Genomic DNA, 58,815 nt, shown 5'->3' with positions numbered 1-58,815 from the left:
TATCGGACCCCCAACACTCCCCAGACCTCCCTCATTGCCCCCCCCCCCCCCACAAGGACCTCCCATACCCACCCCCCCCCGACCCCCGCCCCCTTTCTTTGCCCCCCCCCGGCTGCCCTCAAATACCCCCGCCCCCTTTCTGTGCCCCCCCCCCCACGACCACCCCAGACCCCCCCCCACGACCCCCATATCCCCCCTCGGACCCCCCCAACCCCCCCCCCTCCTTCTCCAGACCCCCCCCCCCCTCCTTTGTAACCCCTCGGACCCCCCCCCCCCCCCCCCCAACCCCGGATCTCCCACCCCCCCCCTCTGTGCTCCTCACGACCCCCGAACCCCCCCCACATTCCCCTCTATGCCCCCCCCGGGCCCCCCCCAAAACTCTCTTTGAGACCCCAGACCCCATCTCTGAACCCCCCAGACCCCCCCCCAAAGATCCCTCAATGCCACCTTGGACCCCCAAGACCCCCCCAGACCCCTCAGACCCCCCTCCAAGACCCCTCTGTGCCAACCCGGGACCCCCCCCAGACCCCTCCCGACCCCCAGACCCCCCCCAGACCCCTCTGAGCCGCCCCCAGACCCCCCCCAAGACCCTTCAATGCCACCCTGGACCCCCAGACCACCCCCAGACCCCCTCGACCCCCCCCCCAAGACCCCTCAATGCCACCTTGGACCCCCCCAGACCCCTCCCGACCCCCCCAGACCCTCCCAGACCCCTCTGAGCCCCCCCAGACCCCCCCCAAGACCCCTCAATGCCAACCTGGACCCCCCCAGACCCCTCTGTGCCAACCGGACCCCCCCAGACCCCTCTGAGCCCCCAGACCCCCCAGACCCCCCCCCAAGACCTCTCAATGCCACCTTGGACCCCCACCGGACCCCTCCCGACCCCCAGACCCCCCCCAGACCCCCCAGACCCCCCCCCAAGACCCCTCAATGCCAACCTGGACCCCCCCAGACCCCTCCCAAGCCCCCCGACCCCCTCCAGACCCCCCAGACCCTCCCCAAGACCCCTCTGTGCCTACCCGGACCCCCCCCGACCCCCCCCAGACCCCTCTGAGCCCCCCCCAAGACTTCCCCCAAGACCCCTCAATGCCACCCTGGACCCCCCAGACCCCTCTCAGTGCCACCCCGACCCCCCCCCAGATCCCCCCTAGACCCTTCAGTGGCACCCTGGACTCCCTCTCGACCCCAAGACCCCCCCCCCCGACCCCTCTGAGCCCCCCAGAAGCCCCCCCAGACTCCCCCCAGACCCCCCAGACCCCTTTTAGTGCCACCCCGACCCCCTCAGACGCCCCCCGACCCCCGCAGACCCCCCTAGACCCCTTTTAGTGCCACCCCGACCCCCCCAGACCCCCCCCAGACCCCTTCCGACCCCCCCAGCCCCCTTTTAGTGCCACCCCGACCCCCCCCAGACCCCCCAGACCCCTCCCACACCTCCTTTGAGACCCCCCAGATCCCCCCCAGACCCCCCCAGACCCCTTTTAGTGCCATCCCGACCCCCCAGACCCCTTTTAGTGCCACCCCGACCCCCCCAGACCCCTTCCGAGCCCCCCAGACCCCCCCAGACCCCTTTTAGTGCCACCCTGACCCCCCCCAGAACCCCCCCAGACCCCTTTTAGTGCCACCCTGACCCCCCCCAGAACCCCCACACCCCTTTGAGACCCCCAGATCCCCCCAGACCCCTTTTAGTGCCACCCCGGACCCCCCCCAGACCCTTTTAGTGCCACCCCGACCCCCCAGACCCCCCCAGACCCCCTTTGAGACCCCTCCCACACCCCCTTTGAGCCCCCCAGATCCCCCCCAGACCCCCCCAGACCCCTTTTAGTGCCACCCCGGACCCCCCCAGACCCCCTTCCGACCCCCCCAGACCCCTTTTAGTGCCACCCCGACCCCCCCAGACCCCCCTAGACCCCTCCCGACCTCCCCAGACCTCCCCCCAGAACCCCCACACCCCCTTTGAGCCCCCCCAGATCCCCCCCAGACCCCCCCCAGACCCCCCCAGACCCCTTTTAGTGCCACCCCGACCCCCCCCAGACCCCCCCAGACCCCCCCAGACCCCCCCAGATCCCCCCAGACCCCCCCAGACCCCTTTAGTGCCATCCCGACCCCCCCAGACCCCTTTTAGTGCCACCCCGACCCCCCCCAGACCCCCCCAGACCCCCCCAGACCCCCCCAGATCCCCCCCAGACCCCCCCAGACCCCTTTTAGTGCCATCCCGACCCCCCCAGACCCCTTTTAGTGCCACCCCGACCCCCCCAGACCCCCCAGACCCCTTTTAGTGCCATCCCGACCCCCTCCAGACCCCTTTTAGTGCCATCCCGACCCCCCCCAGACCCCCCCAGACCCCTTCCGACCCCCCCAGACCCCTTTTAGTGCCACCCTGACCCCCCCAGAACCCCCCCAGCCCCTTTGAGCCCCCCCAGATCCCCCCCAGACCCCTTTTAGTGCCACCCCCACCCCCCCAGACCCCCCCAGACCCCCCCAGACCCTCCCCAGACCCCCCCAGACCCCTTTTAGTGCCACCCCGACCCCCCCCAGACCCCCCCAGACCCCCCAGACCCCTTTTAGTGCCACCCCGACCCCCCCCAGACCCCCCCAGACCCCACAGACCCCTCCCACACCCCCTTTGAGCCCCCAGATCCCCCCCAGACCCCTTTTAGTGCCATCCCGACCCCCCCAGACCCACCCCGACCCCCCAGACCCCTTCCGACCCCCCCAGACCCCCCCAGACCCCTTTTAGTGCCACCCCGACCCCCCCCAGACCACCCCAGACCCCCCCCAGACCCCCCCAGACCCCTTTTAGTGCCACCCCGACCCCCCCAGACCCTCCCAGACCCCCCCAGACCCCTTTTAGTGCCACCCCGACCCCCCCAGACCCTCCCAGACCCCCCTAGACCCCTTTTAGTGCCACCCCGACCCCCCCAGACCCCCCCAGACCCCCCAGACCCCTCCCACACCCCCTTTGAGCCCCCAAGATCCCCCCCAGACCCCCCCAGACCCCTTCCGAGCCTCCCAGACCCCCCAGACCCCTTTTAGTGCCACCCTGACCCCCCCCCAGAACCCCCCCAGAACCCCCCCAGACCCCACAGACCCCTCCCACACCCCCTTTGAGCCCCCCAGATCCCCCCCAGACCCCTTTTAGTGCCACCCCGACCCCCCCAGACCCCCCTAGACCCCTTTTAGTGCCACCCCGACCCCCCCCAGAACCCCCCCACCCCCCTCGGTGCCCCCCCAGACCGCCCCCCGACCCCCCCTCTGTGCCCCCCTTTATCCCCCCCCCCCACCACAGACGCCCATCGGAACCCCCCCCTGTGCCCCCACTCTAAGCCCCCCAGACCCCCCTACCCCCCCCCAGACCCCTCCCGACCCCCCCAGGTGCCCCCCAGACCCCCCAGACCCCTTTTAGTGCCACCCCGACCCCCCAGACCCCTCCCAACCCCCATCTGAGCCCCACGACCCCCCCCAGAGCCCCCCAGACCCCTCAGTGCCACCCCCAAGACCCCCCCAGGTGCCCCCCCAGATCCCCCTAAGACCCCTCAGTGCCACCCCAGACCCCCCCAGACCCCTTCCGACCCCCCCAGACCCCTTTTAGTGCCATCCCGACCCCCCCAGACCCCCCCAGACCCCTTCCGACCCCCCAGACCCCTTTTAGTGCCACCCCGACGCCCCCAGACCCCCCCAGACCCCTTCCGACCCCCCCAGACCCCTTTTAGTGCCACCCTGACCCCCCCCAGAACCCCCTCAGCCCCTTTGAGCCCCCCCAGACCCCCCCAGACCCCTTTTAGTGCCACCCCGACCCCCCCAGACCCCCCCAGACCCCCCAGACCCCTCTCACACCCCCTTTGAGCCCCCCCAGATCCCCCCCAGACCCCTCAGTGCCACCCCAGACCCCCCCAGACCCCTTCCGACCCCCCCAGACCCCTTCTAGTGCCACCCCGACCCCCCCCCAGACCCCTTTTAGTGCCACCCCGACCCCCCCCAGACCCCCCCATACCCCCCAGACCCCTCTCACACCCCCTTTGAGCCCCCCCAGATCCCCCCCAGACCCCTCAGTGCCACCCCAGACCCCCCCAGACCCCTTCCGACCCCCCCAGCCCCCTTTTAGTGCCACCCCGACCCCCCCCAGACCCCCCCAGACCCCCCAGACCCCTCCCACACCCCCTTTGAGACCCCCCAGATCCCCCCCAGACCCCCCCAGACCCCTTCCGACCCCCCCAGACCCCTTTTAGTGCCACCCCGACCCCCCCCAGACCCACCTAAACCCCTTTTAGTGCCACCCCGACCCCCCCAGACCCCCCTAGACCCTTTTTAGTGCCACCCCGACCCCCCCCAGACCCCCCCAGAACCCCCAGACCCCTCCCACACCCCCTTTGAGACCCCCCAGATCCCCCCCAGACCCCCCCAGACCCCTTCCGACCCCCCCAGACCCCTTTTAGTGCCACCCCGACCCCCCCCAGACCCCCCCAGACCCCCCAGACCCCCCCACACCCCCTTTGAGCCCCCCAGATCCCCCCCAGACCCCTTTTAGTGCCACCCCGACCCCCCCAGACCCCCCCAGACCCCCTTTGAGACCCCTCCCACACCCCCTTTGAGCCCCCCAGATCCCCCCCAGACCCCCCCAGACCCCTTTTAGTGCCATCCCGACCCCCCCAGACCCCCCAGACCCCCCCAGACCCCTTTAGTGCCACCCCGACCCCCCCCAGACTCCCCCAGACCCCTTTTAGTGCCACCGCGACCCCCCCCAGACCCCCCCAGACCCCCCCAGCCCCCTTTTAGTGCCATCCCGACCCCCCCCAGACCCCCCCAGACTCCCCCAGACCCCTTCCGACCCCCCCAGACCCCTTTTAGTGCCACCCTGACCCCCCCAGACCCCCCCAGACCCCTTCCGACCCCCCCAGCCCCCTTTTAGTGCCATCCCGACCTCCCCAGACCCCCCCAGACCCCCCCAGACCCCTCCCACACCCCCTTTGAGCCCCCCAGATCCCCCCCAGACCCCTTTTAGTGCCACCCCGACCCCCCCAGACCCCCCCAGACCCCTTTTAGTGCCACCCCGACCCCCCCCAGACCCCCCCAGACCCCCCAGACCCCTCCCACACCCCCTTTGAGACCCCCCAGATCCCCCCCAGACCCCCCCAGACCCCTTCCGACCCCCCCAGCCCCCTTTTAGTGCCACCCCGACCCCCCCCAGACCCCCCCAGACCCCCTTTGAGACCCCTCCCACACCCCCTTTGAGCCCCCCAGATCCCCCCCAGACCCCTTTTAGTGCCACCCCGACCCCCCCAGACCCCCCCAGACCCCTTTTAGTGCCACCCCGACCCTCCCCAGAACCCCCCCACCCCCCTCGGTGCCACCCCAGACCGTCCCCCGACCCCCCCAGACCCCCCCCAGACCCCCCCAGACCCCTTTTAGTGCCACCCCGACCCCCCCCAGACCCCCCCAGACCCCCCAGACCCCTCCCACACCCCCTTTGAGACCCCCCAGATCCCCCCCAGACCCCTTCCGACCCCCCCAGACCCCTTTTAGTGCCATCCCGACCCCCCCAGACCCCCCCAGACCCCCCAGACCCCTCCCACACCCCCTTTGAGACCCCCCAGATCCCCCCCAGACCCCCCCAGACCCCTTCCGACCCCCCCAGACCCCTTTTAGTGCCACCCCGACCCCCCCAGACCCCCCCAGACCCCTTTTAGTGCCACCCCGACCCCCCCCAGAACCCCCCCATCCCCCTCGGTGCCACCCCAGACCGCCCCCCGACCCCCCCACCCCCCTCGGTGCCACCCCAGACCGCCCCCCGCCCCCCCCTCTGTGCCCCCCTTTATTCCCCCCCCCCACCACAGACGCCCATCGGAACCCCCCCCTGTGCCCCCCCCCTGTGCCCCCCCCCCTCCCGGTTGCCCCCCCCCATTTGGGGCGGGGTCTCCCCGTGGTTATAAATGTCGCTGTGGGATCGGAGCCCCCCTCAGCCCCTCCCGGTGCCGACCCGATCCGATCCGATCCGATCCGATCCGACCATCTCCAACCATCTCCAACCGCAGGTGGGAACCGGAACCGAACCGGAGCGGGACACAACGGACCGGGATCGGGATTGGGATCGGGATTGGGATTGGGGTTGGGATTGGGATTGGGGTTGGGATTGGGATTGGGGTTGGGATCGGGATTGGGATCGGGATTGGGGTTGGGATCGGGATTGGGATCGGGATTGGGGTTGGGATCGGGATTGGGGTTGGGGTTGGGGTCGGGATTGGGGTCCAAAGGACCTGGATTGGGATTGGGATCGGGATTGGGATTGGGATTGGGGTTGGGGTTGGGTTCGGGATTGGGATTGGGGTCCAAAGGATCTGGATTGGGATTGGGATTGGGATCTGGATTGGGATTGGGATTGGGATTGGGGTCCAATGGACCGGGATCGGGATTGGGATCGGGATTGGGGTTGGGATTGGGATTGGGGTTGGGGTCCAAAGGACCTGGATTGGGATTGGGATCAGGATTGGGATTGGGATTGGGGTCGGGATTGGGGTCCAAAGGATCTGGATTGGGATTGGGATCGGGATTGGGATTGGGATTAGGGTTGGGATCGGGATTGGGGTCCAAAGGACCTGGATTGGGATTGGGATTGGGGTCCAACGGACCGGGATCGGGATTGGGATTGGGGTTGGGGTCCAATGAACCTGGATTGGGATTGGGATTGGGGTCCAACGGATCTGGATTGGGGCTGGGATCGGGATTGGGGTCCAATGGACCGGGATTGGGATTGGGATCGGGATTGGGATCCAACGGACCGGGATCGGGATTGGGATCGGGATTGGGGTCCAATGGACCTGAATTGGGATTAGGATTGGGGTCCAACGGACCGGGATCGGGATTGGGATTGGGGTTGGGGTCCAATGAACCTGGATTGGGATTGGGATTGGGGTCCAACGGATCTGGATTGGGGCTGGGATTGGGATTGGGGTCCAATGGACCGGGATTGGGATTGGGATCGGGATTGGGATTGGGATTGGGATCCAACGGACCGGGATCGGGATTGGGATCGGGATTGGGGTCCAAAGGACCTGGATTGGGATTGGGATTGGGGTCTAACGGACCGGGATTGGAATTGGGGTTGGGATTGGGGTCTAACAGACTGGGATTGGGATTGGGATTGGGATTGGGGTTGGGGTCCAAAGGACCTGGATTGGGGCTGGGATTGGGATTGGGGTCTAATGGACTGGGATCGGGATTGGGATTGGGATTGGGGTCCAAAGGACCTGGATTGGGATTGGGATCGGGATTGGGATTGGGATTGGGGTTGGGGTTGGGGTCCAAAGGATCTGGATTGGGATTGGGGTTGGGTTGGGATTGGGATTGGGATCGGGATTGGGGTCCAAAGGACCTGGATTGGGATTGGGATTGGGGTTGGGGTCCAATGGACCTGGATTGGGATTGGGATTGGGATTGGGTTCCAAAGGATCGGGATTGGGGTCCAAAGGACCTGGATTGGGGCTTGGATCGGGATTGGGATTGGGATTGGGGTCCAAAGGACCTGGATTAGGTCTGGGATCGGGATTGGGATTGGGATTGGGGTCCAAAGGACCTGGATTGGGGCTGGGATTGGGATTGAGGTCCAAAGGATCTGGATTGGGATTGGGATCGGGATTGGGGTCCAAAGGACCTGGATTGGGGCTGGGATCGGGATTGGGGTCTAATGGACTTGGATTGGGATTGGGATCGGGGTCCAATGGACCGGGATCGGGATTGGGGTCCAATGGACCTGGATTGGGGCTGGGATTGGGATTGGGGTCCAAAGGACCTGGATTGGGATTGGGATTGGGGTCTAATGGACCTGGATTGAGGCTGGGATCGGGATTGGGATTGGGATTGGGATCGGGATTGGGGTCTAATGGACCTGGATTGGGATTGGGATCGGGGTCCAATGGACCGGGATCGGGATTGGGGTCCAATGGACCTGGATTGGGGCTGGGATTGGGATTGGGGTCCAAAGGACCTGGATTGGGATTGGGGTTGGGGTTGGGATTGGGATCGGGATTGGGGTTGGGATCGGGATTGGGATTGGGATTGGGATCGGGATTGGGGTCTAATGGACCTGGATTGGGATTGGGATTGGGATTGGGGTCCAATGGACCTGGATTGGGATTGGGATTGGGATCGGGGTTGGGATCGGGATTGGGGTCCAAAGGACCTGGATTGGGGCTGGGATCGAGATTGTTGTCCAATGGACCGGGATTGGGGCTGGGATCGGGATTGGGATTGGGATTGGGGTCCAAAGGACCTGGATCGGGGCTGGGATTGGGATTAGGAATGGGACCGACCGGACCGGGATCAGGATTGGATTTGGGATCGGGATTGGGATTGGGATCCAACGGACCGGGTTCAGGATTGGAATCGGGATTGGGGTCCAAAGGACCTGGATTGAGGCTGGGATCTGGATTGGGATCAAGATTGGGGTCCAAAGGATCTGGATTGGGATTGGGATTGGGGTCCAATGGACCGGGATCGGGATTGGGATTGGGATTGGGGTCCAAAGAATCTGGATTGGGGCTGGGATCGGGATTGGGATTGGGATTGGGGTTGGGATCGGGATTGGGGTCCAAAGGACCTGGATTGGGGCTGGGATCGGGATTGGGATTGGGGCTGGGGTCCAACGGACCGGGATCGGGATTGGGATCGGGATTGAGGTCCAAAGGACCTGGATTGGGGCTGGGATCGGGATTGTGGTCTAACAGACCAGGATCGGGATTGGGATCAGGATTGGGGTCCAAAGGATCTGGATTGGGGCTGGGAATGGGATTGGGGTCCAAAGGACCTGGATTGGGGCTGGGATCGGGATTGGGATTGGGATTGGGGTCCAAAGGACCTGGATTGGGGCTGGGATCAGGACTGGGGTCTAATGGACTGGGATTGGGATTGGGATTAGGAATGGGACCCACCAGACCGGGATTGGGATTGGGTTTGGGATCAGGATTGGGATTGGGATCCGACGGATCGGGATCGGGATTGGAATTGGGATTGGGGTCCAATGGACCTGGATTGGGGCTGGGATTAGGATTAGGAATGGGACCCACCAGACCGGGATCAGGATTGGGTTTGGGATCGGGATTGGGATTGGGATCCGATGGACCGGGATCGGGATTGGGATCGGGATTGGGGTCCAAAGGACCTGGATTGGGGCTGGGATTGGGATTGGGGTCTAACAGAATGGGATTGGGATTGGGATTAGGAATGGGACCCACCAGACCAGGACCGGGATTGGGTTTGGGATCGGGATTGGGATTGGAATCCGATGGACCGGGATCGGGATTGGGATCAGGATCAGGATAGGGACCCACCAGGCATGGATTGGAATTGGGACCCAATGGACAAGGATCAGGATTGGGGTCCAATGGGCCGGGATTGGGATTGTGGTCCAATGGACCAGGATTGGGACTGGGATTGGGATTGATTGGGATTGGGACTGGGATTGGGATTGATTGGGATTGGGACTGGGATTGGGATTGTGGACCAACGGACCGGGACCAGGATTGGGATTGGGATCTAACAGACCAGGACTGGGATTGGGATTGGGGTCTAATGGACTGGGATTGGGATTGGGATTGGGATTAGGAATGGGACGCACCAGACCGGTATCGGGATTGGGTTTGGGATCAGGATTGGGATTGGGATCGAGATAGGGACCCACCAGGCCGGGATCAGGATTTGGGTCCAATGGGCCAGGATTGGGGCTGGGATTGGGATTGATTGGGATTGGGACTGGGATTGGGATCAGGATTGGGACTGGGGTCCAACAGACCGGGATTAGGGCTGGGATTAGGATTGCAGACCAACAGACCGGGACCGGGATTGGGATTGGGACTGGTGTCTAACAGAATGGGATTGGGATTGGGATTAGGAATGGGACCCACCAGACCAGGATCGGGATTGGGATTGGGATCGGGATCAGGATTGGGATTGGGATTGGGACCCAACGGATCGGGATTGGGATTGGGGTCCAACAGACCAGGATTGGGGCTGGGATCTGGATCGGGATTGGGATTGAGATTGGGATTGGGATTGGGATTGGGATTGGGACTGGGACCCATCAGGTTGTGATTGGGATTGGGACCAATCAGACTGGGATTGGGATTGGGATTGGGATTGGGATTGGGATTGGGATTGGGACTGGGATTGGGATTGGGACCCATCAGGTTGGTATTGAGATTGGGATTGGGATTGGGATTGGGATTGGGATTGGGATTGAGATTGGGATTGGGATTGGGACTGGGATTCGGATTGAGATTGGGATTGGGACCCATTAGATTGGGATTGGGATTGGGATTGGGATTGGGACCCATCAGGTTGGTATTGAGATTGGGATTGGGATTGGGATTGGGACTGGGATTGAGATTGGGATTGGGAATGAGATTGGGATTAGGATTGGGATTAGGATTGGGATTAGGATTGGGACTGGGATTGAGATTGGGATTGGGATTGGGATTGGGATTGGGACCCATCAGGTTGTGATTGGGATTGGGACCAATCAGACTGGGATTGGGATTGGGATTGGGATTGAGATTGGGATTGAGATTGGGATTGAGATTGGGATTGGGATTGGGATTGAGATTGGGATTGGGATTGGGATTGAGATTGAGATTGGGATTGGGATTGGGATTGGGATTGAGATTGGGATTGGGATTGGGACTGGGATAGAGATTGAGATTGAGATTCAGATTGAGATTGAGATTGGGATTGGGATTGGGATTGGGATTGAGTTTGGGATTGGGACTGGGATAAGGATTGAGTTTGGGATTGGGATTGAGATTGGGATTGGGATTGAGTTTGGGATTTGGACCCATCAAATTGGGATTGGGATTGGGACCCATCAAGTTGGGATTGGGATTGGGATTGAGATTGGGATTGAGATTGGGATTGGGATTGGGATTGGGATTGAGATTGGGATTGGGATTGAGTTTGGGATTGGGATTGGAATTGGGATTGGGACTGGGATTGAGATTGAGATTGCGATTAGGATTGGGATTGAGATTGGGATTGGGACTGGGATTGAGATTGGGATTGGGATTGGGATTGGGATTGGGACTAGGATTGGGATTGGGATTGGGACTGGGATTGAGATTGGGATTGGGATTGGGATTGGGATTGGGATTGAGATTGGGATTGGGACTAGGATTGGGATTGGGATTGGGACTGGGATTGAGATTGGGATTGAGATTGGGATTGAGATTGGGATTGGGATTGAGATTGAGATTGAGATTGGGATTGGGATTGGGATTGGGATTGAGTTTGGGATTGGGATTGGGATTGGGATTGAGATTGGGATTGGGATTGGGATTAGGATTGGGATTGGGATTGGGGCCCATCAATTTGGGATTGGGATTATTCCAGCCATGCTGTTCAGCAGCACTCACACCCCATATACCCCATAACTAACCCTATATTGACCCTATAATTGCAGCCATGCCCTTTAGCAGCACCCCTACAAGCACAAGCTGAAGTTCCCATGCCCCATATACCCCATATACCCCATATAACCCATATACCCCATATACCCCACATACCCCACATACCCCATATACCCCATAGACCCCATATACCCCATATACCCCATATACCCCATATACCCCATATACCCCATATACCCCCTAGACCCCATAGACCCCATAGACCCCATATACCCCATATACCCCATATACCCCATATACCCCATACTGACCCTATATTGATCCCATACCCCATATACCCCATATACCCCATATACCCCATACTGACCCTATATTGATCCCATACCCCATATACCCCATATACCCCATATCCCCCATATACCCCATATACCCCATATACCCCATACTGACCCTATATTGATCCCATACCCCATATACCCCATATACCCCATATACCCCACATACCCCATATACCCCATATACCCCATACTGACCCTATATTGATCCCATACCCCATATACCCCATATACCCCATACTGACCCTATATTGATCCCATACCCCATATACCCCATATCCCCCATATCCCCCATAGACCCCATATACCCCATATACCCCATATACCCCATATACCCCATATACCCCATATCCCCCATATCCCCCATATACCCCATATACCCCACATACCCCATATACCCCATATACCCCATATACCCTATAATAACCCTATATCCCCTATAGCCATGCCATTCAGCAGCACCCACAACAAGCACAAGCTCAAGTTCAGCCCCGATGAGGAGTTCCCATACCCCATATACCCCATATACCCCATATACCCCATATACCCCATATACCCCATATACCCCATATACCCCATATACCCCATATCCCCCATAGACCCCATAGACCCCATAGACCCCACATACCCCATATACCCCATATATCCCATATACCCCATATACCCCATATACCCCATACACCCCATAGACCCCATATACCCCATAGAACCCATAGAACCCATAGAACCCATATACCCTATAATAACCCATATACCCCATATACCCCATATACCCCATATACCCCACATACCCCATATACCCCATATACCCCATATACCCCATATAACCCATAGACCCCATATACCCCATAGACCCCATAGACCCCATAGACCCCATATACCCCATAGACCCCATACACCCTATATACCCTATATACCCCATAGACCCCACATACCCCATAGACCCCATATACCCCATATACCCCATATAACCCCATATACCCCATATACCCCACATACCCCATATACCCTATAATAACCCTATATACCCCATATACCCTATATACCCTATATCCCCCATATACCCCATAGACCCCATAGACCCCATATACCCCATATCCCCCATAGACCCCACATACCCCATATACCCCATATACCCCATACACCCCATAGACCCCATATACCCCATAGACCCCATATACCCCATATACCCCATACTGACCCTATATTGATCCCATACCCCATATACACATATACCCCATATACCCCATATACCCCATACTGACCCTATATTGATCCCATACCCCATATACCCCATATACCCCATACTGACCCTATATTGATCCCATACCCCATATACCCCATATACCCCATACTGACCCTATATTGATCCCATACCCCATATACCCCATATACCCCATATACCCCATATACCCCATATACCCCACATACCCCATATACCCCATATACCCTATATACCCCATATACCCCATATACCCCATATACCCCATATACCCCATATACCCCACATACCCCATATACCCCATATACCCCATATACCCCATAGACCCCATAGACCCCATAGACCCCATATACCCCATATACCCCATATACCCCAAATACCCTATATAACCTATATACCCCATATACCCCATATACCCCATATACCCCATATACCCCATACTGACCCTATATTGATCCCATACCCCATATACCCCATATACCCCATATACCCCACATACCCCATATACCCCATATACCCCATATACCCCATATACCCCCATACACCCCATATACCCCATATACCCCATATACCCCACATACCCCATATACCCCATATACCCCATATACCCCACATACCCCATATACCCCATATACCCCCATACACCCCATATACCCCATATACCCCATATACCCCACATACCCCATATACCCCATATACCCCATATACCCCACATACCCTACATACCCCATATACCCCATATACCCCATACACCCCATATACCCCATATACCCCATACTGACCCTATATTGATCCCATACCCCATATACCCCATATACCCCATACTGACCCTATATAACCCCATATACCCCATATACCCCATATACCCCATATACCCCATATATCCCATATACCCCATACTGACCCTATATTGATCCCATACCCCATATACCCCATATACCCCATATACCCCATATACCCCATATACCCCATATACCCTATATACCCCATATCCCCCATATACCCCATATACCCCATATACCCCATATACCCCATATCCCCCATATACCCCATATAACCCCATATACCCCATATACCCCATATAACCCCATATACCCCATATACCCTATATACCTCATATACCCCATATACCCCATATACCCCATATACCCTATAATAACCCTATATATCCCATATACCCTATAATAACCCTATATCCCCTATATCCCATAGCCATGCCATTCAGCAGCACCCACAACAAGCACAAGCTCAAGTTCAGCCCCGATGAGGAGTTTCCATACACCATATACCCCATACTGACCCTATATACCCCATATACCCCATATACCCCATATACCCCATATACCCCATATACCCCATATACCCCATAGACCCCATATACCCCATATACCCCATAGACCCCATATACCCCATAGACCCCATATACCCCAGAGACCCCATAGACCCCATATACCCCATATACCCCATATACCCCATATACCCCATAGACCCCATATACCCCATATACCCCATATACCCCACATACCCCATGTACCCCATATACCCCATATACCCTATATAATGACCCTATATCCTATATCCCCTATAGCCATGCCATTCAGCAGCACCCACAACAAGCACAAGCTCAAGTTCAGCCCTGAGGAGGAGTTCCCATACCCCATATACCCCATATACCCCATATACCCTATAATAACCCTATATACCCCATATACCCCATATACCCTATAATAACCCTATATACCCCATAAACCCTATATACCCCATATCCCCCATACACCCCATATACCCCATATACCCCATATACCCCATATACCCCATACACCCCATATACCCCATACACCCCATATACCCCATATACCCCATATACCCCAAATACCCCATATACCCCATAGACTCCATAGACCCCACATACCCCACATACCCCATATACCCCATATACCCCATATACCCCATACTGACCCTATATTGATCCCATACCCCATATACCCTATAATAACCCTATAATAACCCTATAATAACCCTATAATAACCCTATAATAACCCTATAATAACCCTATATATCCCCTATATCCCCTATAGCCATGCCATTCAGCAGCACCCACAACAAGCACAAGCTCAAGTTCAGCCCTGAGGAGGAGTTCCCATACCCCATATACCCCATATACCCCATATACCCCATATACCCTATAATAACCCTATAATAACCCTATATACCCCATATACCCCATATACCCTATAATAACCCTATATACCCCATATACCCCATAGACCCCATATACCCCATATACCCCATATACCCCACATACCCCATATACCCCATATACCCCATATCCCCCACATACCCCATATACCCCATATACCCCATATCCCCCATATCCCCCATATACCCCATATACCCCATATACCCCATATACCCTATAATAACCCTATAATAACCCTATAATAACCCTATATATCCCCTATATCCTATAGCCATGCCATTCAGCAGCACCCACAACAAGCACAAGCTCAAGTTCAGCCCTGAGGAGGAGTTTCCCATACCCCATATACCCCATAGACCCCATATACTGACCCTATATCCTATATCCCTATAATAACCCTATAATAACCCTATATACCCTATAATAACCCTATATCCCCTATATCCCATAGCCATGCCATTCAGCAGCACCCACAACAAGCACAAGCTCAAGTTCAGCCCTGAGGAGGAGTTTCCATATCCCATATACCCCATATACCCCATATAACCCATATACCCCATATAACCCCATATACCCCATATAACCCATATATCCCATATACCCCATATACCCCTCATACCCCATATACCCCATATACCCCATATACCCCATAGACCCCATATACCCCATATACCCCATATACCCCATATACCCTATAATAACCCTATAATAACCCTATATATCCTATATATCCTATATCCTATAGCCATGCCATTCAGCAGCACCCACAACAAGCACAAGCTCAAGTTCAGCCCCGAGGAGGAGTTTCCATACCCCATATACCCCATATACCCCATATACCCCATATACCCCATAGACCCCATATACCCCATAGACCCCATAGACCCCATATACCCCATATCCCCCATATACCCCATACTGACCCTATATTGATCCCATACCCCATATACCCCATATACCCCATATACCCCATATACCCCATATACCCCATATACCCCATACTGACCCTATATTGATCCCATACCCCATATACCCCATATACCCCATATACCCCCTATACCCCATATACCCCATATACCCCATATACCCCATATACCCCATATACCCCATATACCCCACATACCCCATATACCCCGTATACCCCATATACCCCATATACCCCACATACCCCATATACCCCATACTGACCCTATATCCTATATCCCTATAATAACCCTATAATAACCCTATAATAACCCTATATATCCTATATCCTATAGCCATGCCATTCAGCAGCACCCACAACAAGCACAAGCTCAAGTTCAGCCCTGAGGAGGAGTTTCCATACCCCATATACCCCATATACCCCATAGACCCCACAGACCCCATAGACCCCATAGACCCCATATCCCCCATATACCCCATATACCCCACATACCCCATATACCCCATATACCCCATATACCCCACATACCCCATATACCCCATATCCCCCATATCCCCCATATACCCCATAGACCCCATAGACCCCATATACCCCATATACCCCATAGACCCCATATACCCCATATACCCCACATACCCCATACACCCCATATACCCCATACTGACCCTATAATAACCCTATATACCCCATATACCCCATATACCCTATATAATAACCCTATATACCCTATACCCTATAGCCATGCCATTCAGCAGCACCCACAACAAGCACAAGCTCAAGTTCAGCCCTGACGAGGAGTTCCCATACCCCATATACCCCATATACCCCATATACCCCATATACCCCATATACCCTATAATAACCCTATATACCCTATAATAACCCTATAATAACCCTATATATACCCTATATCCTATAGCCATGCCATTCAGCAGCACCCACAACAAGCACAAGCTCAAGTTCAGCCCTGAGGAGGAGTTTCCATACCCCATATACCCCATACTGACCCTATATTGATCCCATACCCCATATACCCCATATAATGACCCTATATCCTATATCCCATAGCCATGCCATTCAGCAGCACCCACAACAAGCACAAGCTCAAGTTCAGCCCTGAGGAGGAGTTTCCCATACCCCATATACCCCATATACCCCATATACCCTATAATAACCCCCCTATAATAACCCCATATACCCCATATACCCTATAATAACCCTATATACCCCATATACCCTATATACCCTATATCCCCCATATACCCCATATACCCCATATACCCCATATACCCCATATACCCCATACACCCCATATACCCCATATACCCCATATACCCCATAGACCCCATAGACCCCATATACCCCATATCCCCCATACTGACCCTATATTGATCCCATACCCCATATACCCCATATCCCCCATATACCCCATATACCCCATATACCCCATATACCCCATATACCCCATATACCCCATACTGACCCTATATTGATCCCATATACCCCATATACCCCACATACCCCATATACCCCATATACTGACCCTATATCCTATATCTCTATAATAACCCTATATGATAACCCTATATCCCCTATATCCTATAGCCATGCCATTCAGCAGCACCCACAACAAGCACAAGCTCAAGTTCGGCCCTGAGGAGGAGTTTCCATACCCCATATACCCCATATACCCCATATACCCCATAGATCCCATAGACCCCATATACCCCATATACCCCATATCCCCCATATACCCCATAGACCCCATATACTCCATATACTCCATATACCCCATATACCCCATACACCCCATATACCCCATACACCCCATATACCCCATATACCCCATAGACCCCATATACCCCATATACCCCATATCCCCCATATACCCCATATACCCCACACCCCAGATACCCCATATACCCCACATACCCCATATACCCCATATACCCCATATACCCCATATACCCCATATACCCCATATACCCCATACTGACCCTATATACCCCATACACCCCATATACCCCATATACCCCATACTGACCCTATATTGATCCCATACCCCATATACCCCATATACCCCATATACCCCACATACCCCATATACCCCATATACCCCATATACCCCATACTGACCCTATATTGATCCCATACCCCATATACCCCATATACCCCATATACCCCATACTGACCCTATATTGATCCCATACCCCATATACCCCATATACCCCATATACCCCACATACCCCATATACCCCATATACCCCATATACCCCATACTGACCCTATATTGATCCCATACCCCATATACCCTATAATAACCCTATAATAACCCTATATATCCCATATATCCCCTATAGCCATGCCATTCAGCAGCACCCACAACAAGCACAAGCTCAAGTTCAGCCCTGAGGAGGAGTTTCCATACCCCATATACCCCATATACCCCATAGACCCCATATACCCCATATACCCCATATCCCCCATATACCCCATATACCCCATATACCCCATATACCCCATAGACCCCATATACCCCATATACCCCATATACCCCATATACCCTATATAACCTATATACCCCATATACCCCATATCCCCCATATACCCCATAGACCCCATATACCCCATAGACCCCATATACCCCATAGACCCCATATACCCCATAGACCCCATATACCCCATATACCCCATATACCCCATATACCCCATATACCCCATACTGACCCTATATTGATCCCATATACCCCATATCCCCCACATACCCCATATACCCCATATACCCCATATACCCCATACTGACCCTATATCCTATATCCCTATAATAACCCTATATAATAACCCTATATATCCCCTATATCCCATAGCCATGCCATTCAGCAGCACCCACAACAAGCACAAGCTCAAGTTCAGCCCCGACGAGGAGTTTCCCGACCTGTCGAAGCACAACAACCACATGGCCAAAGTTCTGACCCCGGAACTTTATAAGAAACTTCGGGATAAGGAAACGCCCAGTGGGTTCACACTGGATGACGTCATACAAACAGGAGTCGACAACCCCGGTAATGAATATATGGCCGTGATCCTATAGAGACCCCATAGGGACAGGGAGACCCATAGAGACCCCATAGAGACCCCATAGGGACATGGGGACCCATAGAGATCCCATAGAGATCCCATAAAGCAATAGGGACAGGGAGAACCCATAGAGACCCCATAGAGACCCCATAGAGACCCCATAGAGACCCTATAGAGCAATAGGGACGGGGAGACCCCATACAGACCCCATAGAGACCCCATAGAGACCCCATAGAGCAATAGGGATGGGGAGAACCCATAGAGACCCCATAGAGCAATAGGGACAGGGAGAACCCATAGAGACCCCATAGAGACCCCATAGGAACAGGGAGACCCCATAGAGCAATAGGGACAGGGAGAACCCATAGAGACCCCATAGAGACCCCATAGAGACCCCATAACCCCATAGAGACCCTATAGAGCAATAGGGATGGGGAGAACCCATAGAGACCCCATAGAGACCCCATAGGGACAGGGAGACCCCATAGAGCAATAGGGACGGGGAGAACCCATAGAGACCCCATAGAGACCCCATAGAGACTCTATAGAGCAATAGGGATGGGGAGAACCCATAGAGACCCCATAGAGACCCTATAGAGCAATAAGGATGGGGAGACCCCATAGAGACCCCATAGAGCAATAGGGATGGGGAGACCCCATAGAGACCCCATAGAGACCCTATAGAGCAATAAGGATGGGGAGAACCAATAGAGACCCCATAGAGACCCTATAGAGACCCCATAGAGACCCCATAACCCCATAGAGACCCTATAGAGCAATAGGGATGGGGAGACCCCATAGAGACCCCATAGAGACATATAGGGACATTGAGATCCCATAGGGACCCCATAGACGTCATCCAGACCGGAGTCGACAACCCCGGTAACGAATATATGGCCGTGACCCTATAGAAAACCCCATAGGGACATGGGGACACATAGAGACCCCATAGGGACAGGGAGACCCCATACTGCACCCCATAGGGACATAGAGCCACCCCATAGAGACATATGGCCCTGACCCCATTACTGCAACACATATGGACAGGGAGACCCCATAGAGACCCCATAGAGACCCCATAGGGACAGGGAGACCCCATACAGCACCCCATAGGGACAGGGAGACCCATAGAGACCCCATAAAGCAATAGGGACGGGGAGAACCCATAGAGACCCCATAGAGACCCCATAGAGACCCCATAGAGACCCTATAGAGGGATAGGGATGGGGAGAACCCATAGAGACCCCATAGAGATATATAGGGACAGGGAGAACCCATAGAGACCCCATAGAGACCCCATAGAGACCCTATAGAGCTATAGGGACAGGGAGAACCCAAAGAGACCCCATAGAGACCCCATAGAGACCCCATAACCCCATAGAGACCCTATAGAACAATAGGGACAGGGAGAACCCATAGAGACCCCATAGAGACCCTATAGAGACCCCATAGGGACAGGGAGACCCCATAGAGCAATAGGGACAGGGAGAACCCATAGAGACCCCATAGAGATATATAGGGACAGGGAGACCCATAGGGACCCCATAGAGACCCCATAGAGACAGGGAGACCCATAGAGACCCCATAGGGACATAGAGATCCCATAGAGACCCCATAGAGCAATAGGGACGGGGAGAACCCATAGAGACCCCATAGAGACCCCATAGAGACCCTATAGAGGGATAGGGATGGGGAGAACCCATAGAGACCCCATAGAGACCCCATAACCCCATAGAGACCCCATAGGGACAGGGAGACCCAGAGAGAACCCATAGGGACAGGGAGACCCATAGAGACCCCATAGAGACCCCATAACCCCCATAGAGACCCCATAGGGACAGGGAGACCCAGAGAGAACCCATAGGGACAGGGAGACCCATAGAGACCCCATAGAGACCCCATAACCCCCATAGAGACCCCATAGGGACAGGGAGACCCAGAGAGAACCCATAGGGACAGGGAGACCCATAGAGACCCCATAGGGACAGAGAGACCCCATAGAGACCCCATAGATGTCATCCAGACCAGAGTCGACAACCCCGGTAACCAATATATGGCCGTGACCCTATAGAAAACCCCATAGGGACATGGGGACCCATAGAGACCCCATAGAGCAATAGGGACGGGGAGAACCCATAGAGACCCCATAGAGACCCCATAGAGACCCCATAGAGACCCTATAGAGCAATAGGGACGGGGAGACCCCATAGAGACCCCATAGAGACCCCATAGAGACCCCATAGAGCAATAGGGACGGGGAGAACCCATAGAGACCCCATAGAGATCCCATAAAGCAATAGGGACAGGGAGAACCCATAGAGACCCCATAGAGACCCCATAGAGCAATAGGGACGGGGAGAACCCATAGAGATATATAGGAACAGGGAGACCCATAGGGACCCCATAGAGACCCCATAGGGACAGGGAGACCCCATAGAGACCCCATAGGGACAGAGAGACCCCATAGAGACCCCATAGGGACAGGGAGACCCCATACAGCACCCCATAGGGACAGAGAGACCCCATAGGGACAGAGAGACCCCATAGGGACATAGAGCCACCCCATAGAGACATATGGCCCTGACCCCATACAGCACCCCATAGGGACAGGGAGACACCATACAGCACCCCATAGGGACAGGGAGACACCATACAGCACCCCATAGGGACAGGGAGACCCATAGAGACCCCATAGAGACCCCATAGAGTCCCATATAGAGACACCCCATAGACGTCATCCAGACCGGAGTCGACAACCCCGGTAACCAACATACTGCAAACCATAGGGACAGGGAGACCCACAGAGACCCCATAGAGACCCCATAACCCCATAGAGATCCATACAGACCCCATATAGAGCCACCCCATAGAAACATACAGCCATGACCCCATACAGAACCCCATAGGAACAGGGAGACCCCATAGAGCAATAGGGACAGGGAGACCCCATAGAGACCCCATAGAGACAGGGAGACCCCATAGAGCCCCATATAGACCCCATAACCCCATAGAGACCCCATAGAGACCCTATAGAGGGATAGGGACGGGGAGAACCCATAGAGACCCCATAGAGCAATAGGGACAGGGAGAACCCATAGAGACCCCATAGAGACCCCATAGAGACCCCATAGAGCAATAAGGATGGGGAGACCCCATAGAGACCCTATAGAGACCCTATAGAGATCCCATAAAGCAATAGGGACGGGGAGAACCCATAGAGACCCCATAGAGACATACAGGGACATTGAGATCCCATAGAGACCCCATAACCCCATAGAGATCCATACAGAACCCATATAGAGCCACCCCATAGAAACATACAGCCCTGACCCCATTACTGCAACACATAGGGACAGGGAGACCCATAGAGACCCCATAGAGACATATAGGGACATTGAGATCCCATAGGGACCCCATAGACGTCATACAGACCGGAGTCGACAACCCCGGTAATGAATATATGGCCGTGACCCTATAGAAAACCCCATAGGGACATGGGGACACATAGAGACCCCATAGAGACCCCATAACCCCATAGAGACCCCATAGGGACAGGGAGACACCATTGAGACCCCATAGAGACCCCATAGAGACCCCATAGAGACCCTATAGAGCAATAAGGATGGGGAGAACCCATAGAGACCCCATAGAGACCCCATAGAGACCCTATAGAGGGATAGGGATGGGGAGAACCCATAGAGACCCCATAGAGACCCCATAGAGACCCCATAGAGACCCCATAACCCCATAGAGACCCTATAGAGCAATAGGGACGGGGAGACCCCATAGAGACCCCATAGAGCACCCCATAGGGACAGGGAGACCCCATAGAGACCCCATAGAGCAATAGGGACAGGGAGACCCCATAGAGACCCCATAGAGACCCCATAGAGATCCCATAAAGCAATAGGGATGGGGAGACCCCATAGAGACCCCATAGAGACCCTATAGAGACCCTATAGAGGGATAGGGATGGGGAGACCCCATAGAGACCCCATAGAGACCCCATAACCCCATAGAGACCCCATAGAGCAATAGGGACGGGGGGAACCCATAGAGACCCCATAGAGACCCCATAGAGACCCTATAGAGGGATAGGGATGGGGAGAACCCATAGAGACCCCATAGAGACCCCATAACCCCATAGAGACCCCATAGAGCAATAGGGACGGGGAGAACCCATAGAGACCCCATAGAGACCCCATAGAGACCCTATAGAGGGATAGGGATGGGGAGAACCCATAGAGACCCCATAGAGACCCCATAACCCCATAGAGACCCCATAGAGCAATAGGGACAGGGGGAACCCATAGAGACCCCATAGAGACCCCATAGAGACCCTATAGAGGGATAGGGATGGGGAGAACCCATAGAGACCCCATAGAGACCCCATAACCCCATAGAGACCCCATAGAGCAATAGGGATGGGGAGACCCCATAGAGACCCCATAGAGACCCTATAGAGCAATAGGGATGGGGAGACCCCATAGAGACCCCATAGAGACCCTATAGAGCAATAGGGACAGGGGGAACCCATAGAGACCCCATAGGGACAGGGAGACCCATAGAGACCCCATAGAGACCCCATAGAGATCCCATAAAGCAATAGGGACAGGGAGACCCCATAAAGTACCCCATAGGGACAGGGAGACCCCATAGAGCAATAGGAACAGGGAGAACCCATAGAGACCCCATAGAGACCCCATAGAGACCCCATAGAGACCCCATAGAGACCCCATAGAGCAATAAGGACAGGGAGACCCCATAGAGACCCCATAGGGACAGGGAGACCCAGAGAGACCCCATAGGGACAGGGAGACCCATAGAGACCCCATAGGGACAGGGAGACCCCATAGAGCAATAGGGACAGGGAGACCCCATAGAGACCCCATAGAGACATACAGGGACATTGAGATCCCATAGGGACCCCATAGACGTCATACAAACAGGAGTCGACAACCCCGGTAATGAATATATGGCCGTGACCCTATAGAAAACCCCATAGGGACATGGGGACCCATAGAGACCCCATAGAGCAATAGGGATGGGGAGACCCCATAGAGACCCCATAGGGACATGGAAACCCCATAGAGATCCCATAGAGACCCCATAGAGCAATAGGGACAGGGATAATCCATAGAGACCCCATAGAGACATATAGGGACAGGGAGACCCATAGGGACCCCATAGAGACCCCATAGGGACAGGGAGACCCCATAGAGACCCCATAGGGAGAGGGAGACCCCATAGGGACCCCATAGAGCAATAGGGAAAGGGAGAACCCATAGAGACCCCATAGAGACCCCATAGAGACCCCATAGAGACCCCATAGAGACCCCATAGAGACCCTATAGAGGGATAGGGATGGGGAGAACCCATAGAGACCCCATAGAGATATATAGGGACAGGGAGACCCATAGAGACCCTATAGAGACCCCATAGGGACAGGGAGACCCCATAGAGACCCCATAGAGACCCTATAGAGACCCCATAGGGACAGGGAGACCCATAGAGACCCCATAGAGACCCCATAGAGCAATAGGGACGGGGAGAACCCATAGAGACCCCATAGAGACCCCATAGAGCACCCCATAGGGAGAGGGAGACCCCATAGAGACCCCATAGAGCAATAGGGACAGGGAGACCCCATAGAGACCCCATAGAGACCCCATAGAGATCCCATAAAGCAATAGGGATGGGGAGAACCCATAGAGACCCCATAGAGACCCTATAGAGCAATAAGGATGGGGAGAACCCATAGAGACCCCATAGAGACCCCATAGAGACCCCATAGAGCAATAGGGACAGGGAGAACCCATAGAGACCCCATAGAGACCCTATAGAGCAATAGGGATGGGGAGACCCCATAGAGACCCCATAGAGACCCCATAGAGGCATATAGGGACATTGAGATCCCATAGGGACCCCATAGACGTCATACAGACCGGAGTCGATAACCCCGGTAATGAATATATGGCCGTGACCCTATAGAAAACCCCATAGGGACAGGGAGACCCAGAGAGATCCCATAGAGACCCCATAACCCCATAGAGACCCCATAGGGACAGGGAGAACCCATAGAGACCCCATAGAGACCCCATAGAGCAATAGGGACGGGGAGAACCCATAGAGACCCCATAGAGACCCCATAGAGACCCTATAGAGACCCTATAGAGCAATAGGGACGGGGAGAACCCATAGAGACCCCATAGAGACCCCATAAAGACCCTATAGAGGGATAGGGATGGGGAGAACCCATAGAGACCCCATACAGACCCCATAGAGACCCTATAGAGCAATAGGGATGGGGAGACCCCATAGAGACCCCATAGAGACCCTATAGAGCAATAGGGATGGGGAGAACCCATAGAGACCCCATAGAGCAATAGGGACAGGGGGAACCCATAGAGACCCCATAGAGACTCCATAGAGATATATAGGGACAGGGAGACCCCATAGAGATCGCATAGAGCAATAGGGACAGGGAGACCCCATAGAGACCCCATAGGGAGAGGGAGACCCCATAGAGACCCCATAACCCCATAGAGACCCCATAGAGCAATAGGGACGGGGAGAACCCATAGAGACCCCATAGAGACCCCATAGAGACCCTATAGAGTGATAGGGATGGGGAGAACCCATAGAGACCCCATAGAGACCCCATAGAGACCCTATAGAGGGATAGGGATGGGGAGAACCCATAGAGACCCCATAGAGACCCTATAGAGGGATAGGGATGGGGAGAACCCATAGAGACCCCATAGAGCAATAGGGAAAGGGAGAACCCATAGAGACCCCATAGAGCAATAGGGACAGGGAGAACCCATAGAGACCCCATAGAGACCCCATAGAGCAATAGGGATGGGGAGACCCCATAGAGATCCCATAAAGCAACAGGGACAGGGAGAACCCATAGAGACCCCATAGAGACATATAGGGACATAGAGATCCCATAGAGACCCCATAGAGACCCCATAGAGCCCCATATAGAGCCACCCCATAGACGTCATCCAAACCGGAGTCGACAACCCCGGTAACGAATATATGGCCATGACCCTATAGAAAACCCCATAGGGACATGGGGACCCATAGAGACCCCATAGAGCAATCAGGATGGGGAGAACCCATAGAGACCCCATAGAGACCCCATAGAGACCCCATAGAGACCCCATAGAGATCCCATAAAGCAATAGGGACAGGGAGAACCCATAGAGATCCCATAGAGACCCGATAACCCCATAGAGACCCTATAGAGGGATAGGGATGGGGAGAACCCATAGAGACCCCATAGAGACCCCATAGAGACCCCATAGAGACCCCATAGAGCAATAGGGATGGGGAGAACCCATAGAGACCCCATAGAGACATATAGGGACATAGAGACCCCATAGGGACCCCATAGAGCAATAGGGATGGGGAGAACCCATAGAGACCCCATAGAGACCCCATAGAGACCCCATAGAGACCCCATAGAGACCCTATAGAGGGATAGGGATGGGGAGAACCCATAGAGACCCCATAGAGATATATAGGGACAGGGAGACCCATAGGGACCCCATAGAGACATATGGGGACATAGAGACCCCATAGAGACCCCATAGAGACCCTATAGAGCAATACGGACAGGGAGAACCCAAAGAGACCCCATAGAGACCCCATAACCCCATAGAGACCCTATAGAGCAATAGGGACAGGGAGAACCCATAGAGACCCCATAGAGACCCCATAGAGCACCCCATAGGGAGAGGGAGACCCCATAGAGACCCCATAGAGCAATAGGGACAGGGAGACCCCATAGAGACCCCATAGAGCAATAAGGATGGGGAGAACCCATAGAGACCCCATAGAGACCCTATAGAGACCCCATAGAGACCCCATAACCCCATAGAGACCCTATAGAGCAATAGGGATGGGGAGACCCCATAGAGACCCCATAGAGACCCCATAGAGACCCTATAGAGGGATAGGGATGGGGAGAACCCATAGAGACCCCATAGAGACCCCATAACCCCATAGAGACCCCATAGAGCAATAGGGATGGGGAGAACCCATAGAGACCCCATAGAGATATATAGGGACAGGGAGACCCATAGGGACCCCATAGGGACAGGGAGACCCCATAGAGACCCCATAGGGACAGGGAGACCCCATAAAGCACCCCATAGGGACAGGGAGACCCATAGAGACCCCATAGAGACATATAGGGACATTGAGATCCCATAGGGACCCCATAGACGTCATACAGACCGGAGTCGACAACTCCGGTAACGAATATATGGCCATGACCCCATAGAGACCCCATAGGGACAGGGAGACCCCATAGTGCCCCATATAGAGCCACCCCATAGAGACATACTGCCCTGACCCCATACAGCACCCCATAGGGACAGGGAGACCCATAGGGACCCCATAGAGACCCCATAGGGACAGGGAGACCCCATAGAGACCCCATAGGGACAGAGAGACCCCATAGAGCAATAGGGACAGGGAGAACCCATAGAGACCCCATAGAGACCCCATAGGGACAGGGAGACCCCATAGAGCAATAGGGACAGGGAGAACCCATAGAGACCCCATAGAGACCCCATAGAGACCCCATAGAGACCCCATAGAGACCCCATAGAGCAATAGGGACGGGGAGAACCCATAGAGACCCCATAGAGACCCCGTAGAGACCCCATAGAGACCCTATAGAGCAATAGGGATGGGGAGACCCCATAGAGACCCCATAGAGACCCTAAAGAGGGATAGGGATGGGGAAAACCCATAGAGACCCCATAGAGACCCCATAGAGACCCCATAGAGCAATAGGGACAGGGAGACCCCATAAAGCACTCCATAGGGACAGGGAGACCCATAGAGACCCCATAGGGACCCCATAGAGTCCCATATAGAGACGCCCCATAGACGTCATCCAGACCGGAGTCGACAACCCCGGTAATGAACATACTGCACCCCATAGGGACAGGGAGACCCATAGAGCCCCATAGAGACCCCATAACCCCATAGAGACCCCATAGAGGCATATAGGGACATAGAGACCCCATAGGGACCCCATAGAGCAATAGGGATGGGGAGAACCCATAGAGACACTATAGAGACCCCATAGAGACCCCATAACCCCATAGAGACCCTATAGAGCAATAGGGATGGGGAGAACCCATAGAGACCCCATAGAGATATATAGGGACAGGGAGACCCATAGGGACCCCATAGAAACCCCATAGAGACCCAATAGAGCAATAGGGACAGGGAGAACCCATAGAGACCCCATAGAGACCCTATAGAGCAATAGGGACAGGGAGACCCCATAGAGACCCCATAGGGACAGGGAGAAGCCATAGAGACCCCATAGAGACCCCATAGAGACCCCATAGAGCAATAGGGACGGGGAGATCCCATAGAGACCCCATAGAGACCCCATAACCCCATAGAGATCCATAGAGACCCCATATTGAGCCACCCCATAGAGCCACCCCATAGACGTCATCCAGACCAGAGTCGACAACCCCGGTATCGAATATATGGCCATGACCCCATAGAATACCCCATAGGGACATGGGGACCCATAGAGACCCCATAGAGATCCCATAAAGCAATAGGGACAGGGAGACCCCATAGAGACCCCATAGAGACCCTATAGAGCAATAGGGACGGGGATAATCCATAGAGACCCCATAGAGACATATAGGGACATTGAGATCCCATAGGGACCCCATAGACGTCATACAGACCAGAGTCGACAACCCCGGTAACGAATATATGGCCGTGACCCTATAGAAAACCCCATAGGGACATGGGGACCCATAGAGACCCCATAGAGACATACAGGGACATTGAGACCCCATAGGGACCCCATAGAGACCCCATAAAGCACCCCATAGGGACAGGGAGACCCATAGAGACCCCATAGGGACAGGGAGACCCCATAGAGCCCCATATACAGCCACCCCATAGAGACATACTGCCCTGACCCCATACAGCACCCCATAGGGACAGGGAGAACCCATAGAGCCCCATAGAGACCCCATAACCCCATAGAGACCCCATAGAGACCCCATAGAGCAATAAGGATGGGGAGACCCCATAGAGACCCCATAGAGCAATAGGGAACGGAGAACCCATAGAGACCCCATAGAGACCCCATAGAGACCCTATAGAGCAATAGGGACAGGGAGAACCCATAGAGACCCCATAGAGACCCCATAGAGGCCCCATAGAGACCCCATAGAGACATATAGGGACCCCATAGAGCCCCATATAGAGCCACCCCATAGACGTCATACAGACCGGAGTCGACAACCCCGGTAATGAATATATGGCCGTGACCCTATAGAAAACCCCATAGGGACAGGGAGACCCATAGAGACCCCATAGGGACATGGGGACCCCATAGGGACAGGGAGACCCATAGAGACCCCATAGAGACCCCATAACCCCCATAGAGACCCCATAGAGACCCCATAGAGACCCCATAAAGCACCCCATAGGGACAGGGAGACCCATAGAGACCCCATAGAGACCCCATAACCCCATAGAGACCCCATAGGGACAGGGAGACCCAGAGAGAACCCATAGGGACAGGGAGACCCATAGAGACCCCATAGAGACCCCATAACCCCATAGAGACCCCATAGAGACCCTATAGAGACCCCATAAAGCACCCCATAGGGACAGGGAGACCCCATAGAGACCCCATAGGGACCCCATAGAGTCCCATATAGAGACGCCCCATAGATGTCATCCAGACCGGAGTCGACAACCCCAGTAACCAACATACTGCACCCCATAGGGACATGGGGACCCACAGAGACCCATAGACACCCCATAACCCCATAGAGACCCCATAGAGACCCCATAACCCCATAGAGACTCTATAGAGCAATAGGGACGGGGAGACCCCATAGAGACCCCATAGAGACATACAGGGACATTGAGATCCCATAGGGACCCCATAGACGTCATACAGACCAGAGTCGACAACCCCGGTAACGAATATACTGCACCCCATAGGGACAGGGAGACCCATAGAGACCCCATAGAGACCCTATAGAGACCCCATAGAGACCCCATAACCCCATAGAGACCCCATAGAGGCATATAGGGACATTGAGATCCCATAGGGACCCCATAGACGTCATACAAACAGGAGTCGACAACCCCGGTAACCAACATACTGCACCCCATAGGGACAGGGAGACCCATAGAGCCCCATAGAGACCCATAACCCCATAGAGACCCCATAGAGACCCTATAGAGGGATAGGGACGGGGAGAACCCATAGAGACCCCATAGAGCAATAGGGACAGGGAGACCCCATAGAGACCCCATAGAGACCCCATAGAGACCCCATAGAGACCCCATAGAGACCCCATAGAGACCCTATAGAGCAATAGGGATGGGGAGACCCCATAGAGAACCCATAGAGACCCTATAGAGGGATAGGGATGGGGAGACCCCATAGAGACCCCATAGAGACCCCATAACCCCATAGAGACCCCATAGAGCAATAGGGACGGGGAGAACCCATAGAGACCCCATAGAGAAATATAGGGACATAGAGATCCCATAGAGACCCCATAAAGCAATAGGGACGGGGAGAACCCATAGAGACCCCATAGAGACCCCATAGAGAACCCATAGAGACCCCATAGAGATCCCATAAAGCAATAGGGATGGGGAGACCCCATAGAGCCCCATATAGAGCCACCCCATAGAGACATACTGCCCTGACCCTATAGAACACCCCATAGAAACATATGGCCCTGACCCCATACAGCACCCCATAGGGACAGGGAGACCCCATAGAGCAATAGGGACAGGGAGACCCCATAGAGACCCCATAGAGACCCCATAGAGACCCCATAGAGACCCTATAGAGCAATAGGGACAGGGATAATCCATAGAGACCCCATAGACATATAGGGACATAGAGATCCCATAGAGACCCCATAGGGACCCCATAGAGTCCCATATAGAGCCACCCCATAGATGTCATACAAACAGGGGTCGACAACCCCGGTAACCAATATATGGCCGTGACCCTATAGAAAACCCCATAGGGAGAGGGAGACCCATAGAGATCCCATAGAGACCCCATAGAGACCCTATAGAGCAATAGGGACAGGGAGACCCCATAGAGACCCCATAGAGACCCTATAGAGACCCCATAGGGACAGGGAGACCCCATAGAGACCCCATAGAGACCCTATAGAGACCCCATAGGGACAGGGAGACCCCATAGAGACCCCATAGAGACCCTATAGAGACCCCATAGGGACAGGGAGACCCCATAGAGACCCCATAGAGCAATAGGGAAAGGGGAGAACCCATAGAGACCCCATAGAGACCCCATAAAGCAATAGGGACAGGGAGACCCCATAAAGCACCGCATAGGGACAGGGAGACCCAGAGAGACCCCATAGGGAGAGGGAGACCCAATAGAGACCCCATAGAGACCCCATAGAGCAATAGGGACAGGGAGACCCCATAAAGCACTCCATAGGGACAGGGAGACCCATAGAGACCCCATAGGGACCCCATAGAGTCCCATATAGAGACGCCCCATAGACGTCATCCAGACCGGAGTCGACAACCCCGGTAATGAACATACTGCACCCCATAGGGACAGGGAGACCCATAGAGCCCCATAGAGACCCCATAACCCCATAGAGACCCCATAGAGGCATATAGGGACATAGAGACCCCATAGGGACCCCATAGAGCAATAGGGATGGGGAGAACCCATAGAGACACTATAGAGACCCCATAGAGACCCCATAACCCCATAGAGACCCTATAGAGCAATAGGGATGGGGAGAACCCATAGAGACCCCATAGAGATATATAGGGACAGGGAGACCCATAGGGACCCCATAGAAACCCCATAGAGACCCAATAGAGCAATAGGGACAGGGAGAACCCATAGAGACCCCATAGAGACCCTATAGAGCAATAGGGACAGGGAGACCCCATAGAGACCCCATAGGGACAGGGAGAAGCCATAGAGACCCCATAGAGACCCCATAGAGACCCCATAGAGCAATAGGGACGGGGAGATCCCATAGAGACCCCATAGAGACCCCATAACCCCATAGAGATCCATAGAGACCCCATATTGAGCCACCCCATAGAGCCACCCCATAGACGTCATCCAGACCAGAGTCGACAACCCCGGTATCGAATATATGGCCATGACCCCATAGAATACCCCATAGGGACATGGGGACCCATAGAGACCCCATAGAGATCCCATAAAGCAATAGGGACAGGGAGACCCCATAGAGACCCCATAGAGACCCTATAGAGCAATAGGGACGGGGATAATCCATAGAGACCCCATAGAGACATATAGGGACATTGAGATCCCATAGGGACCCCATAGACGTCATACAGACCAGAGTCGACAACCCCGGTAACGAATATATGGCCGTGACCCTATAGAAAACCCCATAGGGACATGGGGACCCATAGAGACCCCATAGAGACATACAGGGACATTGAGACCCCATAGGGACCCCATAGAGACCCCATAAAGCACCCCATAGGGACAGGGAGACCCATAGAGACCCCATAGGGACAGGGAGACCCCATAGAGCCCCATATACAGCCACCCCATAGAGACATACTGCCCTGACCCCATACAGCACCCCATAGGGACAGGGAGAACCCATAGAGCCCCATAGAGACCCCATAACCCCATAGAGACCCCATAGAGACCCCATAGAGCAATAAGGATGGGGAGACCCCATAGAGACCCCATAGAGCAATAGGGAACGGAGAACCCATAGAGACCCCATAGAGACCCCATAGAGACCCTATAGAGCAATAGGGACAGGGAGAACCCATAGAGACCCCATAGAGACCCCATAGAGGCCCCATAGAGACCCCATAGAGACATATAGGGACCCCATAGAGCCCCATATAGAGCCACCCCATAGACGTCATACAGACCGGAGTCGACAACCCCGGTAATGAATATATGGCCGTGACCCTATAGAAAACCCCATAGGGACAGGGAGACCCATAGAGACCCCATAGGGACATGGGGACCCCATAGGGACAGGGAGACCCATAGAGACCCCATAGAGACCCCATAACCCCCATAGAGACCCCATAGAGACCCCATAGAGACCCCATAAAGCACCCCATAGGGACAGGGAGACCCATAGAGACCCCATAGAGACCCCATAACCCCATAGAGACCCCATAGGGACAGGGAGACCCAGAGAGAACCCATAGGGACAGGGAGACCCATAGAGACCCCATAGAGACCCCATAACCCCATAGAGACCCCATAGAGACCCTATAGAGACCCCATAAAGCACCCCATAGGGACAGGGAGACCCCATAGAGACCCCATAGGGACCCCATAGAGTCCCATATAGAGACGCCCCATAGATGTCATCCAGACCGGAGTCGACAACCCCAGTAACCAACATACTGCACCCCATAGGGACATGGGGACCCACAGAGACCCATAGACACCCCATAACCCCATAGAGACCCCATAGAGACCCCATAACCCCATAGAGACTCTATAGAGCAATAGGGACGGGGAGACCCCATAGAGACCCCATAGAGACATACAGGGACATTGAGATCCCATAGGGACCCCATAGACGTCATACAGACCAGAGTCGACAACCCCGGTAACGAATATACTGCACCCCATAGGGACAGGGAGACCCATAGAGACCCCATAGAGACCCTATAGAGACCCCATAGAGACCCCATAACCCCATAGAGACCCCATAGAGGCATATAGGGACATTGAGATCCCATAGGGACCCCATAGACGTCATACAAACAGGAGTCGACAACCCCGGTAACCAACATACTGCACCCCATAGGGACAGGGAGACCCATAGAGCCCCATAGAGACCCATAACCCCATAGAGACCCCATAGAGACCCTATAGAGGGATAGGGACGGGGAGAACCCATAGAGACCCCATAGAGCAATAGGGACAGGGAGACCCCATAGAGACCCCATAGAGACCCCATAGAGACCCCATAGAGACCCCATAGAGACCCCATAGAGACCCTATAGAGCAATAGGGATGGGGAGACCCCATAGAGAACCCATAGAGACCCTATAGAGGGATAGGGATGGGGAGACCCCATAGAGACCCCATAGAGACCCCATAACCCCATAGAGACCCCATAGAGCAATAGGGACGGGGAGAACCCATAGAGACCCCATAGAGAAATATAGGGACATAGAGATCCCATAGAGACCCCATAAAGCAATAGGGACGGGGAGAACCCATAGAGACCCCATAGAGACCCCATAGAGAACCCATAGAGACCCCATAGAGATCCCATAAAGCAATAGGGATGGGGAGACCCCATAGAGCCCCATATAGAGCCACCCCATAGAGACATACTGCCCTGACCCTATAGAACACCCCATAGAAACATATGGCCCTGACCCCATACAGCACCCCATAGGGACAGGGAGACCCCATAGAGCAATAGGGACAGGGAGACCCCATAGAGACCCCATAGAGACCCCATAGAGACCCCATAGAGACCCTATAGAGCAATAGGGACAGGGATAATCCATAGAGACCCCATAGACATATAGGGACATAGAGATCCCATAGAGACCCCATAGGGACCCCATAGAGTCCCATATAGAGCCACCCCATAGATGTCATACAAACAGGGGTCGACAACCCCGGTAACCAATATATGGCCGTGACCCTATAGAAAACCCCATAGGGAGAGGGAGACCCATAGAGATCCCATAGAGACCCCATAGAGACCCTATAGAGCAATAGGGACAGGGAGACCCCATAGAGACCCCATAGAGACCCTATAGAGACCCCATAGGGACAGGGAGACCCCATAGAGACCCCATAGAGACCCTATAGAGACCCCATAGGGACAGGGAGACCCCATAGAGACCCCATAGAGACCCTATAGAGACCCCATAGGGACAGGGAGACCCCATAGAGACCCCATAGAGCAATAGGGAAAGGGGAGAACCCATAGAGACCCCATAGAGACCCCATAAAGCAATAGGGACAGGGAGACCCCATAAAGCACCGCATAGGGACAGGGAGACCCAGAGAGACCCCATAGGGAGAGGGAGACCCAATAGAGACCCCATAGAGACCCCATAGAGCAATAGGGACAGGGAGACCCCATAAAGCACTCCATAGGGACAGGGAGACCCATAGAGACCCCATAGGGACCCCATAGAGTCCCATATAGAGACGCCCCATAGACGTCATCCAGACCGGAGTCGACAACCCCGGTAATGAACATACTGCACCCCATAGGGACAGGGAGACCCATAGAGCCCCATAGAGACCCCATAACCCCATAGAGACCCCATAGAGGCATATAGGGACATAGAGACCCCATAGGGACCCCATAGAGCAATAGGGATGGGGAGAACCCATAGAGACACTATAGAGACCCCATAGAGACCCCATAACCCCATAGAGACCCTATAGAGCAATAGGGATGGGGAGAACCCATAGAGACCCCATAGAGATATATAGGGACAGGGAGACCCATAGGGACCCCATAGAAACCCCATAGAGACCCAATAGAGCAATAGGGACAGGGAGAACCCATAGAGACCCCATAGAGACCCTATAGAGCAATAGGGACAGGGAGACCCCATAGAGACCCCATAGGGACAGGGAGAAGCCATAGAGACCCCATAGAGACCCCATAGAGACCCCATAGAGCAATAGGGACGGGGAGATCCCATAGAGACCCCATAGAGATATATAGGGACAGGGAGACCCATAGGGACCCCATAGAGACCCCATAGGGACAGGGAGACCCCATAGAGCAATAGGGACAGGGAGAACCCATAGAGACCCCATAGAGACCCCATAACCCCATAGAGACCCCATAGAGACCCCATAGAGCAATAGGGACAGGGAGAACCCATAGAGACCCCATAGAGACCCTATAGAGACCCCATAGAGCAATAGGGATGGGGAGACCCCATAGAGACCCCATAGAGACCCCATAGAGACCCCATAGAGCAATAGGGACGGGGAGACCCCATAGAGACCCCATAGAGCCCCATATAGAGCCACCCCATAGACATCATACAGACCAGAGTCGACAACCCCGGTAACGAATATATGGCTATGACCCCATACAGCAACACATAGGGACAGGGAGACCCCATAGAGACCCCATAGAGACCCTATAGAGCAATAGGGACAGGGAGAACCCATAGAGACCCCATAGAGACCCCATAGAGACCCCATAGAGCAATAGGGACAGGGAGACCCCATAGAGACCCCATAGAGCAATAGGGATGGGGAGAACCCATAGAGACCCCATAGAGACCCCATAGAGACCCTATAGAGCAATAGGGATGGGGAGACCCCATAGAGACCCCATAGAGACCCCATAGAGCCCCATATAGAGCCACCCCATAGACGTCATCCAGACCGGAGTCGACAACCCCGGTACCGAATATATGGCCATGACCCCATACAGCACCCCATAGGGACAGGGAGACCCCATAGAGACCCCATAGAGACCCCATAACCCCATAGAGATCCATACAGAACCCATATAGAGCCACCCCATAGAGCCACCCCATAGACGTCATCCAGACCATATTCCCCCCATATCTCCCTATATCCCCCCATATCCCCCCTATATCTCCCTACATCCCCCCCATATCCCCATATCTCTCTCCCTGACCCCATGGGGATCCACATCTGACCCCCCATATCCCCTCCCATCCCCCCATATCCCCCCATATCCTCCCTATATCCCCCCATATCCCCCCATATCCCCTCCCATCCCCCCATATCCCCCCATATCCTCCCTATATCCCCCCATATCCCCCCATATCCCCCCATATCCCCCCATATCCCCCTATATCCCCCTATATTCCCCTATATCCCCCCTACCCACCGTAGCCCCTATATTCCCCCCATATCCCCCCATATCTCCCTATATCCCCCCATATCCCTCCTATATCTCCCTATATCCCCCCCATATCCCCATATCTCTCTCCCTGACCCCATGGGGACCCACATCTGACCCCCCCCATCCCCCATATCCCCCCATATCCCCCCATATCCCCTCCCATCCCCCCATATCCCTCCATATCCCCCCATATCCCCCCTATATCTCCCTACATCCCCCCCATATCCCCATATCTCTCTCCCCGACCCCATGGGGACCCACATCTGACCCCATATCCCCCCCCTATAGGTCACCCCTTCATCATGACCGTGGGCTGCGTGGCCGGGGACGAGGAATCCTACGAGGTTTTCAAGGACCTTTTTGACCCCGTAATCCAGGACAGACACGGGGGCTACAAACCCACCGACAAGCACCGCACCGACCTCAACCACGAGAACCTCAAGGTGGGGGGGGATATGGGGTCAATGGGGACACTGGGGTCAATGGGGTCAATGGGGATATTGGGGTCAATGGGGGCATTGGGGTCAATGGGGACATTGGGGTCAATGGGGACACTGGGGTTAATGGAGTCAATGGGGACATTGGGGTCAATGGGGTCAGTGGGGACATTGGGGTGAATGGGGACATTGGGATGAATGGGGCCATTGGGGTCAATGGGGACATTGGGGTCAGTGGGAATATTGGGGTCAGTGGGGACATTGGGATCAATGGGGGCACTGGGGTCAATGGGGGCATTGGGGTCAATGGGGCCATTGGGGTCAATGGGGACATTGGGGTCTATGGGGGCACTGGGGTCAATGGGGATATTGGGGTCAGTGGGGACATTGGGGTGAATGGGGACATTGGGGTCAATGAGGACATTGGGGTTAATGGAGTCAATGGGGACATTGGGGTCAATGGGGATATTGGGGTCAGTGGGGACATTGGGGTCAATGGGGGCAATGGGGGTAAGGGGGACATTGTGGTCAATGGGGACATTGGGGTCTATGGGGACATTGGGATCAATGGGGTCAATGGGGACATTGGGGTCAATGGGGTCAATGGGGTCAATGGGGACATTGGGGTGAATGGGGACATTGGGTTCTATGGAGTCAGTGGGGGTATTGGTGTCAATGGGGATATTGGGGTCAATGGGGACATTGGGGTCAGTGGGGACATTGGGGTCAATGGGGACATTGGGGTCAATGGGGACAGTGGGGTGAATGGGGGCAATGGGGTCAGTGGGGACATTGGGGTCAATGGGGACATTGGGGTCTATGGGGACATTGGGGTCAATGGGGTCAATGGGGACATTGGGGACATTGGGGTCAATGGGGACAATGGGGTCAATGGGGACATTGGGGTCAATGGGGTCAGTGGGGACATTGGGGTCAATGGGGGCAATGGGGTCAATGGGGACATTGGGATCAATGGGGGCATTGGGATCAATGGGGTCAATGGGGACAATGGGGTCAATGGGGTTAATGGGGACATTGGGGTCAATGGGGACAATGGGGACTTTGGGGTCAATGGGGGCATTGGGGTCAATGGGGACATTGGGGTCTATGGGGGCATTGGGGTCAATGGGGTCAATGGGGACATTGGGGTCAATGGGGCCATTGGGGTCAATGGGGACATTGGGGTCAATGGGGCACTATAGGGACAGTGGGGTCAATGGGATTAATGGGGTCAATGGGATCACTGGGGGTGATTTAGGGTCAATGGGACCACTGGGCTCATTGGAGTTGGTGGGATCAATGGGATCACTGGGGCCTATTTGGGGTCAGTGGGACCACTGGGGCCTATTTGGGGTCAATGGGATCACTGGGGCCTATTTGGGGTCAATGGGACCATTGGGGGCTATTTGGGGCCAATGGGAACCCTAGGGGGGCCATTTGGGGTCAATAGGACCACTGGGGCCTATTTAGGGTCAATAGGATCACTGGGGTCTATTTGGGGTCAGTGTGACCACTGGGGTCTATTTGGGGTCAGTGTGATCACTGGGGCCTATTTGGGGTCAGTGGGACCTCTGGGGTCATTGGGGTCAGTGTGACCACTGGGGCCTATTTGGGGTCAATGGGACCACTGGGGCCTATTTGGGGTCAGTGTGACCACTAGGGCCTATTTGGGGTCAATGGGACCACTGGGGGCCATTTGGGGTCAATAGGACCACTGAGGTATATTTGGGGTCAGTAGGATCACTGGGGCCTATTTGGGGTCAGTGTGACCACTGGGGCCTATTTGGGGTCAATGGGACCATTGGGGGCTCTTTGGGGTCAATGGGAACCCTAGGGGGGCTATTTGGGGTCAATGGGACCATTGGGGGCTATTTGGGGCCAATGGGAACCCTAGGGGGGACCATTTGGGGTCAATGGGAACCCTAGGGGGGGCATTTGGGGTCAGTGGGGTCATTGGGGTTGCTAGGCTCAATGGGAACCCTAGGGGGGGCCATTTGGGGTCAATGGGACCACTGGGGACTATTTAGGGTCAATGGGACCATTGGGGCCTATTTGGGATCAATGGGAACCCTAGGGGGACCATTTGGGGTCAGTAGAACCACTAGGGCCTATTTGGGGTCAGTGTGATCACTGGGGCCTATTTGGGGTCAGTAGGATCACTAGGGCCTATTTGGGGTCAATGGGACCATTGTGGGCTATTTGGGGCCAATGGGAACCCTAGGGGGGACCATTTGTGATCAATAGGACCACTAGGGGACCATTGGGGTCAATGGGAACCCTAGGGGGGGCATTTGGGGTCAGTGGGGTCATTGGGGTTGCTAGGCTCAATGGGAACCCTAGGGGGGGCCATTTGGGGTCAATGGGACCATTGGGGGCTATTTGGGATCAATGGGAACCCTAGGGGGGCCATTTGGGGTCAATGGGACCACTAGGGCCTATTTGGGGTCAGTGGGACCATTGGGGGCTATTTGGGGTCAATGGGAACCCTAGGGGGGACCATTTGTTATCAATAGGACCACTAGGGCCTATTTGGGGTCAGTGGGATCACTGGGGGCTATTTGGGATCAATGGGAACCCTAGGGGGGGCCATTTGGGGTCAATGGGACCACTGGGGCCTATTTGGGGTCAGTAGGACCACTGAGGTATATTTGGGGTCAGTAGGATCACTGGGGCCTATTTGGGGTCAGTGTGACCACTGGGGCCTATTTGGGGTCAATGGGAACCCTTGAGGGGCTCTTTGGGGTCAATGGGAACCCTAGGGGGGACCATTTGATGTCAATAGGACCACTAGGGCCTATTTGGGGTCAGTGTGACCAGTGGGGCCTATTTGGGGTCAGTGTGACCACTGGGGGCCATTTGGGGTCAATGGGATCATTGGGGGCCATTTAGGGTCAATGGGACCACTGGGGTCATTGGGGTCAATGGGACCATTGGGGGCTATTTGGGGCCAATGGGAACCCTAGGGGGGGCAATTTGGTGTCAATAGGACCATTGGGGGCTATTTGGGGCCAATGGGAACCCTTGAGGGGCCATTTGGGGTCAATGGGAACCCTAGGGGGGGCATTTGGGGTCAGTGGGGTCATTGGGGTTGCTAGGCTCAATGGGAACCCTAGGGGGGACCATTTGGGGTCAATGGGACCATTGGGGGCTATTTGGGGTCAGTGGGACCACTGGGGGATCATTTGGGGTCAGTGTGACCACTGGGGCCTATTTGGGGTCAGTGTGACCACTGGGGTCTATTTGGGGTCAGTGTGACCACTGGGGTCTATTTGGGGTCAGTGGGACCACTAGGGCCTATTTGGGGTCAGTAGGATCACTGGGGCCTATTTGGGGTCAGTAGGACCACTGGGGGCTATTTGGGGTCAATGGGACCATTGGGGGCTATTTGGGGTCAATGTGAACCCTAGGGGGGCCATTTGGGGTCAATGGGACCACTAGGGCCTATTTGGGGTCAGTGTGACCAGTGGGGGGGCTATTTAGGGTCAATGGGACCTTGGGGTCTGTGGGGTCTGTGGGTCCGGATGCTGACGGTCTCTATGGGGCCAGGGGGGTGAAGACCTGGACCCCAAATACGTGCTGAGCAGCCGCGTGCGCACGGGGCGCAGCATCAAGGGCTACTCCCTGCCCCCACACTGCAGCCGTGGGGAGAGACGCGCCGTCGAGAAGCTCTCGGTGGAAGGTGAGGGGGGAATAGGGGGGTATTGGGGTCAATGGGGGCAATGGGGTCAATGGGGGCAATGGGGACATTGGGGTGAGTAGGGTTAATGGAGGTATTGGGGTCAATGGGGGCAATGGGGTCAATGAGGGCATTGGGGTGAATGGGGACATTGGGGTCAATGGGGTTAATGGGGTATTGGGGTCAATGGGGGCAATGGGGTGAATGGGGGTATTGGGGGTATTGGGGTCAATGAGGGCAATGGGGTTAATGGGGTCAATGGGGACATTGGGGTCAATGGGGACAATGGGGTGAGTGGGGTTAATGGGGGTATTGGGGTCAATGAGGGCAATGGGGTTAATGGGGTCAATGGGGACATTGGGGTGAGTGGGGTTAATGGGGGCAATAGGGTCAATGGGGGCAAAGGGGGCATTGGGGTGAATGGGGCCATTGGAGTGAATGGGGTATTGGGGTCAATGGGGTCAATGGGGTGAATGGGGTTAATGGGGCCAATGGGGTGAGTGGGGTTAATGGGGGTATTGGGGTCAATGAAGGCAATGGGGTTAATGGGGTCAATGGGGACATTGGGGTGAGTGGGGTTAATGGGGGCAATAGGGTCAATGGGGGCAAAGGGGGCATTGGGGTGAATGGGGCCATTGGAGTGAATGGGGGCATTGGGGGCAATGGGGACATTGGGGGCAATGGGGTGAGTGGGGTTAATGGGGGCATTGGGGTCAATGGGGACATTGGGGTCAATGGGGTCAATGGGGTGAATGGGGGTATTGGGGTCAATGGGGGTATTGGGGTCAATGGGGGCAATGGGGGGAATGGGGTTAATGGGGGCAATGGGGTTAATGGGGGCAATGGGGGGAATGGGGGGTGTGGGGGTCAATGGGGGCAATGGGGTCAATGGGGGTATTGGGGTCAGTGGGGACATTGGGGTCAATGGGGACATTGGGGTCAATGGGGGTATTGGGGTCAATGGGGGAAATGGGGACATTGGGGTGAATGGGGACATTGGGGTCAATGGGGGCAATGGGGTGAATGGGGTTAATGGGGTTAATGGGGGCAATGGGGTTAATGGGGTGAGTGGGGTTAATGGGGTGAATGGGGCCATTGGGGTCAATGGGGACATTGGGGTCAATGGGGTCAATGGGGTGGATGGGGGTATTGGGGTCAATGGGGGCAATGGGGTGAATGGGGTTAATGGGGGCAATGGGGTTAATGGGGACAATGGGGTCAATGGGGACATTGGGGTCAATGGGGCACTGGGGTCAATGGGGGCAATGGGGTCAATGGGGACATTGGGGTCAATGGGGTGGATGGGGGTATTGGGGTCAATGGGGGTATTGGGGTGAGTGGGGTTAATGGGGGCAATGGGGTCAATGGGGGGTATTGGGGTTGTGGGGGTATTGGGGTCAATGGGGACATTGGGGTCAATGGGGGCAATGAGGTGAATGGGGGCATTGGGGTCAATGGGGGTATTGGGGTCAATGGGGGCAATGGGGTGAATGGGGTGAGTGGGGTCAATGGGGGCAATGGGGACATTGGGGTTAATGGGGACACTGGGGTGAGTGGGGTTAATGGGGGCATTGGGGTCAATGGGGGCAATGGGGTGAATGGGGTTAATGGGGTTAATGGGGTTAATGGGGGCAATGGGGTTAATGGGGTGAGTGGGGTTAATGGGGTGAATGGGGCCATTGGGGTCAATGGGGACATTGGGGTCAATGGGGTCAATGGGGTCAATGGGGGTATTGGGGTCAATGGGGGCAATGGGGTCAATGGGGGCAATGGGGTGAATGGGGTTAATGGGGGTATTGGGGTCAGTGGGGGCAATGGGGTCAATGGGGTTAATGGGGTTAATGGGGGCAATGGGGTTAATGGGATGAGTGGGGTTAATGGGGTGAATGGGGCCATTGGGGTCAATGGGGGCAATGGGGTCAATGGGGGTATTGGGGTGAGTGGGGTCAATGGGGGCAATGGGGTCAATGGGGGGTATTGGGGTTGTGGGGGTAATGGGGTCAATGGGGGCAATGGGGACATTGGGGTCAATGGGGTTAATGGGGGCATTGGGGTGAATGGGGGCATTGGGGTCAATGGGGACATTGGGGTGAGTGGGGTTAATGGGGGCAATGGGGTGAATGGGGTTAATGGGGGTATTGGGGTCAATGGGGGCAATGGGGTCAGTGGGGTCAATGGGGACATTGGGGTCAATGGGGACAATGAGGGCAGTGGGGTGAATGGGGGGCACTGGGGCTGTGGGGGTATTGGGGTCAATGGGGGCATTGGGGTCAATGGGGACATTGGGGTCAATGGGGTTAATGGGGGCAATGGGGTGAGTGGGGTTAATGGGGGTATTGGGGTCAATGGGGGCAATGGGGTGAGTGGGGTTAATGGGGTTAATGGGGGTATTGGGGTGAATGGGGGAACAGGGGGTGTGGGGGTATTGGGGTCAATGGGGCCAATGGGGGTATTGGGGTCAATGGGGGCAATGGGGTGAATGGGGTTAATGGGGTTAATGGGGGCATTGGGGTCAATGGGGGTATTGGGGTGAGTGGGGTTAATGGGGGCATTGGGGTCAATGGGTGTATTGGGGTCAATGGGGTCAATGGGGGCAATGGGGTCAGTGGGGACATTGGGGTCAGTGGGGTCAATGGGGACATTTGGGACATTGGGGTCAATGGGGGCAATGGGGTCAATGGGGGCAGTGGGATCAATGGGGACATTGGGGTCAATGGGGACATTGGGGTCAATGGGGCCATTGGTATCAATGGGGCTATTGTTGTCAATGGGGCTATTGGTATCAATGGGGCTATTGGTATCAATGGGGCTATTGTTATCAATGGGGCTATTGTTATCAATGGGATATTGGTATCAATGGGGCCATTGGTATCAATGGGGCCATTGTTATCAATGGGGCTATTGTTATCAATGGGGCTATTGGTATCAATGGGGCCATTGGTATCAATGGGGCCATTGGGCTCAATGGGGCTGTTGTTATCAATGGGGCCATTGTTATCAATGGGGCCATTGGGCTCAATGGCGGCACTGTGGGTTCATTGATGGTCCGCCTTCATGTGGGCGTGGCCTATCTTAAAAGTGGGCGTGGTCTGACTGTGTGGGCGTGCTCTGATTGGAGGAGCAGCCCGGAGTGGGCGTGGTCTGAATGTGGGCGTGGTCTGATTGATGAATGGGGGCATGAATGGAGTTCTGGGTGTGATGGGCGTGGCCTATTTCAACGTGGGCGTGGCCTGAGAAGTGGGCGTGGCCAATTTCAATGTGGGCGTGGCCCGTTCGATCGTGGGCGTGGTCTGAATGGGGAACGTGGCCATGAATGGAGCTCATGATTTAATGGGGGGGGGGTCTGCTCCGAGTGGGCGTGGCCTAAGGGGTTGTGGGTGTGGCCTATGGGATGTGGGCGTGGCCTATGGGATGTGGGTGTGGCCTATGGGATGTGGGCGTGGCCTATGGGATGTGGGTGTGGCCTGGTACTACAGCCCCCCATCTGACCCTATAACCCTCATCTGACCCTATAACCCCCATCTGACCCTATAGGCCCCATCTCACCCCATAGCCCCCATCTGACCCTATATGACCCTATATCCCCCTATATGACCCTATAACCCCCATCTCACCCCATAGCCCCCATCTGACCCTATAACCCCCATCTCACCCCATAGCCCCCATCTGACCCTATATGACCCTATATCCCCCTATATGACCCTATAACCCCCATCTGACCCTATAACCCCATCTGACCCTATAACCCCCTATATGACCCTATAACCCATATCTCACCCTATACCCCCCAGCACTGAACAGCCTGGACGGGGAGTTCAAGGGCCGCTATTACCCCCCCTATATGACCCTATAACCCCCATATAACCCCCATCTAACCCTATATGACCCTATCTGACCCTATAACCCCCATCTCACCCTGTATGACCCTATAACCCCCATCTGACCCTATAACCCCCATATAACCCCCATCTGACCCTATAACCCCCATCTAACCCTATATCCCCCCCTAGCTCTGAACAGCCTGGACGGGGAGTTCAAGGGCCGCTATTACCCCCCCTATATGACCCTATAGCCCCCATCTCACCCTCCATCCCCCTATATGACCCTATATCCCCCTATATGACCCTATAACCCCCATATAACCCTATATACCCCCCCAGCACTGAACAGCCTGGACGGGGAGTTCAAGGGCTGCTATTACCCCCCCTATATGACCCTACAGCCCCCTATATGACCCTATAACCTCCATCTCACACTATATGACCCTATATCCCCCTATATGACCCTATAACCCATATCTGACCCTATAACCCCATCTCACCCTATACCCCCCAGCTCTGAACAGCCTGGACGGGGAGTTCAAGGGCCGCTATTACCCCCCCTATATGACCCTATAACCCCCATATAACCCCCATCTCACCCTATATCCCCCTATATGACCCTATATCCCCCTATATGACCCTATAACCCATATCTGACCCTATAACCCATATCTGACCCTATAACCCATATCTGACCCTATATCCCCCAGCTCTGAACAGCCTGGACGGGGAGTTCAAGGGCCGCTATTACCCCCCCTATAACCCCCATCTGACCCTATAACCCCCATCATCTCACCCTATAACCCCCATCTCACCCTATAACCCCCATCTGACCCTATAACTCCCCTATATCCCCCCCAGCTCTGAACAGCCTGGACGGGGAGTTCAAGGGCCGCTATTACCCCCCCTATATGACCCTATAACCCCCATATAACCCCCATCTGACCCTATATGACCCTATAACACCCATCTCACCCTATATGACCCTATAACCCCCATATAACCCCCATCTAACCCTATATCCCCCCCCCCAGCTCTGAACAGCCTGGACGGGGAGTTCAAGGGCCGCTATTACCCACTGAAGGCCATGACGGAGCAGGAGCAGCAGCAGCTCATTGACGATCATTTCCTGTTCGATAAACCCGTGTCACCGCTGCTGCTGGCGTCGGGGATGGCACGAGACTGGCCCGACGCCAGGGGGATATGGTGGGTAATGGGGGGCAATGGGGGTAATGGGGGTAATGGGGGTAATGGGGGTAATGGGGGTAATGGGGGTAATGGGGGTAATGGGGGGCAATGGGGGTAATGGGGTGGGATAATGGGATGGGATGGGATGGGGGTAATGGGGTGGGGGGCAATGGGGGGCAATGGGGGTAATGGGGGGCAATGGGGGTAATGGGGTGGGATAATGGGGTGGGATAATGGGGTGGGGGTAATGGGGTGGGGTGGGGCAATGGGGGGTAATGGGGTGGGATAATGGGGTGGGATGGGGGTAATGGGGTGGGGTGGGGGGATATGGTGGGTGGGGGGTGATGGGGTGGGGGGCAATGGGATGGGATGGGATGGGATAATGGGATAATGGGATGGGGGTAATGGGGTGGGGGGCAATGGGGGTAATGGGGTGGGATAATGGGGTGGGGGTAATGGCGTGGGATGGGGGCAATGGGGGGTAATGGGGTGGGGGGCAATGGGGTGGGATGGGGGTGCTGGGGTGGGATGGGGGTAATGGGGTGGGGTGGGGGGCAATGGGGTGGGGGGCAATGGGATGGGATGGGGGTAATGGGGTGGGATGGGGGGCAATGGGATGGGGGCAATGGGATGGGATGGGGGCAGTGGGGTGGGGTGGGGTGGGGGGCGATGGGATGGGATAATGGGATGGGATGGGATGGGATGGGATGGGATGGGATGGGATGGGATGGGATGGGATGGGATGGGATAGGATGGGATGGGATGGGGGCAATGGGATGGGATGGATGGGATGGGGGGATAATGGGATGGGATGGGATGGGGTGGTGGTGATGGGGTGGGATGGGATGGGGTGGTATAATGGGATGGGATAATGGGATGGGATGGGATGGCGCGAGACTGGCCCGACGCAAGGGGGATATGGTGGGTGGGGGGCAATGGGGGTAATGGGGGTAATGGGGGTAATGGGGGCAATGGGGGTAATGGGGGGCAATGGGGGTAATGGGGGGCAATGGGGGTAATGGGGGTAATGGGGGGCAATGGGGGTAATGGGGGTAATGGGGGTAATGGGGGTAATGGGGGTAATGAGGAGGGATAATGGGGTGGGATAATGGGATGGGATGGGATGGCCAGAGACTGGCCCGACGCGAGGGGGATATGGTGGGTGGGGGGGATATGGTGGGTGGGGGGCTATGGGGGTAATGGGGGGCAATGGGGGTAATGGGGGTAATGGGGTGGGATAATGGGGTGGGATGGGGGTAATGGGGTGGGGTGGGGGGCAATGGGGGGCTGTAGGGTGAAATGGGGGGCTACAGGGTCAGATGGGGGCTATAGGGTCAGATGGGGGCTATAGGGTCAGATGGGGGGGCTACATGGTCAGATGAAAGAGCATAGGACCAGAGGAGCAGCTGTAGGGTCAGATGGGGGCTATAGGGTCAGATAGGGGCTGTAGGGGCACATGGGGGGCTGTGGGGTCACAAGAGATCTGTTGGGTCAGATGGGGGGAAGGAGGGTGAAAATGGGGGGCTATAGGGTCAGATGGGGGGATGTAGGGTCACATGGGTGGTTATAGGGTCAGATGGGGGGATGTAGGGGCACATGGGGGGATGGAGGGTGAGGTGAGGGGCTATAGGATCAGATGGGGGGATAATGGGATGGGATGGGATGGGGTGGGGGTAATGGAGTGGGATGGGATAATGGGGTGGGATAATGGGATGGGATAATGGGATGGGATGGGGGGCAATGGGGTGGGGGGTAATAGGGTGGGGTGGGATAATGGGATGGGGGTAATGGGGTGGGGGGCAATGGGATAATGGGATGGGGGTAATGGGGTGGGGGGCAATGGGATAATGGGATGGGGGTAATGGGGTGGGATGGGGGCTATAATGAGGTGGGATAGGGGGATAATGGGATGGGATGGGGGCAATGGGGTGGGGTGGGGGGATATGGTGGGTGGGGGGCAATGGGGGTAATGGGGGTAATGGGGGTAATGGGGGTAATGGGGGGCAATGGGGGTAATGGGGTGGGGTGGGGGGGATGGGGTGGGGGGCAATGGGGTGGGGTGAGGGCAATGGGATGGGATGGGGGGTCAGATGGGGGATGTAGGGTCAGATGGGGGCTATAGGATCAGTTGGGGGGGATAATGGGATGGGGTGGAATAGGATGGGATGGGGGGCAATGGGGTGGGATGGGGGTAATAGGGTGGGGTGGGATAATGGGATGGGGGGGGATAATGGGATGGGATGGGGGGCAATGGGATGGGGGCTATAATGAGGTGGGATGGGGGTAATGGGATGGGATGGGGGCAGTGGGGTGGGGGTAATGGGGTGGGGGTAATGGGGTGGGGGTAATGGGGTGGGGTGGGATGGGATGGGATGGGATGGGATGGGATGGGATGGGGGGGATATTGTGGGTGGGGGGCAATGGGGGTAATGGGGTGGGATAATGGGGTGGGATGGGGGTAATGGGGTGGGGTGGGGGGATATGGTGGGTGGGGGGTGATGGGGTGGGGGGCAATGGGATGGGATGGGATAATGGGATAATGGGATGGGATAATGGGATGGGGGTAATGGGGTGGGGGGCAATGGGAGTAATGGGGTGGGATAATGGGGTGGGGGTAATGGCGTGGGATGGGGGCAATGGGGGGTAATGGGGTGGGGGGCAATGGGGTGGGATGGGGGTGCTGGGGTGGGATGGGGGTAATGGGGTGGGGTGGGGGGCAATGGGATGGGGGTAATGGGGTGGGGTAATGGGGTGGGATAATGGGATGGGATGGGATGGCCAGAGACTGGCCCGACGCGAGGGGGATATGGTGGGTGGGGGGTAATGGGGGTAATGGGGGGCAATGGGGGGCAATGGGGGTAATGGGGGTAATGGGGGTAATGGGGTGGGATGCGATAATGGGATGGGATGGGGGTAATGGGGTGGGGTGGGGGGAAATGGGGGGATATAGGGTCAGATGGGGGATGTAGGGTCAGATGGGGGCTATAGGGTCAGATGGGGACTATAGGATCAGATTGGGGGATAATGGGATGGGGTAGGGGTAATGGGGTGGGATGGGGGGCAATGGGGTGGGATGGGATGGGATAATGGGGTGGGGTGGGGGGTAATGGGATGGGGGCAATGGGGTGGGGGGCAATGGGATGGGATGGGGGTAATGGGGTGGGGGGCAATGGGATGGGATGGGATGGGGGTAATGGGGTGGGGTGGGGGGGATGGGGGTAATGGGGTGGGATGGGATGGGGGTAATGGGGTGGGATGGGATGGGGGTAATGGGGTGGGGTGGGGGGAAATGGGGGGCTGGGGGGGTCAGATTGGGGGGATGTAGGGTCAGATGGGGGCTATAGGGTCAGATGGGGGGCTATAGGGTCAGATGGGGGGATGGAGGGTCAGATGGGGGGATGTAGGGTGAAATGGGGGGCTATAGGGTCAGATGGGGGCTATAGGGTCAGATGAGGGTTATAGGGTCAGATGGGGGCTATAGGGTCAGATGGGGGACTGTGGGGTCAGATCTGGGCTATAGAGTCAGATGGGGGGCTATAGGGTCAGATGGGGGCTATAGGGTCAGATGGGGGACTGTGGGGTCAGATCTGGGCTATAGAGTCAGATGGGGGCTATAGGGTCAGATGGGGGCTATAGGGTCAGATGGGGGTTATAGGGTCAGATGGGGGGCTATAGGGTCAGATGGGGGATGTAGGGTCAGATGGGGGATGTAGGGTCAGATGGGGGGATGTAGGGTGAAATGGGGGCTGTAGGGTCAGATGGGGGGATGGAGGGTGAAATGGGGGGTTATAGGGTCAGATTGGGGCTATAGGGTCAGATGGGGGCTATAGGGTCAGATTGGGGCTATAGGGTCAGATGGGGGCTGTAGGGGCACATGGGGGGATGTAGGGTGAGATGGGGGCTATAGGGTCAGATTGGTTGTTGCTGTATACTATGGGGCTGAGCTGTGCTATGGGGCTGCCCTATGGGGCTGTACACTATGGGGCTGAGCTGTGCTATGGGTCTGAGCTGTGCTATGGGGCTGATCTATGGGGCTGATCTATGGGGCTGAGCTGTGCTATGGGGCTGAGCTGTGCTATGGAGCTGATCTATGGGGCTGTATGACCTATGGGGCTGCCCTATGGGTCTGTATGCTATGGGGCTGATCTATGGGGCTGATCTATGGGGCTGCCCTATGGGGCTGTATGCTATGGGTCTGATCTATGGGGCTGATCTATGGGGCTGCCCTATGGGTCTGTATGCTATGGGGCTGATCTATGGGGCTGCCCTATGGGTCTGTATGCTATGGGTCTGATCTATGGGGCTGATCTATGGGGCTGCCCTATGGGGCTGTATACTATGGGGCTGATCTATGGGGCTGATCTATGGGTCTGCCCTATGGGTCTGTATGCTATGGGTCTGATCTATGGGGCTGATCTATGGGGCTGCCCTATGGGGCTGTATGCTATGGGGCTGATCTATGGGGCTGATCTATGGGGCTGTATACTATGGGGCTGATGTATGGGGCTGAGCTGTGCTATGGGGCTGAGCTGTGCTATGGGGCTGATGTATGGGGCTGTATACTATGGGGCTGAGCTGTGCTATGAGTCTGAGCTGTGCTATGGGTCTGAGCTGTGCTATGGGGCTGATCTATGGGGCTGCCCTATGGGGCTGTATACTATGGGTCTGATCTATGGGGCTGTACACTATGGGGCTGAGCTGTGCTATGGGGCTGATCTATGGGTCTGAGCTGTGCTATGGGGCTGATCTATGGGGCTGAGTTGTGCTATGGGTCTGATCTATGGGGCTGATCTATGGGGCTGCCCTATGGGGCTGTATACTATGGGTCTGAGCTGTGCTATGGGGCTGCCCTATGGGGCTGATCTATGGGTCTGATCTATGGGGCTGCCCTATGGGTCTGTATGCTATGGGGCTGATCTATGGGGCTGATCTATGGGGCTGATCTATGGGACTGTATACTATGGAGCTGATCTATGGGGCTGTATACTATGGGGCTGCCCTATGGGGCTGTATACTATGGGGCTGAGCTGTGCTATGGGGCTGATCTATGGGGCTGTATACTATGGGGCTGTATACTATGGGGCTGCCCTATGGGGCTGTATACTATGGGGCTGATCTACAGGGCTGTATGACCTATGGGGCTGATCTATGGGGCTGTACACTATGGGGCTGAGCTGTGCTATGGGGCTGATGTATGGGGCTGTATACTATGGGGCTGATCTATGGGTCTGTATGCTATGGGGCTGATCTATGGGGCTGATCTATGGGGCTGCCCTATGGGGCTGTATACTATGGGTCTGAGCTGTGCTATGGGGCTGATGTATGGGGCTGATCTATGGGTCTGAGCTGTGCTATGGGGCTGATCTATGGGGCTGCCCTATGGGGCTGTACACTATGGGGCTGAGCTGTGCTATGGGGCTGCCCTATGGGGCTGTATACTATGGGTCTGTACACTATGGGGCTGATCTATGGGGCTGCCCTATGGGGCTGTATACTATGGGGCTGCCCTATGGGGCTGATCTATGGGGCTGCCCTATGGGACTGTATACTATGGGTCTGATCTATGGGGCTGATCTATGGGTCTGTATACTATGGGGCTGATCTATGGGGCTGCCCTATGGGGCTGGATGCTATGGGTCTGATCTATGGGTCTGAGCTGTGCTATGGGGCTGATCTATGGGGCTGCCCTATGGGTCTGTATGCTATGGGGCTGATCTATGGGGCTGCCCTATGGGTCTGTATGCTATGGGGCTGATCTATGGGGCTGCCCTATGGGTCTGTATGCTATGGGTCTGATCTATGGGGCTGATCTATGGGTCTGTATGCTATGGGGCTGATCTATGGGGCTGATCTATGGGTCTGAGCTGTGCTATGGGGCTGATCTATGGGGCTGATCTATGGGGCTGCCCTATGGGTCTGTATGCTATGGGTCTGAGCTGTGCTATGGGGCTGATCTATGGGGCTGCCCTATGGGTCTGTATGCTATGGGGCTGATCTATGGGGCTGCCCTATGGGGCTGTATACTATGGGTCTGATCTATGGGTCTGATCTATGGGGCTGCCCTATGGGTCTGTATGCTATGGGGCTGATCTATGGGGCTGCCCTATGGGTCTGTATGCTATGGGGCTGAGCTGTGCTATGGGTCTGATCTATGGGGCTGCCCTATGGGTCTGTATGCTATGGGGCTGATCTATGGGGCTGATCTATGGGGCTGCCCTATGGGTCTGTATGCTATGGGGCTGTATACTATGGGGCTGATCTATGGGGCTGATCTATGGGTCTGAGCTGTGCTATGGGGCTGTACACTATGGGTCTGAGCTGTGCTATGGGGCTGATCTATGGGGCTGCCCTATGGGGCTGTATGCTATGGGTCTGATCTATGGGGCTGATCTATGGGGCTGCCCTATGGGGCTGTACACTATGGGGCTGAGCTGTGCTATGGGGCTGAGCTGTGCTATGGGGCTGATCTATGGGGCTGCCCTATGGGTCTGTATGCTATGGGGCTGATCTATGGGGCTGCCCTATGGGGCTGTATACTATGGGTCTGATCTATGGGTCTGATCTATGGGGCTGCCCTATGGGTCTGTATGCTATGGGGCTGATCTATGGGGCTGCCCTATGGGTCTGTATGCTATGGGGCTGAGCTGTGCTATGGGTCTGATCTATGGGGCTGCCCTATGGGTCTGTATGCTATGGGGCTGATCTATGGGGCTGATCTATGGGGCTGCCCTATGGGTCTGTATGCTATGGGGCTGTATACTATGGGGCTGATCTATGGGGCTGATCTATGGGTCTGAGCTGTGCTATGGGGCTGTACACTATGGGTCTGAGCTGTGCTATGGGGCTGATCTATGGGGCTGCCCTATGGGGCTGTATGCTATGGGTCTGATCTATGGGGCTGATCTATGGGGCTGCCCTATGGGGCTGTACACTATGGGGCTGAGCTGTGCTATGGGGCTGAGCTGTGCTATGGGGCTGATCTATGGGGCTGCCCTATGGGGCTGTATGCTATGGGGCTGAGCTGTGCTATAGGGCTTCCCTATGGGGCTGCCCTATGGGGCTGTATACTATGGGGCTGATCTATGGGGCTGATCTATGGGGCTGCCCTATGGGGCTGTATACTATGGGGCTGCCCTATGAGGCTGATCTATGGGTCTGAGCTGTGCTATGGGGCTGAGCTGTGCTATGGGGCTGCCCTATGGGGCTGTATACTATGGGGCTGAGCTGTGCTATGGGGCTGATCTATGGGGCTGCCCTATGGGTCTGTATGCTATGGGGCTGAGCTGTGCTATGGGGCTGATCTATGGGGCTGCCCTATGGGTCTGTATGCTATGGGGCTGATCTATGGGGCTGATCTATGGGGCTGCCCTATGGGGCTGTATACTATGGGGCTGATCTATGGGTCTGATCTATGGGGCTGCCCTATGGGGCTGTATGCTATGGGGCTGATCTATGGGGCTGATCTATGGGGCTGCCCTATGGGGCTGTATACTATGGGTCTGATCTATGGGGCTGCCCTATGGGTCTGTATGCTATGGGTCTGATCTATGGGGCTGATCTATGGGGCTGCCCTATGGGGCTGTATACTATGGGTCTGATCTATGGGTCTGATCTATGGGGCTGCCCTATGGGTCTGTATGCTATGGGGCTGATCTATGGGGCTGATCTATGGGGCTGCCCTATGGGTCTGTATGCTATGGGGCTGTATACTATGGGGCTGCCCTATGGGTCTGTATGCTATGGGGCTGATCTATGGGGCTGCCCTATGGGGCTGTATACTATGGGGCTGATCTATGGGTCTGATCTATGGGGCTGATCTATGGGGCTGTATACTATGGGTCTGTATGCTATGGGGCTGTATACTATGGGGCTGATCTATGGGGCTGATCTATGGGGCTGTATACTATGGGGCTGTATACTATGGGGCTGCCCTATGGGGCTGATCTATGGGGCTGTATACTATGGGGCTGTACACTATGGGTCTGTGCTGTGCTATGGGTCTGAGCTGTGCTATGGGTCTGAGCTGTGCTATGGGGCTGCCCTATGGGGCTGTATACTATGGGGCTGAGCTGTGCTATGGGGCTGATCTATGGGGCTGCCCTATGGGGCTGATCTATGGGGCTGCCCTATGGGGCTGTATACTATGGGGCTGCCCTATGAGGCTGATCTATGGGGCTGAGCTGTGCTATGGGGCTGATCTATGGGTCTGTATACTATGGGTCTGATCTATGGGTCTGATCTATGGGGCTGCCCTATGGGTCTGTATGCTATGGGGCTGATCTATGGGGCTGATCTATGGGGCTGCCCTATGGGTCTGTATGCTATGGGGCTGATCTATGGGTCTGATCTATGGGGCTGCCCTATGGGTCTGTATGCTATGGGGCTGATCTATGGGGCTGATCTATGGGGCTGCCCTATGGGGCTGTATACTATGGGGCTGATCTATGGGGCTGATCTATGGGGCTGCCCTATGGGTCTGTATGCTATGGGGCTGATCTATGGGACTGCCCTATGGGTCTGTATGCTATGGGGCTGCCCTATGGGGCTGATCTATGGGGCTGATCTATGGGGCTGCCCTATGGGTCTGATCTATGGGTCTGATCTATGGGGCTGATCTATGGGGCTGCCCTATGGGTCTGTATACTATGGGGCTGATCTATGGGGCTGCCCTATGGGGCTGTATGCTATGGGTCTGATCTATGGGACTGATCTATGGGTCTGTATACTATGGGGCTGAGCTGTGCTATGGGTCTGATCTATGGGTCTGATCTATGGGGCTGCCCTATGGGGCTGTATACTATGGGGCTGAGCTGTGCTATGGGGCTGATCTATGGGTCTGAGCTATGCTATGGGTCTGATCTATGGGTCTGTATGCTATGGGGCTGATCTATGGGTCTGATCTATGGGGCTGCCCTATGGGTCTGATCTATGGGGCTGATCTATGGGTCTGCCCTATGGGTCCCACAGGCACAACGACAACAAGACGTTCCTGGTGTGGGTGAATGAGGAGGATCATCTGCGGGTCATTTCCATGGAGAAGGGCGGCAACATGAAGGAGGTGTTCCGCCGCTTCTGCGTGGGGCTCAAGAAGGTGGGACCCCCACAAAGACCCCCAGGTCCCCCCCTATAACACCCCATATAACACCCCATATAACACCCCATATCCCCCTATATCCCCCCATATCCCCCCCATATCCCCCCTATAACCCCCTATAACCACCCATATCCCCCCCATAACCCCCCAATACACCCCATGTCGCCCCCTATAACCCCCTATAACCCCCATATAACCCCCCATATCCCACTATATCCCCCCTATATCCCCCCTATAACCCCCTATAACCTATAACCCCCCATATCCCCCCATCCCCCATATCCCCCATATCCCCCCATATCCCTCTTACCCCCCATATCCCACCAAACCCCCCCATATCCCCCATAACCCCCCATAACCCCCATATAACACCCCATATAACCCCCCATAACCCCCATATAACACCCCATATAACACCCCATATAACACCCCATAACCCCCCATATCCCCCTATATCCCCCCCATATCCCCCTCTAACCCCACATATCCCCCCTATAACCCTCTATATCCACCTCTAACCCCCCCATATACCCCCATATCCCATTCTAACCCCCAATACACCCCGTATCCCCCCATATCCCACTATATCCCCCATATAACCCCACCATATCCCCCCATATCCCCCCTATAATCCCCCATATCCCCCCCATATCCCCCCATATCCCCTCATATCCCCCCCTATAACCCACCATATCCCCCCTATAACACCCCATATACCCCCATATCCCCTTCTAACCCCCAATACACCCCATATCCCCCCATATCCCCCCATATCCCCCCATATCCCCCCTATAACCCCCCATATAACACCCCATAACACCCTATCCCCCCATATCCCCCCTATAATCCCCCATATCCCCCCTATAATCCCTCATCTCCCCCCTCTAACCTTCCATATCCCCCCATATCTCCCCTCTAATCCCCCATATCTTCCCATATCCCCCCTCTAACCCCCATATCCCCCCCATATCCCCCCATATCCCCCCATATCCCCCCCTATAACCCACTATATCCCCCCTATAACCCTCATATCCCCCCATATCCCCCCTCTAACCCCCCATATCCACCCCATATCCCCCCATATCTCCCCTATAACCCACCATATCCCCCATATCCCCCATATCCCCCTTTATCCCCCATATCCCCCCATATCCCCCATATCCCCCTATATCCCCCCATATCCCCCCTATAACCCCCCATATCCCCCCCATATCCCCCCATATCCCCCTCTAACCCCCCATATCCCCCCATATCCCCCCATAACCCCCCATATCCCCCTATATCCCCCCTATAACCCCCCATATCCCCCTTACCTCTCCCATATCCCCCCATATCCCCCTATAACCCCCCTATATCCCCCCATATCCCCCATATCACCCCTATAATCCCCCATATCCCCCTCTAACCCCCATATCCCCCATATCCCTTCATATCCCCCCCATAACCCACCATATCCCCCCTATATCCCCCTATAACCACCCATATCCCCCCTATAACCTATAACCCCCATTTCCCCCCATATCCCCCCATATCCCCCATATCCCCCCTATAACCCTCATATCCCCCCATACAACCCCCATATCCCCCCATATCCCCCCTCTACCCCCCATATCCCCCCATATCCCCCCATATCCCCCTCTAACTCCCCATATCCCCCCTATAACCCACCATAACCCCTATATCCCCCATATCCCCCTCTAACCCCCCATATCCCCCAATATCCCCCTATATCCTCCCTATAACCACCCATATCCCCCTATATCCACCCCATATTCCCCCATATCCCCCCTCTAACCTTCCATATCCCCCCATATCCCCTCTCTAACCCCCATATCCCCCTCTAACCCCCCTATATCCCCCCATATCCCCCATATCCTCCCCAATCCCCCCTATAACCACCCATATCCCCCCATATCCCCCCTATAACCACCCATATCCCCCCATATCCCCCCTATAACCACCCATATACCCCATATCCCCCCATATCCCCCATATCCCCCCATATCCCTCATATCCCCCCTCTAACCCCCCATATCCCCCCATAACCCCCCTATAACCCCCTATAACCCCCTATAACCCCCTATAAACTATAACCCCCCATATCCCCCCATATCCCCCCATAACCCCCTTTATTCCCCCTTATCCCCCCCTATAACCCACCATAGCCCCTAGATCCCCCCCTATAACCCACCATGATCACCCTCTAACCCCCCTATAACCTATAACCCCCATATCCCCCCTATATCCCCCCTATAACCGATAACCCACCATATCCCCCCATATCCCCCCATATCCCCCTATATCCCACCTATATCCCCCCATATCCCCCATATCCCCCCATATCCCCCATATCCCCCTATATCCCCCTATATCCCCCTATATCCCCCTATATCCCCCATATAACTCACCATATCCCCTCATATCCCCCTATATCCCCCCATATCCCCCCTATAACCACCCATATCCCCCCATATCCCCCCATATCCCCCCTATAACCACCCACATCCCCCCATATCCCCCCGTATCCCCCATATCCGCCCTATAACCCCCATATCCCCCCATATCCCCCTATATCCCCCCTATAACCTCCCATATTCCCCTAAAACCCCCCATATCCCCCCTATAACCCCCCTATAACCTATAACCCACCATATCCCCCATATCCCCCCATATCCCCCCATATCCCCCCCATATCCCCCTCTAACCCCACATATCCCCCCTATAACCCTCTATATCCACCTCTAACCCCCCATATACCCCCATATCCCCTTCTAACCCCCCATATCCCCCTATAACCCACCATATCCCCCATATAACCCCCCATAACCCCATATAACACCCCATAACCCCCCATATCCCCCCATATCCCCCTATAACCCACCATATCCCCCATATAACACCCCATAACCCCCATATATCCCCCCTATAACCCCCCATATCCCCCCATATCCCCCATATCCCCCCATATCCCCCCCATATCCCCCCATATCCCCCTATAACCCACCATATCACCCATATATCCCCCTATAACCCCCCATATCCCCCTATATCCCCCCATATAACACCCCATAACCCCCATATCCCCCTATATCCCCCCCATATCCCCCCAGATCCCCCCCTATAACCCCCCATATCCCCCTCCTACCCCCTTATCCCCCCTCTAAACCCCAATATCCCCCCCATATTCCCCCATATCCCCCATAACCCCCCATATCCCCCCTCTAACCTTCCATATCCCCCCATATCTCCCCTCTAATCCCCCATATCTTCCCATATCCCCCCACTAACCCCCATATCCCCCCATATCCCCCCATATCCCCCCCTATAACCCACCATATCCCCCCTATAACCCTCATATCCCCCCATATCCCCCCTCTAACCCCCCATATCCACCCCATATCCCCCCATATCTCCCCTATAACACCCCATATCCCCCCATATCCCCCCCATATCCCCCCATATCTCCCTCTAAACCCCCATACTCCCCCTCTAACCCCCCATATCCCCCTTTACCTCCCCCATATCCCCCCATA

At 55.5% G+C, this 58,815-nt stretch overlaps 1 protein-coding gene across 1 annotated transcript; it reads left to right on the top strand.

The window, feature by feature from the left end:
- The first annotated feature begins 5,955 nt into the window (after positions 1-5,955).
- Positions 5,956-55,318, top strand: LOC107307457 (creatine kinase M-type). The gene is made up of 6 exons (XM_085535326.1): positions 5,956-6,029; positions 18,938-19,132; positions 37,355-37,509; positions 41,050-41,182; positions 46,035-46,206; positions 55,156-55,318. The coding sequence occupies exons 2-6, from the start codon at positions 18,940-18,942 to the stop codon at positions 55,316-55,318; spliced, it is 816 nt and encodes a 271-aa protein (XP_085391452.1). The 5' UTR covers positions 5,956-6,029; positions 18,938-18,939.
- Positions 55,319-58,815: the final 3,497 nt, after the last annotated feature.

Source organism: Coturnix japonica, unplaced genomic scaffold, assembly GCF_054131305.1.
Source record: "Coturnix japonica strain WE unplaced genomic scaffold, WE-NBRP24 Scf118, whole genome shotgun sequence".
NCBI classification, from domain to species: Eukaryota; Metazoa; Chordata; class Aves; order Galliformes; family Phasianidae; genus Coturnix; species Coturnix japonica.
The sequence above is the reverse complement of the archived record's forward strand: the minus strand, read 5'-3'. Positions and strand labels throughout refer to the sequence as shown.

Coding starts and splice junctions, on each gene's coding strand:
- LOC107307457 (XM_085535326.1), top strand. CDS start 18,940: ATGCCATTCAGCAGCACCCACAACAAGCACAAGCTCAAGTTCAGCCCC. Junction 37,510..41,049: donor TCAACCACGAGAACCTCAAG/GTGGGGGGGGAT, acceptor CTATGGGGCCAG/GGGGGTGAAGACCTGGACCC. Junction 46,207..55,155: donor CCCGACGCCAGGGGGATATG/GTGGGTAATGGG, acceptor TGGGTCCCACAG/GCACAACGACAACAAGACGT.